Source organism: Pyrus communis, chromosome 11 (assembly GCF_041283825.1).
Source record: "Pyrus communis isolate YQ-2024b chromosome 11, ASM4128382v1, whole genome shotgun sequence".
In the NCBI taxonomy this organism is placed as follows: domain Eukaryota; kingdom Viridiplantae; phylum Streptophyta; class Magnoliopsida; order Rosales; family Rosaceae; genus Pyrus; species Pyrus communis.
This window is the reverse complement of record NC_142575.1, coordinates 31,133,471-31,194,418: the sequence shown is the minus strand read 5'-3', so window position 1 is coordinate 31,194,418 and position 60,948 is coordinate 31,133,471. Positions and strand designations below refer to the sequence as shown.

The following is a 60,948-nucleotide window of genomic DNA, read 5'->3' as shown; positions in this document are numbered from 1 at the left end:
GCCTAGTCGAGAGTGCACACTCATTCACGCTCTAAGACGGGAGTATACGCTATCTCGAGGGCCTAGTAGAGAGTGTACACTGCCCGAACGCTAGGTTCATGGTTGGTCGAGTGGCTGCCTGCCGGGACGCTGTTGTAGAGGTTCTTCGTTTACCCTTATCCTACTTCGGGACACCTCGTCTAGGCCACGTTGCATCTCGGTGCGTTGCAAGAGCTGATTCACCAAGGTTATCTGCTGCACGAGGGCGCTCGTCAACTCTATGACTTGTCGAAACAAGTGTTGTTTTCCATTTGGGTTGAAAGAGCTTGGAATGAATGTATTTCCTTGAGTAGTGGAAGTGTGGTAGACTCCGAGCGCGAGATTTGAGTTGGGAAATGTCAAATCTGCAGAAAAATATGGTGAAAATGCTCTCGGTTCAATCGTCGGTCTGGAAATTTGGAGTCAAGACGGTTGAACTAATCTTGGACCGATTTGGGCTGCTTGGAAAGCCACGGGAGTAGGTTGGGCCACGGGAGCAGGCTGGGCCGCGAGAATAGGCTGCTTGGGGGGAGCAGGTTGGGTCACGGGAGTGGGCTGCTTGGCAGAAGTAACTTGGGCCATGGGAGTAGGCTGTTCGGCGTGTGGCACACTTGGGTGTGAGGTTAGGGCTCAGCTTGGCAACGCGTTGGGTTCTTGTCGGGTTTGGACGACACATGCCAGTTTGCCTTAGGCTTGGAATGACACAGCTTGGGCCGTGGCCTTGGTGCCGTGGGCTTTGGATGGCACGTCAAGCTTGGATGACATGGCTTGGGCCATGGTGGTGGCTTCATGGACCTCATCGTGGGTGGCTACTATGGTGACCACCGCGGTGGTTGCCTTGGTGGTGGTGTCACTCCACTTATTATCACCTTTAGCTTTGTGGATCGCCGTGGTCCCATCTCTTGAACATTGGAATTTTCGTTCGTTGAAGTTTCCAAATTTCTTGCCATTGTACTTTTCTTTTATGTTTTACCACATAATTTTTGCAAATAAAAAGATTCTAAAAATAAAAACGTATGAAAAAACTACAAATGGACAAGAAAATAGAAAACCTTTGATGCAAAAGTTTTCTACGAGTATGGGACTCAACTCTCAATGAAAGCACCAATTTGTGGATGCAAATTTCTTCCTTCTTGTTCTTGGACTAAATTGCACCTACAAAACAAATAACACCTCTGGTCAAGGCCAAGAGTCTCACGCGCCCATGATAAATGAGGGAACATTGGCTGAAGAACCTCCCATGTCGAAGTTAGAATTTTGAGGAAAAAACGTTTGGAGAATTTAGAGAATTTAGCAAGAGAATTGGAATTGAGTTTTGAAGAGAATGAGGTAGTATTTATAGGGGTGTGGCCGACCCCTTTAAGAAGAGGAGGACCGGCCACTTGGTCGGTGTTTTGGGTGAGGTTCATGATTTGTAGCTAATTAGGAATAATTGAATAATAAATCAATTAATTAGCTAATTAATAGAATAATTTCCTAATTGATTAGCTAATTAATATAATAAAAGATGAATGATTTGGGAGTTACCTTGTGAAGAGGAATTGATGAGGATGAATGAAACAGGTTTTGAATTGTTACCTCTTTTAGGCACTTTTGACTTGGTTGAGAGATGATTGCCCACTGCTCGTGCGTAGGAATCCTAGTGTGCCTCGAGGGCAATTTTGTCATTTTCACCCAAAAATCCACGTGTTGCCTTGTGATTAATTTTGGCTCCACACCATTCAATCTATTTATTTTCACATTCGCCTCACTGTGCAGTTTTGAAAATTAAGGTGAGACTTCCCATTGAGATTTTTGAGTGTCGAACCCTATTTTTGGGTCTCACTCCTCCACACGGAAAATGAGTATGGCTCCGTGCACGCCAAAATAACACCGGCTTAGTGAACGTAAAAAAGGGCGACCTTCTTGCATGCAAAACAATACGGATACCTCACATGCAGAATGAGGCGAACCTAAACACACAAACTATTTATTTTCGCCTTTGCCTTCGTTTTCGCCTCATCGGGAAGTTTTAAAAATTAAAGTAAGACTTTCTGTTGTGCCCGATAGATATAGCTGGCCATACAGATTTGACTAGAGCCATCGAAACTTCACCCTTCCTAATCCCAAACTAAAGCAGCTTTTGCAGTTGCCGCCCGGTTTCAAAGTCAATATTCTTGAGGGTGGAACCCCATTTAACAATGTTTTGGGCCTTAATACATCTTCACTTATTTCCTTGTTTTCAACCTAGTATTATACTAAATATGCATATATTGTTCAATAAATTGTAAAACCGCTTCGAAATGTTTTATAAAATTTTCCTTAATGCTCACATATAATATTTCGCGAAAATAAAAAAATTGAATTTTTGACAAAAAAACGTGGGTGTTAGGCGGCCTTGATGCACGCAAAATGAAGCAGACTCCACGCAAGTAGAATGAGGCAAACTTAGGCACAAAAACAATGAGGCAAGGTCAGTTCACCGAAAAACTGGAGGCTTCTATTATGTAAAACGAGGCTGGACCCACGCATGAAAACGAGGTAGAATTCATTGCGCAAATTGAAGCTGGCTTGGAGCACGGAAAATGAGGATATCAATTTAAATCTAATGGTATTTGAATCTAAATAAAGTAACTTAGGAAGAAAATAAAATTCAATAAAAAAAACATAAACTAAATAAATAAAATAGAAAATGATATGATCGGTATTTTGCTAACGATTGTCCGAATTATTGTCGCTACCTAGCTAGTGATTGTGCTACATCATAATCGCTAGCGTCATACCGGACCCCCCTTTCTAAATTTTTTTTTTTTAAATTTATTTTTTGCATATGTTTCTTTATTCTCTTACCAATAGTTCCTCACGCCCCTTGAATATGGTCTTTCTCCTTGAGCCCGTCAAATACTTCGCCAATCAACCGTTTGTCAGGATCCCATCTCTTCACAATACCAACAGCTTTCTTGAAATACTCTAGCGCTTTTTCCTTATGTTCTTGTTTCAAATAACCCCAAGTAAGAAGCTTCCAAGTACTGTAACACGGCTTTATTTTTTGCATATGTTTCTTTATTCCCAGCTTCTTCAAACTGCTCGAGTTTCACAAGTGAAGACAACATGCATGTGTACTCAACATCATTCATTTTGGGGAACAATGGTTTTACTTTTTTCCAGATTCGCCGAACACCTTCCTTATCGCCAATGATTGTATGCAGGCTGAGTAGGGAGGAATATGCGACTCAAATTTTCGGAGTTGCCAATGCCTCCATCTCCTTCAAGGTGACTGCCCTTTAGCTAATTAATATAATAATTTCCTAATTGATGAGCTAATTAATATAATAAAAGATGAATGATTTGGGAGTTACCTTGTGGAGAGGATTTGATGAGGATGGATGAAATAGGTTTTGAATTGTTATCTATTTTGGGCACTTTTGATTTGGTTGAGATATGATTGCCCACTACTAGCGCGTAGGAATTTCGGTGCGTCTTGAGGGTGATTTGTCCTTTTAACCCAAAAATCCACATGTCGCCTTGTGATTATTTTTGGCTCCACACCATTCAAACTATTTATTTTCATCTTCACCTCACTGTGAAGTTTTGAAAGTTAAGGTGAGACTTTCCATTGAGATTATTGAGTGTCGAACCCCATTTCTAGGTCTTACTCCTGCACACAGAAAACGAGTTTGGCTCTGTGTATGCCAAAACAACATGGCTCGATGAACGTAAAAAAGGGCGACCTTCTTGCATGCAAAACAATACGGACACCTCACATGCAAAATGAGACGAACCTAAACACACAAACTATTTATTTTTGCTTCGCCTCAGCGGGAAGTTTTAAAAATTAAAGTAAGACTTTCTCTTATGTTTCTTTATTCTCTTACCAATAGTTCCTCACCCCCTTGAATATGGTCTTTCTCCTTGAGCCTCATTTAACAATGTTTTGGGCCTCAATACATCTTCACTTATTTTCTTTGTTTTCAACCTAGGTATTATACTAAATATACATATATTGTTCAATAAATTGTAAAACCGATTCGAAATGTTTTATAAAATTTTCCTTAATGCTCACATACAATATTACATGAAAATAAAATAAAATAAATTGAATTTTTGACAAAAAAAATGTGGGTGTTAGGCGGCCTTGATGCACGCAAAATGAAGCAGACTCCGCGCGCGCAGAATGAGGTGAACTTAGGCGCAAGAACAATGAGGCAAGGTCAGTTCACTGAAAAACTGGAAGGCTTCTGTTATGTAAAACGAGGCTGGACCCACGCATGAAACGAGGTAGAATTCGTCGCGCAAACTGAAGTTGGCTTGGAGCACGAAAAATGAGGATATCAATTTAAATCTAATGGTATTTGAATCTAAATAAGGTAACGTAGGAAGAAAAGAAAATTCAATAAAAAAACATAAACTAAATAAATAAAATAGAAAATGATACGATCGGTACTTTTCTAACGATTTTCCATAATAATTGTCGCTACATTTGTAGTGATTGTCTTTCATAATAATCGCTAGCATCATACCGATCCCCCATTTTTAAATATATTTTTTTTTATTTATTTATTTTTTGCTTATGTTTCTTTATACTCTTACCAATAGTTCCTCACCCCCTTGAATATGGTTTTTCTCCTTAAGCCTGTCAAATACTTCGCCAATCAACCGTTTGTCAGGATCCCATCTCTTCACACCACCAACAGCTTTCTTGAAATACTCTAGCGCTTTTTCTGTATGTTCTTGTTCTTGTTCTTGTTATTGTTTCAAATAACCCCAAGTAAGAAGCTCCCAAGTGAGTATTTATGAAATATAGTAAAAAATTAATCCTTAATTTCAAAAATATCACTTCTTATAAAATCTTTCAAATATATCCAAAATTCCATCTAAATAGACACAAATACCCTCAAATTTAACAATCAAATAAATTAAAGACTTTTTAGCCAAAATGATTCGTGACATTGACATAACTCCTTAATTTGGTCCTTAAAAATTAATGATAATCAATAGTAGTGTTCTTGAATTTGTCTATCGTGAATCATTTTAGTCTTTCTTTGAATTTGTCCATTGTGATCATTTTAGTTTTTTCGTGACAAATTTGTCAATTGCTCTGTTATTGTGATGATGTGGCGCTACTTGGGTCTCACAAATACAATCATATAACGACATGTGAATTAACTTTAAAAACTATTTTATATTTAAAACTAAAAATGATATTAGTAAGAAAAAAAGTGTTGAACGCATGATTGAAATTTTGTTGCTCCCACTTGCGGTAACCGCGACGCCCCTCAATGTCGGTGATGAGGGGGTCGAAGGGGATAGGGTTGTGGTGGTGGAGTGTAGAAGCGAAGGTGAAGTTGGACCGGAGCTTAAGGCGACAGTAGCTAAAAAACCTTTAATTTATATAATTGTTAAATTTGAGGGTATTTGTGCCTATTTAAGTAAAAATTTGTATATATTTGAAAGTTTTTATAAAAAGTGACATTTTTGAAAGGGAAGTGTTATTGGCACTCCAAAAATCTCATTCTACACTCCGTACAAGTGTATTTTTCTTTCTAAATATAGAAAGTTTGGAGTGTAGAATGAGAATTTTAGAGTGCCAATAACAATTCCCTTTTGAAATTAAGAGTTAATTTTTGACTATATTTGATAAATACTCCTCCCAAGTACTGTAACACGGCTTTATGCCATTTCGCACCATCAGATTATGAAAGGTTTCAGCCCTTTTCATTTGGTCTTCGTTGATGTACGCTGCAAGAAGTATATTTGAAACCCTAGGATCACGAGTCCCCGAAAACGGACTCCCATTTAGTATACAGTTTCCCAGCTTCTTCAAACTGCTCGAGTTTCACAAGTGAAGATAGCATGCATGTGTGCTCATTTTGGGGAACAATGGTTTTACTTTTTTCCAGATTCGCCGAACACCTTCCTTATCGCCAATGATTGTATGCAGGCTGAGCAGGGAGGAATATGCGACTATAATTTTCCGACTTGCCAATGCCTCCATCTCCTTCAAGGTTACTGCCCTTTAGACTCTAGTGCACTACCCAAGAGTCTCCTTCCCAGTGTGTCTCGGTCGCTGCCGGCTGCTCGAGCTTTTCGCTGCAGTGGCGGCCACCGCTTTCGTTACCTCATGCGCTTCTGCTGAGAAATATAGGACGGCGGCGATGGAGCTTCGCAGGGTTCGAAGTAACATCTTCGCTTCGGTTAGTGAACCGCGCTGGTATCAGCTCTACTGTCCCAGTCACAAGAACCTCGAGACTCGACGCGGGGATTTTGGTACGAGCAACATATTGGACTTTTACTGGGCTTTTGGTACGAGAGAATTGGGCTTTTATTGGTCTTTTGGTACGAGAGAATTATTGGGCTTTGAATTTAAAGCCACGTCTTTCTCTCCAAGCAAGATCGAACAGTGCAGAAACCAAACGACAGCGTATGAACTGTCGTTCTCGCGCCTTCGTTGATTCGTTCAACGTATAAAAACCCCGGGGCTCTCTCATCCCTTCAACCATAAAAATAAAAATAAAAAACTCTCATCCCGTTGGCCATGTCAGCACTTATGTACACCGGAAAGCGCACCGGCGTCCGAGTCGTCGTCGCCGGCGAACGCGGCACCGGCAAGTCGACTTTGATTGCCGCCGTGGCCACCGACGCTTTCGACCCCGCCGTCCCTCCCGTGCTTCCCGCAACGCGCCTCGCCGCCGATATGTTTCCAGATCACGTTCCCCTCACCATCATCGACACCTCCTCCAGGTCAGCTATACATACACAGATATATATATATATATATATATATATATATGTGTATATATATACATACACAGTAAAATTAGGGAATGCTTGAAAATTCAATTTCTTTTTCGCCAAGAAAAAATAGAAAGCAGATTTTTTGATGTGAATTTGCTCGATATTTTTGAATAGCTTGGAGAATTGCAGTAAGAGGAACGAAGAATTGAACCGAGCGGATGTGGTGGTGCTAACGTATGCCTGCGATCAGCCGATGACGCTCACTCGTCTGACTACTTACTGGCTGCTCGAGCTTCGGCACTTGGAGGTTTGCAATTCAATTATTCAAGTGGTTAGGTGCTATGAAATTGTTTGAATTGTTAATTTTTTTTTATTAATTAATCGATAATATGGGAATGTGGAACAAAATATTAGGTGAAGGTGCCGGTAATTCTGGTTGGATGCAAGTTAGATTTGCGAAATCCGCAGGAACAGATGAGCATGGAGCAGGTGATGGCACCAATCATGCATCAGTTTAGGGAAATTCAGACTTGCATTGAGTGTTCTGCATCCGCTCAAGTTCAGGTATGTTTAAATGCCAAAATGCTTTTCATTATGTGTTGTTATATAAAGGTGAGGGAGCTTCAAGTTTAAGCAATGTGAATTTTACTTGTGTACAGGTTCCCGAAGTGTTTCATTATGCTTCAAAGGCAGTCCTTCATCCAACAACTCCGTTGTTTGATCAAGAAACGCAAAGTCTGCAACCCCGATGTATTAGAGCTTTGAAAAGGATTTTTACTCTTTGTGATTGTGACATGGACGGTGCCCTTAATGATGAGGAGCTGAATAAATTCCAGGTCTTTTTTCTTTTCTTTTGTCATGTGTTTTGTGGTCCTTTTTAATCGCTTATTTGGAAGTTTGATGTTATGTAACTGTCACAAACAGGTTGAGTGTTTTAATGCTCCACTACAGCCTGGGGAAATTGTGGGAGTTAAGAGGGTTGTACATGAGAGGAAACCAGAAGGTGTCAATGATATTGGTCTTACCCCCGAGGGGTTCTATTATCTTCATACTCTTTTCATTGAGAGAGAACGTATTGAGACAACTTGGTCTGTCCTCAGAAAATTTGGATATGATGATGGTCTAAAGCTCAGGGAAGACCTTCTCATACTTCCATCCAAGCGTTCTCCAGATCAGGTATAGCTCAATCTTATCATATTAAGGTTTTAGTGTTGTCTAAACTGTTTTGTTAATTGAAAGGTATTGGGGCAAGTTTTGTCATAAACAGTTGTATTGGTTTCTGCCTGTGTGTTTATTTTCTATCGTTTCTTGATACTTTGTTATTAATGATGGATACGAAATACTTACTCTTAAATGTCATATTTTAGAGCATGGAGCTGACGAGTGAGGCTATTGAGCACCTGAAGGGGATCTTTCGTATAAATGACCGTGATAATGTATGCCATAATATCCATTCTCACCATACTTTTGTGCCTTTGCGATGTGATTTATGCTCTTTCTATGCTATAACTGTGCTAATGAGTCTGCTGTCATTTTATTTCCAAATGTGCCTTGGCAACTAGGATGGAGCCCTTCAACCACATGAGCTTGATCACCTATTTTCTACTGCTCCAGAAAAGTGAGTTCAGCCAATCAGTTATGTTCCTTAGTTTACTGCAATATATATATATATATATATATATATATATATATATATATTTCATTTTGTTGGACTGGTTATTCCCTTATTTTTTCAGTGAAACCACTCTAATTGTTACCAGCATATTATGCTGCTTGTGCCAGCTGAGAAGGGTACACCTGTTTCCTGCAAGATTTCATAGTTATTTGATAGATTTGTGCTTGAGTTTATACTTTCTGTTTAATGGGCAGTGAATTTTCTGTTCCTCACAAACAACCAAATGTTTAAGTGTTGGGATAAGATCCTGAATATCTAGTTGTCTTTATGAGTTGCTGAAACATATTAATGATGGAGTCATGGTTAATTTCTCTCGTGATGAGTTTAGGTTTGCAAATGGTAAGAGATGGCCAGGATGTCAGACTCCAAATGTTAAAGATTCTGTCTTTCTCTTATACAATAACAATACTTTTGATTGTGATAGTGTCACGAGCTACACGTTGTTAGTTTCTTCCAAGTTACTATAACTAACCCCTAAAGTCCTGATTTATCTCCATGTTTTTCTGCCCTTTCCCTTATACTTTTTTGTTAGTTGTGGATAAAATAATGTATGTTCCTATCATTGTTTCTTTTCATTCTCCAAAAATAGATTAATATGCTGTTCACTGAAATTTCAGTCCTTGGAGTGAAGCTCCTTACGAGGATGCTGCAGAGACAACGGCATCAGGGAATTTACCTCTTAATGCGTTTTTGTCTGAGGTATCTTCTTTTTCATTGCTACCCTGTTTATATTAGCTTACATATGTTCATCATGAATTTTTTGTTGTCTATTTTGGATGATATACATGTTTCCATTTTTCTTTGTTCAATCTCCTTAAGCCAATTGTAAACTGTAACTATATCTTTGTTTTGTGTGACCAGTGGGCCCTCATGACACTGATAGATCCAAAGCAAAGTTTGGCGAATTTGATATATGTTGGGTTCAATGGCAGTCCTGCTTCAGCGATCCATGTTACTAGAAGAAGAGCAGTAGATCGTAAAAAGCAAAAAACGGAAAGAAATGTTTTCAATTGCTTCGTTTTTGGTCCTAAAAATGCAGGAAAATCCGCTCTTTTAAATTCATTCATAGGAAGGTATGGCTCTCCCTCTTCACTGTACTCAACATAGTTAATTAGTACTCCTTTTATTATAAATGTGAAGAGAAAGGGTTAACCTATTGACCCACAGTAACCAAACTTACCTCAATACCTAATCCCATTTTCTCAATCCTTTGTTAGAACAAATTTGGTTGGGTGATAATAACCTCCTAGCTCTCAGATACTGTTTTAGTTCTACACAAATGAACTATTTTGATTCTGAAACTACCCAATTTTCTTTTCTTTTTTCTTTTCAAACTGAGACAAAGCTCACCATGTCTGCTATCCATTTCCTGTTTGACTGTGGTCTATTTTCCACTTTTAGAAAACTTTTGCGGGACTGTACATTTGTTCTTTCATTTGGCTTTGTTAATTTGTTGTTGCCCATTTTAACCTCAGGCCTTTCTCAAAGAGCGAGACTATACCTACTGGTGAACGTTATGCAGTGAATGTCATTAACCAGATTGGGGTGAGTACTATCATATTTAACATTTCTGCATTGAGATAGTTTTTGTGAGAATAAGGCAAGTTTAATGAAGTCCTGGTTTAAAATAAATTGAAGTGTGGCAAATAAAATAAGTGAACAAACATGATTGCCTATATGATTCCTAGTATCCTGGATCTAAATATATCCGTTATTTGATTTCTTGACTTGTTCACAGAGGAATAAGACTCTTGTACTGAGAGAGATACCAGAAGATGAAGTGAAAACACATTTGTCTGATAAGACCTTTTTGGCAGCCTGTGATGTTGCTGTCTTTGTTCATTCCAGGTAATTCGATTTTCTTTTGTTCAATAAAATTGTCAAATTTATTATTTCACTTTTGCACAAGACGTAATGTAATGGTAATTTATGTTATGCTTTCCTTTCATGAGATCGTTACTTCTTATAGTTGTTGACCAATTTATATAACTGGCATTGTAATAGGATTGAAATAATTTTGCATGGTGTGTATATAATTTTAACATACAAGGGATTCTGTATATAGGGGTACTCACTTGGTTTGGTTTGCTCCACACTGGGCTTAACCCAGAGTCAACGCTTTAGTGCGGGATGAGGTTTTTGTTAGAACCTATTAACCAACCCATGTAAGGTTTGGTGGTTTTGTTTGTTTGGGTTGGTTCAGAGTTTGCAAATTGCATTTTTTGTGGAAAAATGTTGTTCATATGTAGACCCCCCACAGATGGGCGAAGATGGCTGAAAAGTTGATCGAACTTAAAAGATCCACATAACAATTTAGACCTTTATATGATTAGACAAATAATTCAATCATATTGTATATCTATATATGTAGCATGCAGTTCTGTTGGTTTTACGTGTCCTTCTGGCATTAGTTGAATAACTTAGATACGCCTGAAGTCTTATTTGTGTCTCTGATATCATGTTGTGCCACTGTTTTTCACTTTCTAGTTCGAGTGAACATTCATGGAAGAGATCAAGAGAACTCCTTGTGGAGGTTGCTAAGCAAGGAGAAGAAAGTGGCTATGGAGTACCTTGCCTCCTTATTGCTGCAAAGGATGATCTCGGTGCATATCCAATGGCAGTACGAGATTCGGTAGCGGTATACAAGTCTTCATTGTTTTGTCTTCACATACTTTCATATGTCTGGGAAATGCATTATCAACTGCACCATGAACTTGTTTTTTTGCTTCGTATTATTCATTTTGAGGGAGAATGAAGCTGATAATTATGGATATTTGACTCTGTTGTTTCAGATAAGTCACGAACTGGGCATTGAGGCACCTGTTCGTGTGAGCATGAAGTTGAGCACTATGAATGATGTGTTCTATAAAATCATAAATGTAGCTGAGCATCCTCACTTGAGCATTCCCGAAACTGAGGCTAGGAGGAACCGCAAGAAGTACCTCCAGGTTGTTAATCAATCTCTTTTGTGCGTTTCAGGTACGTAGCACCTCTCTTTTGCTTTCTCTATCTTGTATAGGCATTACCTTATGTGAATGTTCTTTACTATAGATGTGTTATATCAAATTACAGTTGGGGCGGCTATTGCTGTTGTCGGACTGGCAGCTTATCGTGCCTATGCGGCAAGGAGAAACGCTTCTGGTTAGACACCGGGATTTGTCCATCAATTATTTGCTGTTGCAACCTACAACATTTTCATTGCTGGTTAGTTTTCCATCATACCTTTCCTAAAAATTTTGGAACTAGTTCAATAGGGACACACTCGAAACAGCGCATTTATAGAAATACTAGCAATTATAATTTTTTTTCCCGAGCGGGATGACTGCCGTTAACATATAGAGATCTCCTATGGTTCATACCAGAATTGCTTGTAATTTAAGCAGTGGTAATTTCAAGTTTACTAACAATCAATTTTGATCTTAAGCCGTTACTTATCCCTGTTTTTACTGTCGAAATATTGTTTAACTCCGATCCGGAGAAGCTTGGCAGTTATTATTGAGTTGTGAGTTTGCTTTCACAGAGACACGATTGATTTTCTTCCTTAGACATCGGATTAGAATGAATGTCTGGTTTATATTCCCAGTTTAGCATGTGGTCCAATATTCCCAATTTAGACAGCGAATTGGAATGAATTTGGCTTCTACCCATGCGTTGCGGTTTTGAAACTCCTCCATCTCTTAAATTATTGTATCAGTTTCGAACTCTTCTCCTCCTCCTTTTAATAATAATAAAATTTGAAAAAAAAAAAAAAAAATCCCAGTCGATACAGATTTTGTGGTTTTTTCTGAAAACCCCAATTGGCAAATGAATTTCTGGGTTGGACTCTTGGAAGTAAAATTGATTTTTTTAAGATTGGGCTTCTTTAAATTGATTGTCCTCGAAGCCCAATACATATCTCGAAAATCTAATAACTCTCTACTTAGAATTTGTACACAAGTTTAAATCCCCTCTCCGTAAATAAGAGTAGATTAAAATATTCTATCATCAAAATGGTGGAATCCACCGGTATTTAAGAGGTGGTTAGTATGATGATTAGTTTTGTGTCTATTCCTACAAACACATGGTCAAAATCAAGGTAGTACGTGGTTGGGAACGAATTCCAAGCTTGTATTTTACACGAAAAGTCTGAGTTTGATTCATGACGCTGGTGAATGACACGATGATTGTTAGGTCGAGGTTGAAATACTTCTGTGGGTCTTCCTGGCACTCAAAAAGATAGATTGTCACGGCGAAACCACTAGCTAACAAACTATTAACAAAAAGTCAAGATCAATATAGTCAACAAAGTATTAACAATTTCTATTTCACTAGTCAATTTTTAAAACTCCTAGAATTTATGTAGAGCTCGATTTAAACTCAATTACAACATAACAAACACGTTGTCTAAGCCTAACCAACTAGACCAACCCACACATACCTAAGCCCACATTTGGCCTAGTACACGAAGTAGAGGCATTAGGAATTACATGTGATGTGTCCCAAATTGTCTCAAATCAAATCTATGCAGTAATGGTGTAATTTCGGCTAAAAGTTATGTCTGCTCGATTAGGGCATCCCTGCACTGGATGGACGGGCATATGCAAATCATGTAGTTCTATTTGTGTATAAATCTCAAATCCTAAATCATCCTATTTACTAGGTAATTGAGTGAGAGAGAACAATGTAGAAAAACACATGATTTTGTCTTTTGGGGGGGGGGGGGGGGGTGTCTCTGCCTTCACTTCACACCGTTGATCCAGATGTTTATGCTCCTCTTTAGGTTTACCTTGATTGAACTTGTTGGCCAAAATTTTCAACAATCTCATCGATTCAAACCTACAAATCGGGGACAAAGTCGCTAAGCCAATTATGATTTCATGCGTGATACTTAATTACAGTAGCAAAAGGCTAAATTTTATGTAAAGCAACATAGAGGATGGTCGCCTCTAGATTCCTGGCAGCATGGGCGTGTCATCCTTCACCTTAGGCTTCTCTTGTTTAGGCCTCATTGGAGGATTTTTCGCATTGGATTGAGGCTCATTTTATGTATCTGTTTGTAAATGATGTGAGTAAAACTATTACTCATGCTATGTTTGTATAAGTGACGTCTAGTGTATGTCTGTTTGTCTTTTCTTAGAGTTTGTATTAGGTGTATGTGCAAGATCGATGTATTCGCTATAAATCTAATTGATTATTATATTTGAATTTCATTTGTATTCGAGAATGTGTCAGTATTTTGTGGTTTTGTACATTGCATCACCCTTACTTGAAAGAAAAAAACAAAGAATCTGATTTGACTTAAAGGATGGGGGATTGTGGAATATCGACATGTATCAAGTTGGCGCAGATAGAGGTAAACAAGATCTTGTTCTTTGGTTTCCATCACTTCCAAAGAAAAACCTCCCTTGGTCAAGTTTCTCTCGGTGATCTGTCTGCCTGACGAGCAATTTTATTTCTCTCAAGATCTCAATGTATCTCTTTTAGTTGCATGCTTTTTGACTATTTTCCTTCATGCATCTCTGCAGGGGCTAGCTCCCTAAGATCGTTGTCCCAACGTTATTGGTGCATTTGAAGAAGAGAAATCATGGATAGAGAATCTAGAGAGAGGAAAGGAAAGAGAGCACAAACTTCTGTGTACTCCAAATACATGTGACTTGGTTTATTATTTTATGTGTTATAATGTAAGTGCACGATATAATTGATCTGTTTCATTTATAATAATAATAACAAAACACAATTTACCAAAAAACACAAAAATAGAATTTAATTTATAATGTAAGTGAAATAATAGAGTAATATGACAGTATTTTAAATACACCAAAAAATCTCTTCGAACGGGAGATAGTGAGTGTGAGAGAGAGAGAGAGAGAGAGACTATCCATGATCGACCGATGTAAACTCATGTGTTCAGAGCTATAGTATAATCTCGTTCTATACATGAAGATATATATTATTGATCACTCTCGCCATGAACATGCATGTAACATATTGCATGAAACTAACGTGAAAAATACCTGAATTAAGTCTCAAACAAGTAATTGATGTCTCTAGCTAGTGAGAAATTTTCAATATTGCTAGGAATACAAAGCGGTATACACTTTGTGTCATCATATAATTGAAGGAAATTTTTTTTTTTTTTTATGTATCTCTTCAATTGTATATTCTGTGGCGTACTGATCCGTGTTTCGAGAACACTAAAAAATTCTCCTAGCTAGTCGGTAGATACAATGGCGTACGGCTAGGATTTCTCACCAAGATAAACGATCAACGTACACGTACTAATATATCGTCTACAGCTAGGGTTCCTAGCTACGTACCTAGCTTATCATATAATTGTACGAGTGGGCCAGGCCAGGGGTAACGGTCGAATTGAAGACAGACACATGAATTACAAAATGGATCGACGTTCAGAAAATCTTTTTTCTTTTCCTTTCTGTTTTGAGCAATCAGACAGAGAAATCTAATGTACGAAACCCCAACAAAGAGCATAGATATCGAGAATCCAAAATGCATATGGAAATTACGGTCGTGGGGTCCCGCAGTTTGATACCGTCTTGGATCTTCTGCTCTGAATCATCCCCTTCATCCTCTTGTCAAGCATGCAGATTCTCATATACCACTTACTCATCAACTGCCATGATGAGTACTAGTTGTTTGTAGCATTAATTAATTCATGCATTGCAACCCATTAAGTAAAGCATACTTATATGTGATATGTGTTTAATTAGTAGAGAAACTATTAAAATCAGTAATATGTGTGATTAAACACACACACATATATATATGTGCGCTTTCTCTGCTAAAATCAGTAATATGTATGTGTAAACACATATGTGCGCTCTCTCTACTAAAATCAGTAATATGTGTGTATAAACACATACACACACACATATATATATACACGCGCGCGCATGCATGCTTTTACTCGGGCCAAGAGAAAATGCATTTGCTTCACAAATTAATTAAGTAATTTAAGGTTATATATGCATAGAACTTTCTATGGTCATTTATCCAGTGATAATATTACACGTTATAGTCATGTTCTCTTGGTTATGATCAGGTTACTAATTCATGGCCAGCATATTCGTATCAAACAACTTGTCTTAACATTAAATACAAGTAATGCATATATATAAACACTGCAATTTATGCATGCGACTACGTACATGACGTGTAAATGTTGTTGTATTGAAATGATAAGATAAATGCTAAGAGATTATCTTAAAGTGAGACTCTTCATGAATTCTCTGTCACATCATAGTTTAACGTATCCCGTGTCACTATTATAATTTTGTGCAAAAAATATAAGTTGACAGAGAATCCATAGAAAGTCCTCTTTGTTGCAATCATATTTAGAATAGGAATATGATTGTGTAAATCCTAGTAGATATGAGAATGTATCTTATATTCCTATTAGGAGTTGATTACCTATTAAATTTTGTAATTCTAAAGGGAAAGGTTTTTACCTATCCTACTACTATAAATAAAGGCACAATGGGGTGAATCAAACACACCTCATAATTAAATCACTCTCTCTTCTCCCTCAATACTGTCGGCCCCTCTCTCTCTAAACCCTTAGATCGTTCAATCAAATAGGCCTACAACACTCTTGTTATTTCTCAAATAATATCGGTGCTGGATTGACTCATTAGTAGTGGATGGCTGAACAGCTCCTCTTTTAAATCTTGACAAGGTGCAAGTGCTTGGGCCACATTGTTAACTTTAACATCCCCTCCCCAACCTCCCACACACCCCGCGACCGGTCCTCACATTCTCTCTATGGTTATAAAATCCAATACCAACTCAGCCATCAATATGTCATTTAGAATATTGGTGATAAAGAAGTCTAAAGAAACAAATGTTTCATGCTTTTAAGACACCAACCAAGTAATATATCGAGCCATCAGCACCAAGGACTCGGGTGGCCTTGGTTTAAAGCTACCATGCATATATATCTAATTATCTACGTGCCCTTACAATATTGCCCTATTTATGATTGGTCCTTACTCCTTGGTATCTGCTTGCTTGTTTAGTAGACTTTTCTCATCTCCATTATCAAACGAAAAAGTACTTTTCCCATCTATATTATCTATAATCTCATTATATTAATGTTAAGGAAACCAAAATTGTAAATCAAATTTTGTAAACTAAATGATGTGGCTGTTGATGATTGGATTGTTACTTAAGTGTTAACGCGCTTATTTCCTATTAGTACACATCATTTGGTTTAAAAATTTAGTCTCACTAGCATTATCTATCTCATTAATATTCATTTGATCCTTTGAATTTGAAAACTAACCCTAATTATATAGTAATATATGTGTTATCATATTACGTAAATATGTTTACAATAGAGAGATTATATAAAATATATAACGTCCACAAGCAACGCAAATTTGATACAATTATCACAAAATTCGAAATATATAAAATTGCTTTTGAAATTGTCTGAATAACATTCCTTCCAACAAACTAGGTGTATAAGATTAATAACCTTATACATCTTAATTAACCCAAAAACTACTATAGTTGATTGGAAATCAACTAATTAAGGCTGGAGGTGAAACATCAAATCTAACATGGCAGCTCCAATACCCGGGAATTGGAGAGGATTGAAGAAATGGCAGTGATATTCATATAATGAAGTTTACTTTCCAGGATTAATTTTTGGTCATTTATTTTTTTAAATTCATTTTATCTAACAACCACAAAATTAAAAAAATGTGTGTGAGAAATAAAAATGAATGTATAGATAGCAGTACTAATTCTTCAGAAGAGGAAATCGGATTAGGATGATGACATGGATATCAAACACAAGATCCGTACGGAACACTGGAATAATGCATGGTTGATAAGAGGTCAAAAATATTATTGGACACAAGTGGAGAGCAATGGAGTTGAACACGTAGGACAAAAGGGGTGTCCATCGCGATGCTGAGTGGAAGACCACACATAATTAATGGGTGGAATTTACAATCTTCCCGTTCCAATTAAGGCATAATATTATGCATATCAGTATATATGCATGGCAGGATGAGATCGATCACCACAGTCCAGGGGACCTGTCGATGTTGTGGACTTAATTTGTGTTTGTAAAAAACTTAGATTTGGTGCTAGTCCCTTTTTCACACCTCACACATTAATATTTTTGTGTGGATAATCCTTCCTTTATTCTCCACAAGGATGAAGATTCTTATCATCATATGACATTGTTTCATTTCACTGTATAACGTCATAATTAAGCTACTTATTTTCAATATTACAATCAAAATCTTTTAGAGACACGTAGTAGCGCAATATGAACATCATGAACTGTCCAATAATAATTAAAACCAATTGTTGCTTATCGGTTCCTATCTTTTTTATAGGAATATTTGTAAAGTGAAATAAAGTCATGTTCGAGAAGAAAAGAGGGGTTTCCACCTTACTGAGAATTAGGAAAGTGTTATGTGGTGCAGTATTTTCTCAGGTGCAAAGCCACGGCATGCCATCCATGAATGGGACAAGGACAGCTCAGGCATAGCCATGTACACAAAGTTGCATACATATAACGCAAAGATAACCATAGCTTAAATGTGGGGACAATTCAACATTTGAGGTCTTTGTGCGGGCTTTGTGTTCTTTTTCTTGTACAGTTGGGTGGACAAAGTGGTGGGATTGTTTTGAACGTCAAATTGTGAGGAAACAAAACTTTTGCTGTGCAGCAATAATTTTTACGTACATATATGTCAACGAGTTCTTCTATTATGTTAAGAGTTTTCTTTAAAACATTGAATCAGTGGTATCAGGTGGTCCTAATTAAGGTATATTAGGCGCTAGTTGAGCGAGAGGCCGTGCCTAGTGAGAGTATGCACCTAGACGGACTAGGCAGATTTAAAGTATATTTATTACATATCATATACATAAGTGTCTATCTACACTTAAAAAAAATATATACTTATATTGAGAATTTGAGTTTATTATTTTAATTAGGTTTATTATTTAACATATAACATACAAAAATATCAAAATTTTGCTTCAGTATTTTAGTGACTTTGATGAGATGAAAGTTCAAGTGATTATGATTTTGTAGTACTTTACGAAATATTTTTCAAAGGTCATATGAATTTATAGTGAATTTTAAAAGAAATAACGGTGTCAAACATGTAGTATAAAAAGTATTGGTTGAGTAAATATCATTCTTTTATTAATTAAAATGCTAGCAACCTGATTGGACAACAATTAAAAAAATGAAAAATGGGGAGTTGGCCATGAGGGAAATGGAGAGAGAAAGTCCTTCATCTTCATTGAAACCAAGGTCCAAGAACAATAGAGCCATGGTAGATTTCTCTGCGTTCCTCTTCCTCTGGGCTTCTGTTGCACAACATTTGCACAGCCATAGTCGTCTCATCTTCTCTCTTCCACCACCTGCCAAACCATTAGGTGGTCCTCAAAAATCCTCTTAGGCGCTTATTTGGACTTCCAAGTGGTCCTAAGACCACCTGGGTACATGAGTGGATTCGCTTCTGCATCGAAACATCTCTTAAGTTCGAGTTTTAGACGACTCCAAAAGTGCTGCTGGCTTATAATAAGTAGAAACGCTCATTAAAATAGCTAATACTAGTTTACCATGCATGGCCTTATGAAGATAATACACATTAATATATAATTATAGAACAAGAAGAGATTTTTTAGTATGCTTTGGGGTCTCCTATAGAACGAATTTTTAACCATTAGATCTTTATTCAATAACTAAAATCAAACAATAAAAAATTCTAGACTATAAGATACTTTGAAGTATAATAGAATTTTCCATGTGCCACGGCCAATGGGATCGATAAAAATCAAACCAAGATGAAGAGTGGAGTATGATTACTTTCAGTTGAAATATGGAACAATACCGACCAGTTTCTGAAGACTGCAATGGCCGGAGCTTTAATAATTTAGGAAGAAAAATGAATTTCATTGGAGGAGAAGTGAATCTCCTAACATGCAATATTACAAAAAGGCCTCCATTATGGGATGTGTCAGATCAATTCCCATGAGTAGTAGGGCAAAGACTGATATATCGTAAGGGTATTATACTTACGTACAACATATTGCCAAGAAAACTGGAAACCCTAATTGGTTCGCATGCAGAAACGCCGAGAGATGCATAGTAATAACGTAGGATGTACATATTGTGTCATGGTGCGAAAATTATAATCATTGACCTATCTTCTGTTACCAAATGTTGGCCGTTGTAAATGTGCACATGATCGATCACTAGGTCGAAGGACATTCTGTCTCTATTTTGTAAAGAAAGTCTAAACTACATCATTTCAATGTTTTTTTTTATATACATTTGATATTATCTACACTAAAAGGTAAGAGAATAGATTAAACCTTACAATGGAATAGCCCTAATAATTTGGTTTGAATTCGTCTTGGGTGAGAATTGAATCTAAGACCTCTCACTTTTTTTTTTTTTTGAACAAAAAAACATCTTGCTTACAAATGAAGAAAAATAACAGTACAAATGTTTTTAATTTGAGGGGATTAAGTTAATCACAAGTGTGTAGAAGCCTAGAAGGCATTAATAAATTTACCTTGAATTCGGTCCTAGCTAATTGTGGTACAAGTAAACCGGCAGGAAAAAAAATATATATATGCTGTATTTTTTTTTACTGAATATGGCAATTCAGAAAACAAGAAATGAAGAAGACATTATATATATATTTTCACCATCAGTTTGATGCTTAGGTTGAGTGTATACATCATGGTCTTGTACAAAATTAAGGCACTTATTGGTGCTGTTTTCTAATTAGCACAGGCTCCTACGAACATGCAAAAACTATTGAAGAATGTAGATCCATATGTTTGAAACTTGACGGAATAAAATACCATCTTTAAATGAATAGTTTCTATTGGTGTCAAAATTCGGACGAAACTTGATTGAGTTTAACATGTATTTGATCTGAATGTTGCTTTCAGTCTCAGTGTCATGAGATGGCTCAAGAGTCAAGAGAAAGAGAAAATTGTGTGTCACTGTTAGAGGATACCAACAAACAGTAGTGTGTGTAGAGTTGTGTTGTATTTGTGCGTAGATTTGACTTTTTAACCAAAAAATTGTGCACCAAGTGGAACGTTGGTTCAATTAAATTCTTTTTTATGCCTCGAGCGAACGAGGACTCGAAATCTAGTGCAAAAATGAGTCTTTGCATAAGTTATTACTAGAAATGAAATTAGAAATAGCTATAGAAACATGAAACTAAATGTAATCAATTCATGACGAAATCAATTAGAAATGTTTACGAAATACGGGTTAGCCAATCAACATGACTTGAAATGTAAATAAACTTGAAAATGTAATGTAATGAAACTAGTCAGCTTTAGCAAAAATCAGGTCATGTAGGACAAGATAATGCTAGAGGAGTCCATTGAAGTCACTGGTATCAGACTAGACTAAGTAGGAAACATTGTCTCAAATAGGTGATCAGGGTGTTGGAATTGCAAGTCAACCACATCATACTACAGGGAGCTATAAATGTTTTATATCTTAGTGATAGTAGGTAGTGTTTTGCTTCGAAGGGAAGGAAGGCTTTGAATTATAGCTAAAGAGCTAAGAGATTTTACTAAAGAGCAATTGGTTTGTACCGAAAAGCAAATTGGTTGATTAAAGAATCACTTGAAGTTTGTATAATCGTAGAGATTGTATTTTACGAAGGTTTGGAGCTTGAAGGCCTTTGATTCTATTTATAGGCAGCCAGGGAAGAGCAGCCTCAATCATATTGATCATATCAATGGCTGCAATTCATGGTTGGTAGCCTTCTGCTAAGATTTATGGTGCATTACACAATTGTTGTGGTGATATCAGCATGTCTGGTGATGCATTCCTTGTTCTACGAGAAGGCGAGAGATTCTCGAATCTGATTGTCGGCGTGGCAGACATGCTTCGGGGAAGGTCGAGTGAGAGTCCTCGGACAATTATGGATTGGTGAGAAATGATCGCCCGAGCCCTAGGAAAGTACCCTAAGTTGGGCTTCGGAGTTAATGGGTCGTTGTCGCACGACTTTTCGTAAAATAAAAATAAACTGACCCCAAAGCAAGTCTTATTTTTATTTATGGCCCAAACATTTTCACTCTTAATAAAGTACAGAAGCTTTATGTAATCCCATGTAAGAGGAGTTTTGAAGAATGCAAATCTCACATTGGAGACTTGACATATATATGAATAGTTTCACCTTTAATACTATCAAGATCGTTGGTAAATCACACATATTAGTATATTATATATACAGAGATGATATATGTGATTTGAAATAAACTACTGATTCAATTCTAAAATTTTAACACAAACAAGCTAGGAAGCTGAAATTCCCATGTGAAGACAAACAATCTCCATATTAGAGATACGTGTGAAACTATTATTACGAGTGATGTTAACCATTTATAAGAATCCAACAATGGCTAAACGGGGCAGGCAGTTATATAATGTATCAATATGCCAGTTTCTTTCATGGATAGTAATAGTACTTTCAACTGACAGTAAAATGAAAGTGATCCTTCACCAAAAACTATGAAAGTGATCACAAGATAGCTTGGCCCCAAGAGTTTTCTATCCTAGCTTTTTACATGACCTTTCATATATCATGGTGTGAGAGGATATATTAAGGATGATGCTATCACACGCTCATTTTTACTTTTCACATGCACCTTGTTAATTTTTGTCATTTAATCTTCTTCAATTCATTCGATCTAACGCCCAGAAATTAAGAGAATTGTGTAAAAGATAAAAAGAGGTGTGTGAATAACATCACCCTATATTTATGTACCCTATATGATCAAGGGTCTCTATCTAATCTATCAATAAAGCTCTTGAATTAACCACATGATGTATCAGACACAATCTTGCATGTGGCTAAGTTGACAATTTCATTTCCTTTCCCATACTAACCACTTCAATCGTACACTCGTTGTACAATGACATAGGGATGCCCCAGCTCCATGAGTGGACAATGTCTTCCTCGATTTCTTAAAAATATGAGAAATGTTAAGAGGAATTTTTTTTTAAATGTTAATATCTATAGACTTTTTAACACTTCACAGTTTAACGTTAATTTACGTGATAATATCATAAAATATTATGCCAAAAATATGAAGTGACAGAGAATTCATAAAAAAATTATTTTTGAGAAAATCCCCTTAACATTTATATTAGGGCTTCACAACGTGGATGAAATATATATGTAAACTCCACGTGCATCAACTTTCAGGACTCAGAAATTGCTAACGCATCCAAGTACGACAGCTAAAAACACTTTACTTGCAGACTCCTAATATTCTGAAAGGAACCTCTAGATTAACTTAACCTTGTTAATCATTGTTTTTATTGGCTGTCAATATATTCTATATTTATATATCAGCCATCTTAGCCGTCAGTCGCGATAAATTGGTAACGAAAATTGTACTGCCAACACTGCAATTAATACAAAATGCATGTTATTATGGAATGGAAGTTTTTAGGACAGTGGGTTGGACAAGGAATGTTTAGCAGTTAAAAATTAACACGTGCAAAAAATGAGTGTAGCGAATGTAAGAATGTTTCGTTGGATGTGTGGATAAACGATAAAAGATAGGATTAAGAACGAAGATAATTGAGGTAAAGTAGGAGTGGCCGCAATTAAATATAAGATGAGAAAAGATCGGTTAAGGTAATTTGGACACATGAACTGAAGACCTAACAGATGCTTCAGTTAAAGAATGCGATTATGAGACTCTAGGCAAAAGCTGTAGTTGAAGATCTACAAAGACTTAAAAAGAGACTTTTAAGAAATGATGCGAAGTACTTGGAGCCAACAACGGAAGAATGATGCAAAACTGAACTCATTAGCGTTCTAAGATTCAATCAACTCTACTTAAGGTTTGGTTGTTATTGTTGTTACAGTGGCCCTCTTCCTCCTCTGCTGCATGAACTATCGATCGAGCCGACTAGCACAACTCTTGAGTCTCAAGTCTCTTGTGCGTGATGGAATATCATATGAATTGAGAAGAAGAAAAGCGATCACACATGGATGATGAAGTCACTCCATGTTACCTTGTGGATCCTACACCTTGATGGTTACCATGAATAAGTCCACAACATGCAACATATGGTTATTTTTTAGCATGACACAAATTTTGGACCACTTGGTTATTATTTCATGTACAACTTGCAACGTACTTACAACCTCTGCATGAAACAAATTTTCACAATACTTGGTTTTCACAAGTTCACGTGACTTTTCTCTCTACCATCATGTGATGAAAGAGATACACATAATAGTTACAAGACATACATACCACAACATGCAACATACTTACCTTTGTCACGTGACGTGCAGTTTGGTGGCTCGCATAACTCCTCTCTCTATTTCTCGCATTGTCGCGTGGTAAGAAAGAAAGTCATCTTACATGATGAGATAACTACAAAAACGTTGCAAGTAGCCCTTTACCACAGTAATGAAAATGAGTTAAGCCATTGCATGACGGTGTGAATTCGAACCTCATCGGTGGGTAATCTAACAAAATCTACATTTGACAAAAAAAGACTACAAAAACGTTATACAAACTCGTTTTATGCAAGTTCTTTTCTCAAATAACGAACATTATTATTTGTTTTTAGAGTTATCTTACACTGATTGCAACCTCAAGCTGTTAATTGTACTACTGAACTCAAACAGTGCTTGCAGTGAAGCATATTCTGGAAGAGTAGCTTGAGAAGAATACGGGAAAGATAAAATATTTCGAGTACTTATTGAACTTCCAACTTCAAAAATGGTCCAAAATGATAGGCATAAAAAGTGATAGGGCCATTTGATTGGATAACAGTATAGTTGGGACCGGGACCAGCATAATGCTTTAGAATTGTGGTAGTTGGTGAAACTACGTCACTATATTCACGTTTGGACCGTTTGGTTGTTAGACTGGCTAAGCAAATAAAATTAATTCTTGTATGCAAAATCAAACCTACCTTAAAATTATTGTTTATTATAATGAACGTTCATTGCCTCTTAACCATGTTATAATTAATTTACGTGTTATATAATTGATTTATGCGTTATATGATTGTTAATTAGCATGTGCTGAAAATAATAGATTAATTAATCTAGAAAGACACATGAAAGATAGAAATGTCTGACAACGATAATAACAACATTAGCATAATTTGAAATTCGAAGCCACGGAACTTCAAATTTCAATGACTAAAAATTCTAAAAAAAAATAGTGAAAATATAATCATAGTGATTTTTTAGGGACAGAAACAGAGGAAAAGGGCTTAAGTGGCAACCCAAAAGGACTCCGGCCAATTCATGACCATCTTCTTGTTTCCACGCCCACCTTCCTTACATCTGCTTGGCCTTGGGAGCTTCTTTTCCATCCCCTTTTCACCCCCAACATTTCCACTATTCCCTTCCATATCCTCATTTTCAACGTGTTCATTCTTCCCCTCCACCTCCTCTGTTTCAACACTTACAGTATCCCGCTGCATCTCCTCTGTTTCAACATTTTCAACCTTCCCATCAATCTCCTCAGCTTCAACTTCACCACCATTTTCTTCGTTTTTTGCCTCGATTTTAAACTCGTCATCTTCTTCAACTTCTTCAAGCCCAACTTCTTCAATAATGTCACAGTTAGGGGATGAAATGTCCTTCAGCAATGTAAGCCTGAGCCTCCCATCACCGCGCTCCGCCTGGAAATTGGCGGTGGGAGGGGAGACTACAGTGACAGCTTTCAAAACCAGCCGCCCGCCTTCCCGGTGAGGCGTCACTTGGACACCATTGGAGCCACTGATAGATGTCAAAGGAGGAGGGAAATTTGTAGTAGTTGCACTACCACTTTTCAATCTCTTTGGTGTAGCTTGAACATTGTTGTCACCCAGTATTTTTGGACTCTCACTTGTTGTAATAGTAGTAGTAGAACATCTAGGGTTAGGGTTAACCTCCCCACTAATTCCTAGTGAGAGCAAAGGACTTTCAATCTTGTGTAACAAAAGAGAGAGCTTGTCGCCACCATTTTCGCTACCCGTCTCGTTACCTAAGCTTTCAGTGCACATTTCCAAGCTTCTTGGACTGAGCACTGAAGCAGAGCGCTTAGCGAGCGGGTGGACATAGACTTTCTCTGCTTCGCTTTCGCTTTTGGCGGTTTGAGTTGGGTTGGCCAGAGACTGGAGGAAGCTCCAGCCAGCTACTTCAACTTCCTTGTTGTCCTTCTTGTTGATCAAGTCCAAGTTATCAATTTTTTCGAGGTGGGATGTTTTCTCTGGAGATTCGGGGAGGAAATTTGACCCCGGTGGATTCAGTTTGAGGCGAACAAGAGGCTCGAGGCATGATTTCAGCACTTGATGACAGACAGTGCTTGATGTTGAAGACATGTTGGTATGCAAAATAAGAAGGTGAAAAAAAAAAAGCCAGAGGCGTTTGAAAAAACAGAGTAGGAGCAGAGAGCTTGAATTTGGATGGAAAAAGGTGAGGAATTTGAAGGTGTTAGAGAAAATTTGCAGGGAAATCCGGCAAAGACTTGGATTTAAAGAAAACCCAAGTTATGGTATGAGCGAAATTGCAGATAGTTTGAGAAAAAATGGAAGGGGAGGGCTTGAATTTATAGCATAGAGATGGTGGCATTTTTTGTAAATATGTTGACTTTCCACGACTGTGGAGTGTGGACTGTAGTGAAGAACAACTTTTGTGCCTACTAGAATAATACATTTATGATTTACTATTTTCTCAAGAAATTTTTCAGTATATTGGAAATAAATTTCTCAAGACCATAAAGTGTGGACTGTAGTAAAGGTGAACTTTTGTGCCCACTAGAATAATACATTTATGATTCACTCTCTCACACCGTTAGATGAGAAATTTTTCAGTGTGCCGGAAATACGTTTTAATACATCAAAGATCATGATACAAATGGTTAGAATTATTTTTTCCAGTATCGAACCACTTTTATTATAACACTTGATGTACCGGGTTATATTTCCGGCACACTAAAACATCTCTCCTACCACACATATAAAATATAAAAAATAAAATGATTTTGGACGGTGGTAAAGGCATTTTGGGGTTGCAGGGCAAACCAAATCATTAGGGCATGTTTCGTTGAGTCTCTAAAAAACTCTTGTTTAATATGGTCTTCCAGTATTAAAAGGTTGAAGAAATATAATAGTTTTTGACTTTCATTTGTATGATTTTAATAAGAGCCGGTTGTTGTTGTTCTTCTTTTTTTTTTTAACAGATAATCTACTATCTACATTAAGGAGTGAGAGAGTGAGAGAGTGAGAGAGTGAGAGAGTGAGAGAGTGAGTTAAGTCTCACAATGGTCTAACAATAATATAGTTCAAATCCTCTCACTTACAAGTGAAGAAGATACCACTAGATTGTAATACGAAGTAGCCCTCGATGTATAACACCTTGTTTACTTGGTTGAGATTAACAAATTTTTCATCATACATTTAAAAATCGTCTATGTTTACATCAGTTAAACTGGTTACCGTCTCGTAAATGGCGAATTCGTAACCAATTTATTTCCCCAAGTGCAAATAATATCGTTATATCAAGAAAAAAGAAAGTCTACAAAATATTAGTTAAATTAGATATCTTCCACTTATTCTATGGCCTCAACGGTTTTAGTAACAATTAAGACCATCTTGATGAACCGTTCATTTATTTGGTACATATGAATGTTTAAACAAACTTCTAATTCAGTTGAGTGTTTTTTTTTTTTTTTTTTTTTTTTTTTTTAGAGATGATTTTTAAATTGTGCTTATGACAATAGACAATTAAGTGCACAAGGAAACCAGAGATAACTATAATTAAGTAGACATCTATACTGAGGTAATAATTTCTAGGAATGACTTGGGTGTTATTCTTGGCCGCTAAGACAACTCTTTTTTGTTGTTTAACTATAAATAATTGTGGGGTTGAATCAATTTTTGTGAATAAAACGAGTAATTGCCTCATTTGATAGGGAACATAAGGCTTTCTCAGCCATTTGCATTTACTGCCAAATGAAAACCAAACAAACAGACCAGATAGGAATTTGATATTTTTATCCACGCAATCTATTGCATGTGTTCGGGTCAGAAACTACGTTTGTAGTGTGTGTTTTACAACTACTTATATTATAATACGCGTATTACTATCTTACGTAATTATACTCTAGTACCACATAGTAAGGTTTCGCAGAGAGAAATTTTCAGTGTGCATAGAGCACAGGGCAGTACGCCACATCTTATATACAATTGGAAGAACATTTAAAAACGAAAACTTTCCTCCTATTGAGTAATGACATATGATGTGTCACCTGTGTTCTGTGCAGACTGAAAAATTTCTCCACAAATGCCGGACTCATTTTCAACTAACTGATTGCTTCAACTTCCATACAAAAAGTTTGCAGTCAGCATAAAACATATAAAATGACCGACCAATTGAGATTCTGAGAAGAACCCATGGTGGACACTTAATTAAATTTAAACCTGACTTTGCTTTCTTCTAAGGCAAGAGTTTACCCCTAATCATGAAGCTTATTGTGCACTCAAAATTCCAAAATTGTAGCTATTTTACTCTTTGGAACAAAAGAAAGCAACTTGATCTGCGCTTCATCCCCCCTATTTTGCTAAAATCTTCTTTGGTTAGGTAAATTCCAAACATGTACGGACATGTTTGTGTGCTTTAAACAACAAATTTTTTTGTTTCGGTTTAATTGATACAAACACTTGGTATTTTGATTTTAAGATTACACGTGATCCTTTGTTAACTCACATAGCCACATATGTTCATACTTGTTAGGCAAAATTAACACCAATGAAACTTCCCGAGCATTTGAAATTGAGTCATAAACCTAATAACCTATTAGGCTTTTAACCTAGTTATCTGAATAGAGGAAGTCTCATGTTCAACTGATCTTAATGATGCAATGATGATACTGTTTTTGTAATGAGATCGATACTGTGCTATAGGTAGTTCTATTGTGATGCATGGGCACAACTTGTGGACTAGTTACTTCTTGTAAAAATATCATATTGTTTGTCAAAAAAAAAAAAAAAAAAAAAAAAAAACCCTGGTTGAAAGGAAATATTGTGGTTCATGCACCAAATCTTGCATTAACACATCCCTGCAGGCAATAACCCCAGAGCGAGTTTGCTTAATTAAAGCAAATTACCGAGCCAACATGCATTGCTACATAACGGAACAAGAAAAGACCCCCGAACCATTTTTAGTCATGAAATTTACAGCTAAATAAAGGGTTTTATTTCAATTAAAGTTGATCTAGCCCACTTGTACCCAGCTGACGCGAAGTGGAGTATGGTTTGGCTCTCAGCTGGGTCGTTGATTTTCTCATTCTCGTTTTATCATTTTGCACTTATTTTTTTATCAATTGATCCTCATTTAATTATTGAATTGAAACGCTAAAAAAAAATTAAAAAGAGTGTGCATGGGAAGAACATGAAGGCGTGAAAATCACTATTCGTCCTTAAAACTCTAATCTGCTTTATATTGTGTGGCCTGAATCATGCATTAATTTCAAGAATCAATGCCTCTGTAATTCAAGGAACTGCGACTAGTTTCGAAATCAAAGAAAAATAGTACTGCAATACTATAAATTACTATATTTTTCCCATCAGAAAAAGACTAGGGCACTGAGCAGCAAGATGAATGCTTTGCCTAAACTGGTTCCGATAACAAAAATCCCAGACCGTCCCATGCTTTCCTAATATTAGATAAGTATAATTCCTTCCTTATCTGTCATCGTACTCAATAAAATCCAAATTATTTTAAAAAAAAATTGGATCAGAATTTACTGTAATTTGTGGAATTGGAAATCAGAAGTTATATAAACCTGACAATTTGCATACGTGAATTTCATATTGTTTTTATTGCCAGTTCTCAGGGCTTATAATTGTCTGGGAAGATCCAATAGTTATAGATGTGCATTATTGGAGCTTTAACTCTAAAAATTACACATTTTTATGAATAATATTTAGCTACTCGAAGGATGAGTAGGAGTTCAACTCAAAATTGTTCGTTGTCAATTCATAGAACTTCGTATTTAGGAGTAGAACTATTCATATTATAAATCACTCTATAAAAATCACCTCTGCAAAAAATCAATCAAATATAAAGTTGTTTAGTCATTGAACTGTATAAAAATAGATAAACGGAACTGATAAAATCATTACAAACCTTCTACATATGTATTTACTACAATAGATTGACTAAACAACTATAGTTTTAATTCATTTTTGTAAAGGTGTTCTTTACAGAGTGATTCATAAGATGAATGATTCTGATCATAAGCACGAAACTCTGTGATTCAAACACGGAGAATTTTGAGTAGGAATTCCTACTCATCTTTGAGTAGGCAAGCATTTTTCCATTTTTATTTGCATGAATTTTTTTTGTTTGTTTACTATTTAGGTCATGTTACACCATCTTTTGAGAACATACATCTAGGTAGCTCATAATTTAACAGATAGGTACACTGCAGGCATGTTTTGATGCTCGAAAATGCTCGTCTTCGAATCTTGGCTAACATGAATAATTTGATTTTGCACGGGGTTTCTCCGTATATCACCTTAATTAGGAGAAGATGATTAGTGATTAGTTTTGGTTCCCCTCCCTATATATAGTTCATGGAATCAAATAGGAAAGCAAGATTTAGAGACCCAGGCATTCTAAATGTGAGAACTTGCTCCTTACACAATAACGCTATTAACCAAATTAAAACATAGAATTATGTGTTGAAGGACAAACACAATTTAAGAGTTGGGCCATTTGATATGAATAGTGTGCTTGCCTTTTAGCATCCGAGTTTCAGACACCCTCTTTGTAAATTAGGGTGTCTAGAAAACTGTCATTACTATTTTTTATATTTCCTTTGGAACAGAAATATAGTGTATTCCTTATGGTGTGGACCAAAAGCATCTTACTCAACTTTGGTAATTTTAACCAATACTTATAATAATGGAATCCATTATTGAAACAAAAGAGAGATTAGTAAATAAAGATGCGAAAAAAAAAAACCTGTGATCAGATTAATATATTGACAAGGGCCAAGTTGGATATTTGGCCACGTGGGATAGGGTCATCGGAAAGTAGTAAAAAAATTAGGATTAATACCTTTATGGTGAAGTCCGTTATGAATTATGCCCAAAAATAAAAGTTTTGTTAACTTTTAGTTAATATCATGCATGCGAGCCTCATGTGTGAGGTTAACTTTGTCATTTACATGTCGTCCTTGTGTTGTGAAAAGAGTTCTTTCCTGATATACAATAAATATAGAAATACAATAAGATTCTAAACTTAATTACAACACTCTTAAGTATATGATTTTCAATGAAAGACTTAAAAGATAAACGATTCAAATTGTTAAACTAAATTACGAATTGGACCTAATAAATGTGTGAAAAAAAAATGTCCCAAAGTAAATAAAATTGATCAACCAACTAATTTTCATACTAAATGATTAGAAATTGGGTCAAACTTTCTTAATAGTGGTTTAAGATTCACCATGCAATGTGGTTAGTGATGCGAATTATATTTGATGCGAATTATATAAGCACACAAATTAAACCCTCTTTTTGACAATTGTAGTATAGATATAAGTAGGGATCGTTCTAGGCCGGGGATTAGGAGGGATTGCTAACCTAATAAAAATTGACTCAAAGAAGTTAAAATAAGCTTTAAAACACTTTAAATAAACTCAAAACACTCTTACTAACTTGTATGACTCAAAACAACTTTAAAAGACTCAAAACAACTTAAAACAACCAAAAGACTCAATTTAGACTCTAGGACTTAATTTGGACGAAAATACACTTGGTTTTGACTCTAAAGACTCAAAGAGACTCTTTTGGACAGATTTGGAACAAATAAGAAAGGGGGTTTTGATTTTGGACGAATTTAAAAGAAAACAAGTAACTTAAAACTTTAAAACAGATTTTGGACGAATTTTAGAAAAACTAATGGATGATGGGATAGCCAAGGGATACTTCTCCACACATGATACTTTCTAACATAAATTGATTTCCAGTTGCTTTTCCGATAAACCATGAACCTCAACACCCCAGATTAACCGTGACATCACTAATTAACCCTCAGATTTCCCTTAAGTTAGTGGATTGGATGACATCATACGACAACCCAAAGCATTCCTCAAAACGTCCCCTACATGACATCATAATAGAGATACGGTTAAAGATCATTACGTTCAATGGAAATCATAAGTATTGACAAAGCACTTGTAACTATGACATCATGATACGCATGCTAGGAATTTACTTAACATGATTGTGAAAACAACCTTAACTACTTGTGAATATAAGTTTGTGACGATTATGTGAAACACCCTTATATTCTAGCACCAAATTCAAGCATGCAAATTAAGTAGGCCTCCCTAATAAACATACAAGAATAAGTTATCCATCAAACGGTTAAGTAAATTGCATTCACAATTTATGAAATCACAACTGGAATTTATCAACTCATATTATAAACGTAATCATGGTTTCAAAGCATCCCTAGGCTAAAACGAGTTTAGCCTCTCATGTTCATGACAAAACAAAGCAATATAGATTTAAACATTGAAAATAAAAGATAGATTACACCTAGACACGTCCAACACTCCACTTGAATGTACAAACGCCCAAGGCTTGGTCTTCCTTCTTCTCCTCCTTGCTAGATCACGGCACAAGGGTCTAGGGTGAGTTTGTGGATGATTTTCTGGGTTTTGGATGGGTTTAGGTGTGTATGGTGGTGCGGCAAGGGATTATGGTGGTGTATGGAGGTTGGGATGGATGTATGGAAGTAGGGGAATGATGGATGGGTGGATGCAAGGTCACGGCAAAGGGTGTTTTCTGAAGGAATGTATGAATGTTGTGTGAAGGGGTGGTTGTGATTAAATGGCACGGCAAGGCTGTTTATATAGGCTAGTTTGGCACACTTAGTGTAGGAAAAGGATTGCCTAATCCTATTGAAAAAGGGGTATCTTAAGGCAGAAACCAAAGGGAATTGGAAATAGGGAATTCGGCTAGGATTTAGGGATTCTAGAAGGTCTTTGGTGCGGCACATGCATAGGGCTGAGATAAGGTTTCTAGAAGGGAAGGTTTAGGCAGATTCCTAAACCTAAAGGGCCAAGGAAACATGATATTAGTGTAGGAAAAGGATTGCAATTCCTAAACCTACAAGGAATGGAGTTCTTGCGGCAATTTAGTGGATAAGGCTTCTAGAAACTGAATTATGTGCCTAAATGTGTAATTGATTCTCCCTAAGTAGCTAGGTTTAGGTCCCAATCTGATTTGGATAGGATAGGATAGGATAATGTTAGAGATAGGATAAGATAAGGTATGGATAAGGTTGGATAAGATAAGGTTTGGATAAGATAAGGTTTGGATAAGATTCCTTGTTTCTTGCTTCTTCCTTATCTTCATTGGAATAGAACTTCTTCCACCAGATTTGTAGCCTTTCCTAGCTCTTCTAGTCTTCAATTTCGTCCATCCTCTTTGCTCCATGATTAAGCTATCCATTCCATGCCTAAAAATGCTCCAAATAGCCTCAAAATGCACTTTCTTGCTCCTTTTGCCATTAGGACCTAAAAACACACGAAAATACTTTAAAAGACTGAAATACATAGTAATTAACTCACTAAGTGTAAGGAAACAACACAACTAAATAGCATAAATATGCTCCTATCAAATTCCCCCACACTTAGCTTTTGCTAGTCCTCGAGCAAAACGAAATAAATCAAAAACAAAATAAAACACATTCTAATCCTTCCAACATGTATCTCAGGGATTTCCAACGAACATGACACATTAGAGAACATCATCCCCACGGTTTTTAGCTTTCTTTACACTTCACAAACACTTAATCATAGTTACTACTTATTAGTTCACATACAATCAATTAAAACAATGTTTTGAATGTAGTAACATGCCTTAGAGAATTCCCTCAATTCCTCACTTAGAATGCACTCTATTTTCACACAGATTTTCTAACTTCACACCCTACACTAGGTATATGTGAGAAGATTGATGTAAATATGAAGACTAACACTCACATATGTTATATCAAAGAAAGCATTTTCTGGATTTACGACAATGACATGAATATGATCTCATGAATGGAATGCTACTACTTAGAACGAGAACCAGTGATTCCATATGCTCATACCAAATTCAAACTCCACATATTGAACACATAACATCAAGATAGAAGTTGAGGGTTGTAACGGGGCTAAGGTATTGGCTAACAAAGAAGGGTAAGGATAAACAAACGTTCTTAAAGCAATAGTAAGCAAAGTAATGAATTTGACACGTAAACTCACTTCAAATGGCCGAAATCAATTTGTACACACAAGGGAAGATTCATGCAACATTTAGGGTCAATTTCACTCTTTTGGACCCTTCCTTCAACAACCAACACTTGTGAGTTCATTCTCACTTCTTTTTCAACTCTTTTTCTTTCTTTTCAACACTTTTCTATTTTCTTTTGATTTTTCCACGAATTTCTCTTCTTTTCTTTTTTTTTTTTTTTTTTTTTTTTCTTTTTCGTGCCCTATCATCTTCCCCCACACTCGTTTTCCGCCATATATTGACCAAAGGAGTTCACCCTAAGTCGTGCTTTACTATCCTTTTAAGAACAAAGGTATGGAAAGTCCTAATCTAGGCTAGGTGAGGATAATGTGGCTAACAAAGAAAATAGGCTTTGAAAAGGCTCAAGAGGGTTAATCCTACAATACATATGAAAAGGGATAGGCTTTTTGGCTCTGGCTTGACTAACAACTTCATCTTATTGTATGTTATGCAATCAATATCATGCTTTGAATGAAATGGGCATGAGTTCTAGTATTTGGAACTATAATGAAATGCATTCTAAATAGCAACCAAGCAAAGAATGATGAGATCATGCAACGACTTTAGAAAACAAGAAATCACAGATTATACTCTCCAAAGAACGTTATAGGCTCAAGTCTCTCAAGGATGTAGCGTTAGTTTGAGTTTCTTCCTTCAAGCATGTTACAAAAACTGATTTTATCTTTGTAATTACATGTGAATTCATAAATTATAACCATAACCAAGCATAAACCAAAGCATAAATCAACTTCCAGCCATGTTTACAACATTCTTTAATAGTCATGCAATTAAAAACCAAATCCTCATCATTGTGTTGGAAAGTGACCTAAGACACAAACAAACACACAAAAACAACTTAAAAACAACTCTTTTTGGGTTTTTCAAAACTATTTTGTAACTTTTTTGTAAATTTTCGGATTTTCTGACCAAAAGACATAAAAACACTTCAAAACACTCTAAAAACACTTAAAAACAGTGTGAAACAACTTTAGAAATGATGGGTGATAAAATCCCACGAATTTGCATGAAAAACACTTTGTTTACCCCCCCACACTTAAATCAAACATTGTCCTCAATGTTTCACACAAAGACTCACATCCACACAAACAATATAAACAAACTAACATGACAAAATAAAAATAATAAAGAGATAGAGATTGAGGAACGCAAATCTGATTTTGTAGCTTGAATTGGTGAATTGCCCACATCCTCTCTCGTTGAATGCATGGGTTGCCTCCCAAGAAGCGCTTTCTTTAACGTCGTGCAGCCGGACGAGCCATCTTCATATTCTCACTTGGAGCCCACGGCATGGAGTGTGATATCCTCCACAACTTGCCCTTCAACATTTGCATAATAGGGCTTCAAACGATGCCCGTTCACCTTGAATTCTTGGCCATTCCTCAAGCTTTGGATTTGAACTGCGCCATGTGAAAAAACATTAGTAACAACAAAAGGTCCAATCCATTTAGAACGTAGCTTACCAGGGAATAAACGAAGGCGGGAATTAAAAAGTAAAACTTTTTGCCCTATGGAGAATGTTTTGCTTCGGATCATCTTGTCATGAAAAGCTTTGGTCTTTTCCTTGTAAATGCACGCATTCTCATATGCTTCACGCCTAAGTTCCTCAAGTTCATTCAATTGCAACTTCCTATGCATTCCAGCCACATCTATGTCCATATTGAATGTCTTGATCGCCCAATGAGCCTTGTGCTCCAACTCCACGGGGAGATGACATGGCTTGCCATACACTAGCCGAAAAGGGGACATGCCTATTGGTGTCTTGTATGCCGTCCTATAGGCCCATAATGCATCCTCCAAACGCACACTCCAATCTTTTCTTGTTGGTCCAACGGTCTTCTCCAAGATTTGCTTGATTTCTCTATTGGACACCTCGGCTTGGCCATTGGTTTGGGGATGGTAAGGTGTTGAGACCTTATGTGTGACTTGATACTTCTTGAGTAGTGCTTCAATGGTACGATTACAAAAGTGAGAGCCTCCATCACTAATAAGCACTCGAGGCATCCCAAATCTAGCAAAAATGTTAGTCTTTATAAAATCTGCAACAACTCTAGAATCATTAGTACGGGTGGCTTTGGCTTCCACCCATTTTGAGACATAATCGACCGCAAGCAAAATATAAGTAAAGCCAAACGAAGATGGGAAAGGACCCATGAAATCAATGCCCCAAACATCAAAAATTTCAACGTTAAAGATAGGTGTTTGCGGCATTTGGTCCCTTGCACCTATATTTCCCATTCGTTGGCAACGATCACAAGTTAAACAAAATGTTCTAGCATCTTTAAAGATTGTTGGCCAATAAAAACCACATTCTAACACTTTAAGGGCAGTGCGTTGTGTGCCAAAGTGTCCACCACAAGCATAAGTATGACAAAATGTTAGAATCGAATTAAACTCACAATCATGCACACAACGACGCACAATCTGATCTGCACAAAACTTCCACAAATATGGGTCATCCCATACATAAAACCGTGCCTCTTTCTTTAACTTATCACGTTGGTGCCTTGCTAGGGTACTTGGAACACGTTTTGACACCAAAAAATTGACCAAATCGGCATACCAAGGTTCACATACCTTAATGGACAGCAATTGTTCATCGGGGAAAGTCTCTTGGATGGGTAAGGAGTCCTCATTGCACATCAAACGACTTAAATGGTCAGCAACTACGTTCTCACTCCCTTTCTTGTCTCGAATTTCAATATCAAACTCCTGGAGAAGAAGCATCCATCTAATGAGCCGTGGTTTGGCCTCCTTTTTAGTGAATAAGTACCTAAGAGCTGCATGGTCAGAAAATACAATCACTTTAGTGCCAAGTAAATATGAACGAAGCTTATCTAAAGCAAATACAACGGCAAGAAGTTCTTTTTCAGTGGTAGAATAGTTTAATTGAGCATCGTTCAAGGTCCTAGAAGCATAGTAGATGGCGTGGGAATGCTTGTTCTTCCTTTGACCCAAAACAGCCCCTATTGCATAATCGGATGCATCACACATGAGCTCAAAAGGCAATGTCCAATCAGGTGGAAGGATGATAGGTGCCGTGGTAAGCTTGTCCTTGAGAAGCTTGAATGCCTTCTCACACTCCTCGTTGAACTCAAACGCCACTTCTTTTTGTAGGAGACGGCATAGGGGTTGTGCAATCTTGGAGAAATCCTTGATAAATCGCCTATAGAATCCTGCATGGCCAAGAAAAGAACGAACCTCTCTAACCGAAGTAGGAGAGGGTAAGTAGCGTACAAGATCTATTTTAGACTTATCAACTTCAATTCCTTTTTCAGAGATGATATGGCCCAAAACTATGCCTTGTTTAACCATAAAATGACATTTTTCCCAATTCAAAACAAGGTTAGTTTCCATGCATCTTTGCAAGATTAAAGTAAGATTATGCAAGCAATCATCAAATGAGTCCCCAAAGACACTAAAATCGTCCATAAATACTTCAATTATCTTTTCAACATAATCGGAGAATATACTTACCATGCATCGTTGGAAAGTGGCCGGTGCATTGCATAAGCCAAATGGCATACGACGATATGCAAAAGTACCAAATGGACAAGTAAAGGTGGTCTTTTCTTGATCATCCGGCGCTATGACAATTTGATTATATCCCGAATAACCATCAAGAAAGCAATAAAAAGAATGACCGGCTAACCTTTCAAGCATTTGATCAATGAATGGCAAAGGGAAGTGATCTTTCCTTGTTGCGGCATTTAGCTTCCTATAGTCAATGCACACCCTCCAACCGGTTTGAATACGTGTAGGCACAAGTTCATCTTCTTCATTCTTCACCACCGTGACTCCGGACTTCTTGGGAACCACTTGGACCGGTGAAACCCAACAACTATCCGAGATGGGATAGATGACGCCACAATCAAGCAATTTGATGATTTCCTTCTTCACTACTTCCATCATTGGTGGGTTGAGTCGACGTTGGGCTTCCCTTGATGGTTTGGCGCCTTCTTCCATGAGAATTCGATGCATGCACGTGGTAGGACTAATACCCTTGATATCGGCCAAAGTCCACCCAATGGCCGTCTTGTGCTCTTTTAGAACCCTCACCAATTTCTCCTCCTCTTGTGCCGTGAGTGATGAAGCTATAATGACGGGCAATGTGTCTTGCTCGCCCAAAAACACATACTTCAAGTGATTTGGCAATGGTTTGAGCTCAAGTGTAGGTGGTTGTTCTATAGAAGGAAGCAACTTATTAGTCGAAATTGGAATTGAAATTGGACTAGGGGACTTACCTTGGAGCCGTGGCAATGATTCTAGGGATGCCACGGTCTCAATTATATCTTCATCTAAGGCCACGGCATGGGTGTTCACTTGTGTGCCGTGGGTTGCTATGGTGGCAGCCATGTGATCCTTCAATTCTATGCCATTTGTAAAGACCGTTTCAAGTGTATCGCCATGCAATTGATCAAGGTGTGCCTGCGCCAAAGAATCAAGAATATCAATAGAGAAACATGAGTGATCATCATTAGGAAATCTCATAGTTTCAGAAATATTAAAATCAATCACTTCCCCATCGAATTCCATTGTTAAAGTGCCTTTAAACACGTCTATCTTAGTTCGTGCCGTCTTCATGAATGGCCTCCCAAGAAGAATTGGCAAGGATGGAGCATGGGTGGTTTCCTCCATTTCAAGGACATAGAAATCCGCCGGGAAGATCAAATTGTTCACCTGCACCAAAACATCTTCCAAAACTCCCTTTGGATAGGCATTAGATCTATCGGCTAATTGAATAATCACACCATCATTTTTCAATTCACCAAGGTTCATTGAAGCATAAATAGAGTATGGCATGACGTTAATTGAAGCTCCTAAGTCTAACATAGCATGTTCGAACTTAGTTTGACCAATAATACAAGGGATTGTAAAGCTACCTGGATCTTTGCACTTTGGTGGTAATTTTCTTTGTAAAACAGCGGAAACATTCTCACTTACCCTTACTACCTCTTTATGTGACGGCCTCTTCCTTGTAGTGCACAATTCCTTCAAGAACTTAGCGTATTTGGGCACTTGCTTTATGGCATCTAGGAGTGGAATATTGACTTGAACTTTCCTAAATGTCTCAAGAATGTCCTTCTCATGCTCCTCCTTCTTTGTTTGCAAAAATCTGTGAGGAAAATGAACATTGGGTGGAACGGGGTTAGAATTAATCAAATTTGAACCTAACTTACCTTTGGTGGCCGAATGGGATGTATTGGATGAAGTAGTGTCCTTAGATGCTTGCGGCAATGGATGTTGTGTCCTTGCCGTGGGCTTGTTTGCAGCCTCCTCTTCATGTTGCAACATCTCTTCATCATTAGGACTTGTTTTGGGTGGTGTGGATGTAGTGCCAACTTCTTTTCCACTCCTCAAAGTAATTGCTTTGGCAGATTCGAACCCTCCCTTTGGATTGACAATGGTTGAACTTGGAAGCTTGCCTTGGTCTCGGAATTGTCCCACAAACTCCGCAATCTGCCCTATTTGCTTTTCTAAATGGTCCACCCTTTTGTCTTGGCTTTGCATTGCCTTGTTTTGATTTTCTTGCCCCTGAGACAAACCAGTAAGTAACTTAAGAATTGTAGCATTATCTAAAGATGTACCTTGATGGTTTTGGGCGGATTGGGGTTGGTTTTGGTCTTGGCCGTGGGTTTTGGTATAAAACCCCGGGGGTTGCTGCCTAAAGCCTCCTTGTTGGTAAGGTTGTTGAGGCTCCCTCCACTTGAAATTTGGATGGTCTCTCCAACCCGGATTGTATGTATTGGAATATGGATCATTCCTTGGCTGATTTTGGCTTGGAAAGCCAATGGCATTTGCACTCTCCCATCCTCCATTCTCAATCAATTGAGGGCACTTGTCCGAAGGATGACCTTGAATAGAACATACGCCGCATACAATTGGATTTTGGATCTTCATTCCTTCGGCCATCTGAGACACAAGAGAAGTAAGATTAGCTAATTGAGTTTGAATGTCGGATTGAGAACTTACCTCATTCACTTGTTGCCGTGGGGGGTCCCTTTGCCCAATTCCTTCGTATTGTTGTGCATTGAGAGCCCGGTTTGCAATAAGGTTCTTGGCTGCCATAGGGGTTTTATCCACCAACGCTCCTCCCGCCGAAGCATCAAGCATTTGCCTTTCAATGGGAAGAAGACCTTCATAGAAGTATTGAAGTAGAAGCTCCTCCTTCATTTGATGTTGAGGACATGATGCAACGATGGTTTTAAAACGCTCGTAGTATGTTGGAAAAGACTCCCCTTGACTTTGTTGAATTCCGCTAATCTTCTTTCGCAAGAGAATGACTCTTGAAGTAGGAAAGAACTTTTCAAGAAACGCCCTTTTCATGCTCTCCCAAGAAGTGACCGTTCCGGGTGCTAACTCGTATAACCAATCTTTGGCCTTCTCCAATAGTGAGAACGGGAAAGCCTTCATCATCAAAATACTACCATCAACGTTAACTGGAGTCATGCTTGAACATACTACCTCGAACTCCTTCAAATGCTTGTTAGGATCCTCCATGGATAATCCATGGAATTTTGGAATGTGGTGCAACAAGCTTGACTTCAATTCAAATTCGTCGGTCTTGTCTTGAGCCGCCCTTGGGTATTGGATGCACAAGGGTGCGGCATTGGCCATTCCCGAAGCCGAAAGCTCCTTGATTGTACGGTTGTCCACTGCCATGGTTTCCTCCCTTGGCGTTGGCTCTTCCTCCTCCTCAAGGTTGGGAGACGTACTAGATTCTGGGTTCTTCTTCTTCTTCCTCAAAGTGCGCTCAAAATCGTCGTCGAAATCCAAGATGTTTGCACTAATGGTTTGAGAACTACGAGTCATAAACTAGTACCTATAAACAAGAAAAGAAATTAGGTCAGTAGCTAAAACAAAACGAAAATAAAAAGAAACAAAAAGAAACAACGGGGGATTAGCAAAATTGCTAATCCCCGGCAACGGCGCCAAAAATTTGATGCGAATTATATAAGCACACAAATTAAACCCTCTTTTTGACAATTGTAGTATAGATATAAGTAGGGATCGTTCTAGGCCGGGGATTAGGAGGGATTGCTAACCTAATAAAAATTGACTCAAAGAAGTTAAAATAAGCTTTAAAACACTTTAAATAAACTCAAAACACTCTTACTAACTTGTATGACTCAAAACAACTTTAAAAGACTCAAAACAACTTAAAACAACCAAAAGACTCAATTTAGACTCTAGGACTTAATTTGGACGAAAATACACTTGGTTTTGACTCTAAAGACTCAAAGAGACTCTTTTGGACAGATTTGGAACAAATAAGAAAGGGGGTTTTGATTTTGGACGAATTTAAAAGAAAACAAGTAACTTAAAACTTTAAAACAGATTTTGGACGAATTTTAGAAAAACTAATGGATGATGGGATAGCCAAGGGATACTTCTCCACACATGATACTTTCTAACATAAATTGATTTCCAGTTGCTTTTCCGATAAACCATGAACCTCAACACCCCAGATTAACCGTGACATCACTAATTAACCCTCAGATTTCCCTTAAGTTAGTGGATTGGATGACATCATACGACAACCCAAAGCATTCCTCAAAACGTCCCCTACATGACATCATAATAGAGATACGGTTAAAGATCATTACGTTCAATGGAAATCATAAGTATTGACAAAGCACTTGTAACTATGACATCATGATACGCATGCTAGGAATTTACTTAACATGATTGTGAAAACAACCTTAACTACTTGTGAATATAAGTTTGTGACGATTATGTGAAACACCCTTATATTCTAGCACCAAATTCAAGCATGCAAATTAAGTAGGCCTCCCTAATAAACATACAAGAATAAGTTATCCATCAAACGGTTAAGTAAATTGCATTCACAATTTATGAAATCACAACTGGAATTTATCAACTCATATTATAAACGTAATCATGGTTTCAAAGCATCCCTAGGCTAAAACGAGTTTAGCCTCTCATGTTCATGACAAAACAAAGCAATATAGATTTAAACATTGAAAATAAAAGATAGATTACACCTAGACACGTCCAACACTCCACTTGAATGTACAAACGCCCAAGGCTTGGTCTTCCTTCTTCTCCTCCTTGCTAGATCACGGCACAAGGGTCTAGGGTGAGTTTGTGGATGATTTTCTGGGTTTTGGATGGGTTTAGGTGTGTATGGTGGTGCGGCAAGGGATTATGGTGGTGTATGGAGGTTGGGATGGATGTATGGAAGTAGGGGAATGATGGATGGGTGGATGCAAGGTCACGGCAAAGGGTGTTTTCTGAAGGAATGTATGAATGTTGTGTGAAGGGGTGGTTGTGATTAAATGGCACGGCAAGGCTGTTTATATAGGCTAGTTTGGCACACTTAGTGTAGGAAAAGGATTGCCTAATCCTATTGAAAAAGGGGTATCTTAAGGCAGAAACCAAAGGGAATTGGAAATAGGGAATTCGGCTAGGATTTAGGGATTCTAGAAGGTCTTTGGTGCGGCACATGCATAGGGCTGAGATAAGGTTTCTAGAAGGGAAGGTTTAGGCAGATTCCTAAACCTAAAGGGCCAAGGAAACATGATATTAGTGTAGGAAAAGGATTGCAATTCCTAAACCTACAAGGAATGGAGTTCTTGCGGCAATTTAGTGGATAAGGCTTCTAGAAACTGAATTATGTGCCTAAATGTGTAATTGATTCTCCCTAAGTAGCTAGGTTTAGGTCCCAATCTGATTTGGATAGGATAGGATAGGATAATGTTAGAGATAGGATAAGATAAGGTATGGATAAGGTTGGATAAGATAAGGTTTGGATAAGATAAGGTTTGGATAAGATTCCTTGTTTCTTGCTTCTTCCTTATCTTCATTGGAATAGAACTTCTTCCACCAGATTTGTAGCCTTTCCTAGCTCTTCTAGTCTTCAATTTCGTCCATCCTCTTTGCTCCATGATTAAGCTATCCATTCCATGCCTAAAAATGCTCCAAATAGCCTCAAAATGCACTTTCTTGCTCCTTTTGCCATTAGGACCTAAAAACACACGAAAATACTTTAAAAGACTGAAATACATAGTAATTAACTCACTAAGTGTAAGGAAACAACACAACTAAATAGCATAAATATGCTCCTATCAGTTAGCTAGCATTAGGCTGACAAGAATATTTTGCTCTTGTACATGTTCGAGCCCTAGCCATTGACTTTGCTTTTAAAAATCTTTTACGTATCTCTGATTTTGTTTTACAATGGCCAACCAGAAGAAAATAGACCTTTGAAATTTTGTAACCAATAAAATGGGTCTCTTTGTTTCACCTAGTCTCTTCTCTGGTTAAAATCCTTAAAGTTCGGTTTAATAATAATTTAGAGGTTAAATTCTCCATAAATTCTCTGCCATTTTATTTTTTTTGTATAATGTTTTATAATGTTGACACCAAAATTGAAGTAAACGGTTAGATGACAGAGAATCCATAAAAAGTATCACTTTTAAAAGAGTCCCCTTAGCATTTCTCAATAATTTATCTCACCCTTTCTACCTTCTTCCACGAAAAATATGCAAAAACAAAATTTGGTTTTAAAATTTTATTAAAAATAAAAGCTAAAAGAGCACGAAATAGACAATAAAAGAGCTTTTGACAATGTTATATATGACTTGTAGGTTTAGTGCAACCAAATTTTATTTTCAATTAAAAATTTCATAACCAATTCTAGTTGTGCATACTCTTTTTCTTTCGTAATCCTAATATTTTATAAATTGGTCATCTCAACTTTATGATCTTTACCAAGAAAGATGATGGAATCGAATTAATGGTTTCTACAAATATGTTAACAAAGCGCACTCCTTCACACTTTTGACCATGTTAGCGACAACTTTTTCTTCCATTAATTTAAACCATGCGTGTATAGTTTCATGGTTTCATGCAAGAGGGCGAGTCTTAGCACAACAAAAATGTTGCTCTTTTGTGACTAGAAGATTACATATTTGAGTTGTAGAAACCGTCTCTTTACAAAACAAATAAAGTTGCGCATGTTAGACGTTCTACTCTCATAAAATGGAAAGCTTTATTCTCTTGGAATCGCCATTTTTATACATATATAATTTTCACTTAGACAAAAAATAAATATAGGGTACTTGAATCCTGCAACATGTCCTCAAGGTAAATGGCTGCCTACTAATTATTGCACTAAATTAGCAGACATAAGCTATAAAAACTAGTGGCATTTGATCCCACAACCAAACAACTTTATGGACGGTATATGTAGATAACTAGATATCATCATTGGGCTTCAAACTTAACTTTCCAAATGTTTAATTGTAGTCCTTCGATCATAATTGTCATTTATAAGGAAGTTTATTAGTAGTGCAGTCGTGTGTCCTGACAACTGTAAATGTTAGTGAAAATAATAATCGGATGTGAAACACCACTTTCTCCCTTTTGGTCATGTGGTTGAGGATATGTAGTCGATGCCAGGACATAACATTGCAGATGATTTTACGGTTTAATCATATTGGTCAAGCTAATGGTGATGCACACCGTCTTGCTCGATTTGCTTTACATATAGGTGTAGCTTGCACTTGTTTTCTATACGTATGAATTGTGGAACTTAAAAGAAGGTAAGGAATACTTGGAGTTAATGGAAGACTAGGCGCAAAACTGAGGGCGATAGTTTTCTAGGATTCACATTTAGTGGGATAACGCTTGGTTGTTGTACTTTTTTTCTTGGTTAAGTTGAAAGCCTCGACAAAATTTAATAACGCTATATTATGCACTCTATCCTCTTGTACAATAACTGTTATCAATGAATATCGTACTATTCTCGGGGCACACTTAATGACATGGATCAGTACTTAGAATTTTAATCAAGAGTTGAGTAATATTAACCACCAATTAAAGAGGAAATGTTCACTCTCCTCCATTAACACCAACTTGACAAAAGTCAGTGCGAATCAGTTCTTGTCGGTTATAAATTTATTGTAAAACGTGAGAGCACAGGGTTTTCAGTTCTTCCTTTAGCTCACTATTTACCCAATGTTACTGGAGCTTGAAATTTGCTAAGCATGTCAAACAAATTTCAAGGGCGAGTTTTGGTGCAACAGAAAAGATTACTCCTTTGTGACCGAAAAGTGAATGGTTCAAGGTGTGAAAATAACCTATTTGCAAAGCAAGAATAAGGCTGCATGTGATAAATGTCCCCCCCAACACTCACAAAGTAAGGAACCTTGTTGGCTCGGAATCGGCTTTATGTCAAACAAAATTCACATCCCTTCACTTCAAACTTCCATGTAATATTTCTTATTGATAACTAACAATATATTACACTTAAATACCCCAAATCAGGGGATGAAATTTTAACACACGGAAAAAGATAAAACGTAAACCGTACAACGATTTTACAACAAGAAGCCCTAACTGCCTAGGACGGCTAAACCCCACCGGAGATCACGATACGTGAAGATTTTGGATTTCGATTCGAAGTGTTTGAAGTTGTTTATCAACATTGGATATTTCATCTTGAAGCTCTAGGAGTTTGTCTAGTCTCTGCTGCGCAGTATCTTGGTAAGGCTGGCTAACGTTCTTCACGAAGATTTCCATATTTCCAATAGCTTCAGAAAGATCATTCTGCATGGCCTCTTCAACTTCACGTGCCAAGGCATCTGCAGTCCTTTTCACCTTCTCTATCATCTCTTGCCGACGAGATGGAAATTTTGAGATTACTAGTAACCTATTTCAAAGAAGAAGCAAATAATACACATGAATTATACGTCGCAGAGGAAAGGATTTCTGCCATGTTTGAGCAAAACTTTGACATATAAGCTTCAAGAATTGAAAGATATCTGCAAGTAAATGAAGGCAGACACGAATAGTCAAATTCCAGAATACATGTTACCCGCCAGCTGAGGCAAGACCAAGAGCTAGAAGATCTTCTAATGTGGTGGGCAGCACAGACGTCAGAAGTGAAGCAGATAAACCAGCCGCTCCAAGTCCACCAAAAGTTGCCAGAGACTGCGGTTGAAGAAAACAATGTCCAAAACAGATTGACTTAATCATAACTAGTTCTTCGTTAAGAACATCAACTTTTAGTTCATATTCTATACTGAGCTTACCACTTCACGTATTTCTTGATCATACAATTTGGAAGCAGCACTGGTACTGAAGCCCTCTATCACTTTCAAGCTGAGCTCGTTTACTTTCTTCAATGAATTCTCCGAATGCACCCCACTGTATGGATAGACAAATGAAGGCCAACGTTTTTCAAACATTTCTGCATACATCCTTCCTTCACAAGCACTGTCTGATTGCAACCATGTCACATATTCTCCAAGTTGTTTCTTTATGACAAGATGTTGAAATTAAACAAACAAAAAAAAAAAAAAAAAAAAAAAAAAAAAAAAAAAAAAAAAGAAGAATTAAAACCCATAAAACCAATAGATAATGGAAGAAAAAATAATTAGAGAATATAATTCTTTTAATTCCTATGCTGAACAGGAGATGAAATTCTGTCTTATGAACTCATACAGGCATAATCCTTGCATAATTCAAATTAGACTGCAGGGCTTGACAAAGCAATAGGGGAAAAAGCTATTAACTTACTTGCACATCTGAAAATGCAGGACCCATTACGTCATTTTGAACCCTCAAGGTGGTAGCAATCGTGGAGGATTTTTCCCCTTTGAAAACATAGTTAGCAACAAGATCAAGATTTGATAATTGCAGAGTAGCTTCTATGTGTTCAACAACACGTGATTTTGTAATATCAATCTGCAATTTCATGTACATGCACAATGCGTTAACTCATGTTCGAAAATATATAACCAATAATGAAATTGAGGTTCCACCATAAAACCAATTGGCAATATGGAGAGTAGCCCAAAATCATATAAGCACATAGCAAACCTTGTCCCTCACCAATGTGGGACAACTCTCAACACGCCCCTGCACGTGTGGTGGATTTTCAAGCCTACACGTGGACAACAACTGAGTGACGTGGAGCGCGTGTGGCCGTTGGGCTTCACACGTGGACAACCTTGCTCTGATACCGTAATGAAATTGAGGTTCCACCATAAAACCAATTGGCAATATGAGGAGTAGCCCAAGATCATATAAGCACATAGCAAATCTTGTCCCTCACCAATGTGGGACAACTCTCAACAACCAATTTGCCACTAAATCAAATTGTGCAAAACATACCACAGATAAAATTCTTCTTCTCCAAGCGATGCTTTCATTTTCCATCTTAACTGCATAGTTCTTAACACTGCCAACTATATCTTTTATTGAGGCCAAGTCCTGCTTGGCATATCGGCAGTCCTGTGTCACAAGAGTTTCACAAGCAGAAAGTAGCTTTTCTGCAATTGCTACCGGTGTTTCCAGTTTAATTTTCATTCTTTCCATTCCTGTGCTTGTTGACCCATCTAAGAAACCATACAAGAAATTCTCAAGTTCAGAGAAATTACTACTTTTCCACTGAGCATCAGATGTCGATAGTTCTGCATAATCTTTCCCAAACATAGAAGCTGAAAGTTTTGCTTCAAGAGCAGAGCGCGCAGACACAGGAAATAAAGTCACATGTTCAGTATTCAAAAGTTTTTGTGTATTCTTCTTGATGAATGACATAGCTTCCTCAAGCTGCAGAAATAATGAAATTAGATAAAGCAACATGAAGACAATTGAGAAGCTCAAACGGATAGAAGCATCATATTAACATGTTTTTTTTCTGCAATAGAATTACTAAAGGTAATATCAACATTCAATATGCATGAAATGCTAGAACCTCATGGGCATTGCGGTAGATATCAGATTTATTCAAGACAAACACAACTTTCTTCTTCCATTGCTGAGTATAACGAAGAAACGCAACCTGGAGAAAACACCAGTGACAAAATTGAATTCAGCTTTAGTGAAAATAATAATGAATAGGTAAAACTATTGCACTAGTCTAAAATATATAATTAATCAAAGTCAGAATCAGTTAAAAGACTTTAAGACCCACATCAATGTCATTCTAGCCATATAGCTCAGCTATTTGCAGCTTTGGACTATTACCTACTACGGAGAATCCTTACATAAACCTTGTCATCAATCATATTGGAATAGAGGGGAAAGATATTTCCTAGATGTATATTTTAACTAGCATCCTGTTATTCCGGATAAAATAATCTTTTTTATAAGAAAGAAGCCTGGACAAAAGAATGAGATGCAACCATAGAAGCTCGTGAAATCTTTATTTGTCAATTTGAGTCTATAGATGCATTGAGCAGCACATCATGCAATTTGACGAACAAACAAATCATACCTCACTTTCAGTTAACGGGCGATCAGCAGAGATAACAAAAAGAAGCAGATCAGCACGGGGCACAAATTCCTCAGTAAGGCGTTGTTGCCTTTGGAGAATCACATTAGTTCCAGGTGTATCAACAACGTTCATCTGCGTCCAATTTAAAATAAAATAAGTACATACTACAAAATGTATTTTTAATCATAAAGCAGCATTAATCTAATCCTAGGAAGATGATAGACTAGCTGTGCAGTAGATTTTGTTCTGCCTACAACACACAACTTTTTATCTTGTGCATCCAACCATCATGACTCTCTGTGGCTACTTACGTATGATATGTAGGATATTCAATTAAACAAAGGCACACTAACCATATAAAAAAAACCTATTAATAAGGGATTGTACTATTTGAACTGAATATAAGAGTTTGAAATCTACTCACTTCTTTAAGAATCGGAGCAGGAAGGTAGCATATAAATTGACCATCTGGAGGCCTTTCACAACGCTGTTCCTCACCAGCATCCATCTCAGTATACCGTAAGAAAGTAATCTCATTAGTTGTAGGAACAACCCCGTCTTTAAGATATTTATTCCCGAGCAGGGCATTAATAACAGTCGACTTGCCAGAGTTAAATTCACCCTGTTGACAAAAAGAGAGAAAGTGTCATAGGATAACCACCATAAACATTCTGACAGAGTTCGTGAATAAAGCCAACTGTAGAAAATGACACAATACTCCCCTCATGATTCTTCTAGCTCAAACATGACAAATAACTAAAGTAAGGTGATGATTATTTTCGATGAGTAGTACAGTCATGCACCTTCTAAAACAGTCAGTTTGGAAGCATTAATCCAAACAAAGACCGAACAAGAACTGGTGCCTTTTGGCAAATTGAAGGCAAGATGACCACTCATGTGACCAAACAAATTGTCCTAGGTGTATATAATAGCAGAAGAGACGTAGTGTAGTTAATTCCTAAAGGTTAGCTAAGGGTATATAGATGATAGAACCAAACTATTTGTCGGGTCTATATTTGAAACCAATAATGGCTTACAAATTTACACATCTCTGAACTTTTTTATTAGCAATTCTCACGAACTACTGCATAACTGTTATCAAAGGCCACCTAAATTCTATATTCTATAAAGAAAAGAAAGATTCACATGAAATATAGAGCTAATACCAATGTATATTCCTGGAACCACAATTTGTTGAAGTTCAGCACACAATTACCACTATAACCAGTAAAAATGGCTCATCAATTTGAGAAACCGCATCAACGAGAAGTGAAACCTCCTCCATCTGTCATTCAAAATCAAAATTCCACTTTTAATCATAAAGTATACGAATAAAAATGAATGAAATTATGATTATCTCAATATTAAGTTTAATTAGCAAATTCTTTAATTAAATGATCACCAGTGGAGCAGCTTTCTGGATGACATTTATTGCTTTAAGCAACACAGATCTTTCTGCTTCTATGAACTTTTTTTCTCTATCCTCCAATTTAAGAAAACCAGCAACACTTGTACTGTTGATGGGACCATCATGGGCATCCAAATACGTAAGCTTACTTAAGCCTTCAACTTCATCTTGTGTTTCACTATTCAGCATGTACACAATGTCAAACAATTTGCTCAAAGCCTCATCATCGAGCAGCCGGAAATCTTTCAAAGACGTAACTAATCCACTAGCGCCAGATTTCAATAATGCTGGCCCCTCCTTATATAAGGCGTTATAAGAAGTGAACGTGACAAATATTGGTATCTTTACAGTTTTAAACAGACTGTTGAGTGCCAGAAGAACATTTTCCTGTCCGGCAATATCGTATATAAGAAAGTCAGCTCCTTCAGAGTTGGATGCATTTATGGCACCATCTATATCTTGCACATATCTTGCCACCAAAGGAAGGACAACCAAATCGGATTTAGAAGCCATCATTGTGCTTCTTGCTACAATGGTAGGAAGACCTATGTAAGAAGAAACAAACCCATCATTCACCTCCGTTACCAAAAACCGCATCACTGACCAAGTCCGCGGATTTTCGATACCAAATGTACGAAAATGTACGAAATTCAGTAAAGAAATGAGATTTAAACAGATTATTCTTGTTTTGATATCAAACCACTTAGGTTGTATAATTCATTAAGATTAAAACTTGCTGAACTTGAATAAAATACAATGAGTCAACATCAATCATCTTCTAATATCAGAGACGACACAAGCAAAGAAGTTTTATATAATATCATGTGTCTGTATCTATATACACACACACATGTATCAGAATACTGATTACCCAAGTAGTAAAATGACCTGAAAATGAAGACTGACCTTGATCGGAGAGCAGAACTCCACTGGCATTAGCTGCGGCGGCGATATCGACCCTCTCGGAGATCAACAAGTAGGCGCGGTCTCTAATCACCGACTTCAGCTTACAGGCGGCTTCATAGAGCCTGCCGCCGCTTGAATCACGACCATTAAGCACCAGAACCCCGACCCACTTCGATACCGCCTTGTCTACCAAATCCAAAGCATCCTCGCCGGCAAGGACTTCGTCCGGGTCCAATTGGAGCACGACATTGGGGACCCTGACCTCCGGGCGCTTGAACCCACCTGGGAACTGGGTTCTCGGCGGCTGAGCTTGCGGGGGTTGGGGGTTTTGGCTAGTGAATCGATGAGAGTTCTGGGAGATCGATGAAATGAGAAATTGGGTTCGTCGGGGAGTATGGGCTTTGGTGCGGGAGAGGTGGGGTTGGATAAATGGGGCGGCGGCTGGTGTATATAGGAGGGGTTGGGTTGTGGATGTGTGGAGGGAAACTAGGGGTACCATGGGAAGAACTTGGAGTTAACTTCAGACAGACAGAAACAGAGAATGAAGGAGGAAGGAGAAGGAGGAAGAAGGAAGAAAACGATGGGCTTATCTTCTTATCGTTTTAAGTGGTTCTGAATTGCAGCTAGAAAATTAAAAACAACGTGATTCATGGTAAGTGGACATTGTAGGTGATGGGCCACTTTTGGAGAAAGTTGGTTTCAACTTTGAATACTCGTTACACTGATATTCCCTCATAATGACACTGTGTGGATATATATTTATATATCTCTCATAATGTCTCAATGTAATTAAATGTATTAACAATGTGTACGTTCTTCCCTGTCCTCTCGTACTAGGAAATGATCTTTGCAATGCTCTAACATTCATGTTGACGATGGATCGAACTCTGTCACGATATTTTGAACCCAGCTCACCTACCGTTTTAATCGGCAAACAATCCAACCCTCGAAACGTGTAACTTCAGATGGTGAATAGCTAACATTGAGGTGCCAAAAAGAATGTAAGCGCACTCTCGGTGCATAATAAAATAGTTGGAGTCCTAATAATAGCATCCTATAAAAGCTGAAATGTCTTTTTGAGTATTTTCGGCCCCTAGAATGGTGTACTGTTGTGGCGAAACCACCACCTAGTCTCTTTTAAGGAATAAAAAAATTATAACCTCTATATATATATATATATATATATGGTTGGCATGAACGTCGATTGTATGATGTATGATGTCGCTCTTCTTCAAATTAGGTTTTAAAAGAGAATTATGCTAATTTTTAGTCGTGAAATCTCCAAATTATAATCTTGAAACTATAAATTTGGCTTGACTATATTTATACTCTTTGGATTTGGGGTGATTTTAAAAATTGGCTACGAATTTTTAATTTTTTTATATTGCACTCTAAGGTTGAAGTTGTATGAGTTTGTGCGTTTGGTCAGATGAATTGTTTGATTATTTATTAAATTGAGGACGTGGTGAACTTCAGACTCTTATATGACTAACGTGTAAGTCATATTTAGACCACATTATAAAATAACTCGTGAGTTTAAAGGATGATTAGACGTTCAAATAGACAAAATATATTAAATGATACGGGTTTTAAAACCTCATGGTTCAAATAGACCAAAGGGAAGTGATTTCCGTAAACACCATTTGTTCAGTCTACGTTTTTTATTTATTTATGTCTTTTAAACTAATTTTTTTAATCTAAACTAAAAAAAAAAAATGCTTGCAAAAGGAGTAAACGAATGTGCAAAACTTATTTATGAAGAAAAATATACTCCCGAAAATACTATTAAACTAACTAGCACTATATTTGTAACTAATAGTCTCATGATATATCGTCTCAATATCACAAACATTATGGCCTTTGTTCTGTCATTATACCGATAAAAATTAATTTCATATACTTTTACTAGGGATATGCTATTTGCATCAAATATCATCCTTTGAGCTTGATCTTTATTGTCCAAGTTCCCTACTGGCATAACTCAAATTAATAACACTATTATCTAAATAATCAGATATCAAATCATAACGGTAGATTATTTCGTACGCAAACAACAACAAATATACTCATTTCAAATAAGTAAACATGCTCCTAAATTATTTATCGATTCCTCATTTATTTCTTCAATATTTCAGATTGGATTTTCCAAGAAATTGACTCTTGTTTTCTCCTTGACAAAACTCTAAATTATATAAAACTCTAGTAAACAAGAGAATTTTAAAAAAAAAAATATATATATATATATATATATATATATATATATGTGAGGAATTGACACTACTAACCATCCTGAGAGAATTTAAAAAAAAAAAAAAAAAAAAAAACAAGCCCAACCCGAACTGATCGGTGAAGCCCAACCTAAACTGAACGGTGAAGCCAAACCTATAAATACAAGGGAACCAGAACCTCTGCCTCCAAGTCGAACAATGCGGTTATCAAATCCCTAAAATTCCTTATCGAGCGCGATTGATCTGCAATCTCAGAGAGAGAAAGAAAGGTCAAGGTAAGGCCAGACGCGAAATCCTACGGCGGTGGAACCTGCATCTGTACCTCCGTGCACTTTCTGGATATATCTGTACCTCCATGCACTTTCTGGATATTTCTTATTTTGTTCTTGGTGGAAAATTCCAAATTAAAGGTTGCAATCAAATCCTTAACAGCTTTTATGCTTTTTTCCTCCCTAATTGGGAGTAGCTGAGCACGGAACCATAATTTGGGGAAACTATATATGCTTGGGCATAATTTGGGGAAACTATATATGCTTGGGCATCGATTCTAAACTAACCCAACAAGTTTTTTCGATTTCGATTAAGTCGGAATGTGTACCTCACCATGGCTGGTCTGAGGTCGGGCTGGGAAGAAATGTTAAGTGAAAAGTCTAAACTTATTACCTCAAGAATATATATACACTGATTTTTGAGTTCCACTCTTGACAGTTTTCATATTTGCTTGAGGAGGGTCAGAGGCTAGAGACGGCCACCCGTCCACCCGTCTAGCGTACCAGTTTTCCAGTGCTGGTGGCTCAGTGTCTAGCTGTTGGAGTATGTGGCCAAGTGGACAAGTGTCCAAAAGACCTTTCGGCTAAACAAAAGAAGGTGGACAACACCTTTCCTTGTTTTGGGAAGGAAAAAAGGAAAAAGTTTTTGTTCTCTTCAACACCCGTGGGTGTTGGTTAAAAAAAAAAGAGATAAGTTGCTTTTGAAAAAGAAATAGGGAGTGAGAGCTCATTTTCGGTTTTGAAGAAAACAAGAGAGAAGAAAGAGCTCTTTTTGCAGAGAGCAAGGGAGAGTTGCAGAGAGCCTAAAACAGAAGAAGAAGTTGTTGCTTCATTTGATTGGTAATCATCAACCAAAGTAATTGTTGTTGTAATAGCTTTGAGCTATATGTATAGAAAAGAAATTATTCTTTATATTTCTTTCTCTATTTGTTTCTTTGGTGTGTGAGAGCTATTGGGTGTATTGGGCTTTTGGGTTGAGAGATTGTCAATACTTTGTAAACTCCCATTTGGTTGATAGTGGATTATTGGGTGAGCTCCTACTGCTCTGAGGACGTACTCCAGTTACACTGACTGTGGAGGAACCTCGTTAAAATCTTTGTGTCTTTTATATATTGTTCTTGCATTTTCATTTGATAAAATTTCCTGTGGGTTAGCTTGAGTTGGTTTCATTTAGTTTGGTGCTATCCTAGCACAACAATTGGTATCAGAGCACAGGTTGCTCTTGGGTATTGTCTAATTGCCAAAAATGTCAGACGGGCAAGATGAGAATCCTTTTGGAAGCAGCTCCGGATTTGCAAGAACTACGGTGCAAAATGCAAAGTTCGAAGTTGAAAAGTTTGATGGCACAAACAACTTTGGGATGTGGCAATGTGAGGTCAAAGATGTGTTGGCTCAACAAGATCTACTTGCCGCTTTGGGAGAAAAGCCGGAAGCTATGTCGAAGCCGGAATGGGAGAAATTAAATTTGTGGGCTTGCTCTTCAATTCGGTTGTGCCTTGCAAAAACTCAGAAGTATTTTGTGATGCGGGAGACATTGGCAAGTGTGTTGTGGCAAAAATTGAAAGACAAGTATATGACGAAGAGTGCAGAGAACCGGCTACACTTGAAGAAAAAGCTATACCGCTTCCAATACAAAGAATGTACAAAAATGATTAGACACCTTGATGCTTTTAATAAGTTGATTGCCGACTTGTTAAGTTTAGATGAGGATATTAAGGATGAAGATAAGGCCTTAATATTGTTGAATTCCTTGCCAGACTCTTATGAGCATTTTGTTACCACTATTATGCATGGTAAAGAAACTGTGAAATTTGAAGATGTGTCAAATACCTTGATGAATTATGAAATGAGGCATAGAGATAAAAATCATGATAGTACCTCGGAAGCTTTATTTGTTAGAGGTAGATCATCGGAGAGAAGATCATCTTCTAGTAGGAAAAAAATCACAGTCTTGACCTAGAGGAAACTCTAAAGGTAGAAAACCTTTGGAAATGGATGAATGTGCCTTTTGTCGTAATAAGGGCCATTGGAAGAAAGATTGTCCTAAATTGAAGACCAAAGGTAAAGAAAGTTCTGAAGCTAATGTTGCTGAAGTTGAAACAGATTTTCCTGATTTTGCTTTAACCACTTCCTCATCATTTGATTGTGCTACTAAGTGGGTGTTGGATACGGGTTGTACTCATCATATGACTCCTCACAAGGATTGGTTTTCAAGCTTGAAAGAGTTTGATGGCGGTGTTGTGTTCATGGGAGATGACAATCCTTGCACAACAAAAGGGATTGGTACAGTTCGTTTGAAGTTGCATGATGGCATGGTTAAAGAGTTGACAGGTGTTCGGTATGTACCGAATTTGAAGAAAAATCTTATTTCTTTGGGAACTTTGGAAGCCAAGGGCTTCAGGTTTCATTCAGATGGGCAGACATTGAAGGTGACTTATGGTGCACTTGTTGTGATGAAAGCTCCTCGATGTGGCCATTTGTATTTATTGCAAGGAAGCACTGTGACAGGTGAAGCATCTGTAGTCTCAGAAAATATGGGCACATCCAATTCTGATACTACTAGATTGTGGCATATGAGATTAGGCCATGCCGGTGAGAAAGCTCTACAAGGGCTTGTGAAACAAGGTTTTCTAAAAGGTGCCACGACTTGTAAGCTTGATTTATGTGAGCATTGTGTCTTGGGGAAGCAAACTAGAGTGAAGTTTGGTACTGCTGTACATCAGACGAATGGCATTCTTGATTATGTGCATTCGGATGTTTGGGGTCCTACAAAGACTCCCTCTTTGAGTGGTAGACATTGGTTCGTGACCTTTGTTGATGATTATTCAAGAAGGTCTTGGGTCTACACTATGAAGCACAAGAGTGAGGTGTTGAACATTTTCTTGGGTTGGAAGAAAATGGTTCAGAACCAGACTGGGAGAAAGATTAAGATTTTGAGATCGGATAATGGTGGTGAATACACATCCGACCCTTTCTTTAAAGTTTGCAAAGAGGAAGGGATTGTGAGACATTTTAGTGTCCGGGGAACTCCACAACAAAATGGAGTTGCAGAAAGATTGAATCGAACCTTGCTTGAGAAGGTTAGATGCATGTTGTCTCAGTCGGGTTTGAGCAAGTCGTTTTGGGCAGAGGCAGTTACTTATGCATGTCACATCATCAACCGATTACCCTCAGCTGCTGTTCAGGGTAAGACGCCAATGGAGGTATGGACTGGAAAACCTTCTAATGATTATGATTATATTCGTATTTTTGGTTCACCTGCTTATTTTCATGTAACTGAAAATAAACTTGATCCTAGAGCCAAAAAGGCTATCTTTCTTGGTTTTAGTAGTGGTGTCAAAGGTTACAGGTTATGGTGCCCGGAGATGAAGAAACTTGTAATCAGCAGAGATGTGACATTTGATGAAGAAAATATGTTCAGAGACTCTGAAAAGAATGTGAAAGATGTCCAACAGGTGGAGCTTGAGAAAGTTGCCTCTAGTACTTCAAATCCTATTTCCGCTGATGTCGAAGCCACTACAAGTGAAGAAGTGGGAGACCATGAGGATGTTGAAGAAGTTGAACTTGAAGATTTTATTCAAGTTAAAGAGCAAGTTTCACCTCAAGAGTCAATTGCCAAGAACAGAGGAAAAAGACAAATTACCAAGCCAGCTCGGTATAGTGACTATGTTGCTTTTGCTCTTCCTATTATCACTGATGAGATTCCATCCAATTTTGAGGAAGCCATTGAGAGTGAGGAAAAGGAGAAGTGGTGCAATGCCATGGGTGATGAGATGAATTCTCTCTTGAAGAACAAGACTTGGGAGTTAGCTAAATTGCCTAAGGGTAAGAAAGCTATTGGTTGTAAATGGGTGTATGCCAAGAAAGAAAATGCTGATGAGAAAAGAAATGTAAGATTCAAAGCAAGATTAGTTGCTAAAGGGTATACACAAAAGGAAGGCATTGACTACAATGAAATTTTTTCTTCAGTTGTGAAGCACTCCTCAATTCGCATTATGTTAGCTCTTGTTGCACAATATGATCTTGAGCTTGTGCAACTCGATGTGAAGACGGTTTTCCTACATGGTGATTTGAATGAAGAGATCTATATGTGTCAACCGGATGGGTATAAAGTGAAAGGAAAAGAGAATTTGTTTTGCAAGTTGAAGAAATCACCTTATGGCTTGAAGCAATCTCCAAGACAATGGTATTTGAGGTTTGATAAATTTATGAGAGGCCAAAATTATTCTAGAAGTCAATATGATCATTGTGTGTACTTCAAGAAGTTGCAAGATGGGTCTTTCATTTATTTGTTGATATATGTTGATGATATGTTGATTGCCTCAAATAATGTCGAAGAGATTGATAAATTGAAGAATCAAATGAAGAATGAGTTCGAGATGAAGGATCTTGGTGAAGCAAAGAAGATCCTTGACATGGAGATCACTAGAGACAGAGAGAAGGGTCTGGTTTGTTTGAATCAAAGACAATACATTGAGAAGTTGATTCGGAAGTTTGGAGTTCATGATTCAACTAAACCGGTTAGTACCCCTTTGGCTCCTCATTTTAAATTGAGTTCTCTACAATGTCCTAAAGCTGATAAGGAGAAGCTGCAAATGAAAAATATACCATATGCAAATTTGGTTGGTAGTTTGATGTATGCAATGGTATGCTCTAGACCAGATATTGCTCATGCAGTTGGCATGGTGAGTCGATATATGCATAATCCTGGTAAAGAGCACTGGCAAGCAGCTAAGTGGATATTGAGGTATCTCCATGGTACTCAAGATGTTGGTTTATGCTTTGAGAGGGATGACTCTGGTATTAGTCATTTTGTTGTTGGTTATGTTGATTCAGATTATGCAGGTGATCTGGATGGAAGGAAGTCTACTACAGGCTATGTGTTTACTATGGCTAAAAGGCCAGTTTGTTGGAGGTCCATTTTGCAGTCGTCTGTTGCATTGTCTACTACAGAGGCTGAATATATGGCAGTTGCTGAAGTTATAAAGGAGGCCATTTGGATACATGGACTGATTAGAGATTTTGGGGTTGATCAGAAGCAGGTGAATGTGCATTGTGATAGTCAGAGTGCCATTTATTTGGCTAAGTATCAGGTTCATCATGCGAGGACCAAGCACATAGATGTGCGTTATCACTTTGTTCGTGAAGTAGTTGGTGAAGGGGAGATCATTCTCCAGAAGATTCCAACTAAAGACAACCCCGCTGATATGTTGACTAAGGTTGTTGGAGTAGCCAAGTTTATTCATTGCTTGAGCTTGGCTCACATTTTGCCTATATAAAGAATGCATTGAGCAGTAGGAGTTTTTTCTGAAGCAATTTTGCTTATCATGGCGTCTTTCGGAACTTGGCCAAGGTGGAGATTGTTGGAGTATGTGGCCAAGTGGACAAGTGTCCAAAAGACCTTTCAGCTAAACAAAAGAAGGTGGACAACACCTTTCCTTGTTTTGGGGAGGAAAAAAGGGAAAAGTTTTTGTTCTCTTCAACCACCGTGGGTGTTGGTTAAAAAAAAAAGAGATAAGTTGCTTTTGAAAAAGAAATAGGGAGTGAGAGCTCATTTTCGGTTTTGAAGAAAACAAGAGAGAAGAAAGAGCTCTTTTTGCAGAGAGCAAGGGAGAGTTGCAGAGAGCCTAAAACAGAAGAAGAAGTTGTTGCTTCATTTGATTGGTAATCATCAACCAAAGTAATTGTTGTTGTAATAGCTTTGAGCTATATGTATAGAGAAGAAATTATTCTTTATATTTCTTTCTCTATTTGTTTCTTTAGTGTGTGTGAGGTATTGGGTGTATTGGGCTTTTGGGTTGAGAGATTGTCAACACTTTGTAAACTCCCATTTGGTTGATAGTGGATTATTGGGTGAGCTCCTACTGCTCCGAGGACGTACTCCAGTTACACTGACTGTGGAGGAACCTCGTTAAAATCTTTGTGTCTTTTATATATTGTTCTTGCATTTTCATTTGATAAAATTTCCTGTGGATTAGCTTGAGTTGGTTCCATTTAGTTTGGTGCTATCCTAGCACAACACTAGCCTCGTATCCCAACCTCAGATGTTTCGAGTGAGGTACCGTAGATCGATTATTACTGGCAATGGCCGTAGAGTGAGGTGCCGTAAATCAATTATTACTGCCTCTCAAGCAATGGCCCTGCCACTTAAGCAATGGCCGTAGAGTGAGGTGTCGTAAATCGATTATTACTGCCTCTCAAGCAATGGCCGTAGGCACAGGTCAAAAATATCAATAACTTCAGTTGGAAGAATATATTACTTTTGTTGTTTTCTTGTAAATATATGATAATAATTATGTTCCATGGTCATAAATAATGACCCAGAACATAATTATTATCATATATTTACAAGAAAACAACAAAAGAAATATATTCTTCTCCCAACTGAAGTTATTGATGCTTACTATTTTTGACCCAACGGCCATTGTTTGAGTGTCAGATGTAATCGATTTACGGCACCTAACTCGGAACATCTAAGGATTGGGACTAGTAGTGTCCCAACCCACTACGAGGCTAGACACCGAACCAACTGGTACGCTAAACAAAGTGCTGTCTCTAGCCTTTGACCATCAAGCAAATCTGAAAACTGTCAGAGTAATCAGTGTATACATTCTTGAGGTAATAAGATATAAGTTTAGACTTTTCACTTAGCCCGACCTCAGACCAGCCATGGTGAGGTACACATTCCGACTTAATCGAAAGAACTTGTTGTAGGTTAAGCTGGTGGTACGTTTGGTCACGACACAGGTTAGTTTAGAATCGACGCCCAAGCATATATATTCTCCCCAAATGTAACCCAAATTAATGGTTCCGTGTTCAGTTCCTCCCATTTAGGGAGGAAAAAAAAGCATGAAAGTATTTGATTACAACCATTTGAAATTTTCCATGAGAACACTCCGCTAGTCATCTCCATGAGAACACTCATCATCAAGCGAGGCAGAGAAGCCGAAAAGATTACTTCTTGATGTCTGAGAAACTTCATTTTCAGCAGCAGCATCGCCATCTTCACCATTTCCCTCGTCTGCTGTCCGCGTGGTGGAGACGGAAAGTCTAGGCGCAACCATTGTACAACTTGTTCAAATGAAGCAGGTGAGCTGGTGATACTCCGCAACCTGGTGGAGGCATTGATTTTCCCTAACCAGGTTCGAATTTTCATTTGCTTGCCTTGACTTCTCAGCTAGCAGCAGTGCCTCCAACTGAAGCCTCACCAGATCATCTTCGTTAGGTCTCAACCCTTTATACTGCCCATCTCGGAGTCTTCGATTCTCCTCCTCCAGCAGAGCACAGCGCACCTGCATAAAGCATAAATCCGATCTTATCGACTTGAGTTCCTGGGCAAACGAAGCTGCTTTTGTTGCCATTGAAATTGCAAGCTGTATAGAGCTGAGCACACAATTAGCAATCAACTCAAAACCCATCAAAGATTTCACACGGACCAAAAGAGAGAAACCTACATTTTTTGCTTTCTTCAGCTTCCCGCCATTCGGTCCTTGCTCCTTGCACATCTGAGCAATGACTGTTGTCGAATTTCCTCTTCAATCTTACACCGGAATTTTCTGCATTCTGCTGTTCTCCGATTCCTTCTCTTTACTCTGTCTCCGAGTTGCTCAGGTGGCTCTGGAATATCTCTGTCAATATGGGTGGCTTAGCTAGATCGATGGCTCCCTATTTAAACACAGCAAAGAAAGTAGTCCCATAAGCTCAAATCCCACCTGAGTTTCAACTAATTTCTGCCGTTGAGGCAATCAATAAGCAAATTTCAAATTTCAAACATTACGAATTAGTGTTCTTCTACACTATGAACACCTAAAAATACCATCATCATGGCACACTGAGCGGTGTTCTACACCGTCTGATCGGTCTCATACACCACATGGGTCATTTGTAAGCGTTTGCACTCAATACATGTTCGTACCCTAGAAAAAAAAAATGCCAATTTAAGCTCTTTTAACTCAGATCTGAGATAATATTTTTTACTGAGACCAAATTTGTAAAAAGCTCAAATCTTTACCTGCAGACGGGATCGAACTTTACCTGAAGAGCATTATCCAAAGTGTTGGAGAGCTGAGGCGAAGTGAGCTATGGAATCGGACCCTCTCATCAAAAGCAACAAGTCCTCCTTCCTCGCTCTCACATG

The 60,948-nt window shown here is 37.5% G+C and overlaps 3 protein-coding genes and 1 pseudogene across 6 annotated transcripts in view; 1 reads left to right on the top strand and 3 right to left on the bottom strand.

The window, feature by feature from the left end:
- The first annotated feature begins 6,490 nt into the window (after positions 1-6,490).
- LOC137742717 (mitochondrial Rho GTPase 2) lies at positions 6,491-11,818 on the top strand. Of its 2 annotated transcripts, none has more exons than XM_068482655.2 (14): positions 6,491-6,738; positions 6,907-7,039; positions 7,147-7,296; positions 7,392-7,568; positions 7,657-7,908; positions 8,100-8,168; positions 8,295-8,350; positions 9,025-9,106; positions 9,269-9,480; positions 9,883-9,952; positions 10,146-10,255; positions 10,895-11,045; positions 11,200-11,386; positions 11,480-11,818. In XM_068482655.2, exons 1-14 carry the CDS (start codon positions 6,533-6,535, stop codon positions 11,551-11,553), a joined length of 1,929 nt encoding a protein of 642 aa, XP_068338756.2. In that variant the 5' UTR covers positions 6,491-6,532; the 3' UTR covers positions 11,554-11,818. The 2 variants fall into 2 exon arrangements, with proteins under 2 accessions (XP_068338756.2, XP_088536156.1); XM_088680030.1 differs by having other exon boundaries at positions 6,498-6,738; positions 6,922-7,039.
- Positions 11,819-24,466: 12,648 nt separating this feature from the next.
- On the bottom strand, positions 24,467-25,959 carry FAF2 (FANTASTIC four-like protein (DUF3049)). Its single transcript, XM_068483442.2, has one exon. It carries the CDS (start codon positions 25,755-25,757, stop codon positions 24,663-24,665), a length of 1,095 nt encoding a protein of 364 aa, XP_068339543.2. The 5' UTR covers positions 25,758-25,959; the 3' UTR covers positions 24,467-24,662.
- Positions 25,960-44,971: 19,012 nt separating this feature from the next.
- Positions 44,972-50,997, bottom strand: FZL (FZO-like protein). 2 transcript variants are annotated; one of them, XM_068482668.2, is made up of 11 exons: positions 50,315-50,997; positions 49,403-49,953; positions 49,217-49,285; positions 48,425-48,622; positions 48,001-48,132; positions 47,479-47,565; positions 46,896-47,333; positions 46,299-46,466; positions 45,812-46,036; positions 45,595-45,710; positions 44,972-45,429 (listed from the first exon to the last, which is right to left on the bottom strand). In XM_068482668.2, exons 1-11 carry the CDS (start codon positions 50,811-50,813, stop codon positions 45,147-45,149), a joined length of 2,766 nt encoding a protein of 921 aa, XP_068338769.2. In that variant the 5' UTR covers positions 50,814-50,997; the 3' UTR covers positions 44,972-45,146. The 2 variants fall into 2 exon arrangements, with proteins under 2 accessions (XP_068338769.2, XP_088535746.1); XM_088679620.1 differs by having other exon boundaries at positions 45,588-45,710; positions 50,315-50,940.
- An 8,566-nt stretch (positions 50,998-59,563) lies between these two features.
- LOC137741357 (uncharacterized) overlaps positions 59,564-60,948 on the bottom strand; it is a 2,579-nt pseudogene continuing 1,194 nt past the window's right edge. Inside the window, exons 3-5 of the transcript XR_015953603.1 lie at positions 60,846-60,948; positions 60,266-60,476; positions 59,564-60,184 (exon numbers count right to left, since the gene is read on the bottom strand). The exon at positions 60,846-60,948 is cut by the window's right edge and continues 24 nt beyond it. The product of XR_015953603.1 is annotated as an uncharacterized LOC137741357 (transcript). The remainder of the gene's footprint in view (positions 60,185-60,265; positions 60,477-60,845) is intronic.

Excerpts from the sequence above, each read along its gene's own strand:
- FAF2 (XM_068483442.2), bottom strand. The coding sequence starts at position 25,757 with ATGTCTTCAACATCAAGCACTGTCTGTCATCAAGTGCTGAAATCATGC.
- LOC137742717 (XM_068482655.2), top strand. The coding sequence starts at position 6,533 with ATGTCAGCACTTATGTACACCGGAAAGCGCACCGGCGTCCGAGTCGTC. Across the intron at positions 7,040-7,146 it reads TCGAGCTTCGGCACTTGGAG|GTGAAGGTGCCGGTAATTCT; the intron begins GTTTGCAATTCA and ends ACAAAATATTAG. Across the intron at positions 9,953-10,145 it reads ATGTCATTAACCAGATTGGG|AGGAATAAGACTCTTGTACT; the intron begins GTGAGTACTATC and ends ACTTGTTCACAG.
- FZL (XM_068482668.2), bottom strand. The coding sequence starts at position 50,813 with ATGGTACCCCTAGTTTCCCTCCACACATCCACAACCCAACCCCTCCTA. Across the intron at positions 49,286-49,402 it reads TCCAGAAAGCTGCTCCACTG|ATGGAGGAGGTTTCACTTCT; the intron begins GTGATCATTTAA and ends TTTGAATGACAG. Across the intron at positions 45,711-45,811 it reads ATCAAGAAATACGTGAAGTG|TCTCTGGCAACTTTTGGTGG; the intron begins GTAAGCTCAGTA and ends CTTCAACCGCAG.